The 56,934-nt window shown below is 39.7% G+C and overlaps 2 protein-coding genes and 1 pseudogene across 2 annotated transcripts; 2 read left to right on the top strand and 1 right to left on the bottom strand.

Annotated features, from left to right (window-relative positions):
• Positions 1 to 6,929: 6,929 nt before the first annotated feature.
• LOC121527650 lies at positions 6,930 to 34,766 on the top strand (annotated as a pseudogene).
• A 3,752-nt stretch (positions 34,767 to 38,518) lies between these two features.
• On the top strand, positions 38,519 to 48,177 carry terf1 (telomeric repeat binding factor (NIMA-interacting) 1). The gene is made up of 10 exons (XM_041813793.1): positions 38,519 to 38,723; positions 41,632 to 41,727; positions 42,046 to 42,173; positions 42,363 to 42,449; positions 42,553 to 42,702; positions 45,657 to 45,766; positions 45,846 to 45,872; positions 46,010 to 46,107; positions 47,726 to 47,796; positions 47,944 to 48,177. Exons 1-10 carry the CDS (start codon positions 38,540 to 38,542, stop codon positions 48,103 to 48,105), a joined length of 1,113 nt encoding a protein of 370 aa, XP_041669727.1. The 5' UTR covers positions 38,519 to 38,539; the 3' UTR covers positions 48,106 to 48,177.
• A 730-nt stretch (positions 48,178 to 48,907) lies between these two features.
• Positions 48,908 to 55,992, bottom strand: LOC121527095 (somatomedin-B and thrombospondin type-1 domain-containing protein). The gene is made up of 5 exons (XM_041813794.1): positions 55,359 to 55,992; positions 54,289 to 54,483; positions 49,921 to 49,999; positions 49,310 to 49,486; positions 48,908 to 49,045 (listed from the first exon to the last, which is right to left on the bottom strand). The coding sequence occupies exons 1-5, from the start codon at positions 55,585 to 55,587 to the stop codon at positions 48,928 to 48,930; spliced, it is 798 nt and encodes a 265-aa protein (XP_041669728.1). The 5' UTR covers positions 55,588 to 55,992; the 3' UTR covers positions 48,908 to 48,927.
• Between the last annotated feature and the right edge of the window lie 942 nt (positions 55,993 to 56,934).

The following is a 56,934-nucleotide window of genomic DNA, read 5'->3' as shown; positions in this document are numbered from 1 at the left end:
AGGACTTAATGAAATCATTTTTTCATGTTTGCATTTGTGCAAAATTATGCATTCTGTGAGTTGAGATCATCAAAAGGGTTCCTCAAAAAAGTTGCAAAACTATTTTTGATAAGCAATGTTTCATAGACTATAAACTATGTCTTGCTTAGTTTTTATCTGGATATTGCTCAAGCAAGGTTGTACTGTTGCCCAAGTTCGGTTTACATAGTACATAATTTATGATGTCTTTTCTTGTCCTTTATGTTAAATTTGATGAAAACTGAGTCAAATTAAACATTTGACAAGATGAATGGTGTCTTATTTGTATGGCTAAGGTTTTTGGTTAAAAATTACCTTGATGGAAGAAATAAGCTATTTAATTTTGGTTAGTAATTGTTAAACAATCCCCTATAATCTATACACTAAAATAGAGTTAATTGTACTCATTTTTAGTAAGTAATTAATTGTGAAATCTATGTAGAATTTTTAAGTACATTCTACCCAATTTTTTCCAGTATAATGCAATTAGTTTAATTAGGTAATCCTTACTCAAAATACAGGGGTATGATGTACACAATTTTATTGAGTGCAAATTGTTACCTCAATTAAATTGAGTAGATTCTATAGGTTTCTTTTTATAGTGCTCTAAGGGCGTTAAGCAGCACACAGTGCTCTTAGCAGAGAGGACGTGACGGGTTTTGTAGTCCTGCCCTTACCCCGGAAAATTTGAGTCAGTACGCTCAAAGACACAAGTCGAGCAAGAGCTCAGAGGCTAACTTAGAGCCACTCTTGTGACACACACAGCAGCACACAGGCCTCAGACACAAACACAGCGATTTGTGAATCACATGTGCATCAACAAATGTCACCTTGAAGAGACATATTTACATCAGGTGGTAGAATCCTTATTTAAACTAGAAAACTCGTAGTTCAATGTTTAAGGTATTCTAAAAGGCTTGGATATTAAGCTGGAATGTCGTAGACCTTAATTAGCCTTGTAAGGGATTCAGTGCAGTTAGATCAGAAGCTATTTGAGACTGACGCTCTGCGCCATCATCAAATAATCACAGAGATTATTTTTAATCAAATCAGGTCATATGCTCACACAAACCTAAGTCACTAGAATATCATTCTATGAGACAAGATCTTGCATGCTTTATCGATCAGATACGCACACATGTGTCCGCAGCAGGCAGATTTAAACACAGTTTAAGCAAATTACAGCACATCAAACAGCAGAGTAAAAAGCACGCAGAATTTCAGCAAACATATGTGTGATTGTGGAAGTGTGGACAATATTAAGCTTTGAGAAATATTTGAAATGCCTCACACGGGGCACCAAAAATAATATGTAGTGTAAATTTGTTGATAATAGATTAATATTATCAAGTAAACCTCGTAAAGAATAGGGCACCACTGCTTACGCGGATTGGTTATTGAATAACCAATAAAATATTGTAATTATTAATTAATCAAAACTTTTAATTAATTAACAAGAACATTAACTGTAAATCAATCTCATTTCTAAAGCAATGAATTCTCATAACATTGACTCTATTCCTCTAGCTTAATACATGAATTCCCGAACTACGACTGTATTTTGAATATTTATTTTAAAATCACAAAATAACAGACATAAATCACAGGTTATACGAATAGATAATATAAATGACTAAACAGAACATGACTAAATATGGTAAAGAGAAAGGATGCTAACTTAGTTGGTGAGGGTGGATTATTTTATTAATCCTAACGGAAAAATTTAACCGACAGTGTAGAATTTGGAGTGTGAATTTGGAAGAAAAATAGATCTGAACTAATTTATTGGAACTTTTGGAGACATCAGCACCAGAGAGATGAATTGGATCATACCAGCCGTTCGATGAAGGCAAGGAGGAGAGGACCCGTCTGGAGGGGCCCGGAGGAAGGCGCCTGGCAAGTTCTGAACGCCCAAAGCTACCTCGTGCCAATTCTGGTCCGACCCAGATGAGTTCAAGCTGGGCCGCTGCGGCACCGATGGGTCGCTCAGACTGTAGGGATGGCTGTACAGACTCTTGCCCACAGACTCTGGGAAGGATTGTCTCTCGTTCAAAAAAACAGCTCTTGATCATCCAATTAAAAAATCAGATAAACTCAAACGCACCAACACCACATGACTGCTGGCTCACAGTGAAGTTGATTGTGTGATAAAAACGAAAAACAAAAACTCTGTGTTACAAAATCTAGCACGAAGCTATAAACAGGTTAAGAATATTCTTGTACTGGATAAGAAAAATTCTAAGTCTGATTGTTTATCAGACTTGGCACAATGCTTGGATCAAGAATGGGCCTAGGAGGCCCAAGGAGACTCAACAGAGTTCTCCTCAGTGAGCATCTTCTTGGACTGTCCAGACCTGACCGCTTTCTGTTCTGAACCCAACTCACTCTGAACTCTTGTGAGTTCTGAAGTTACTTCATGCAAGAGGGAGGGGTTTCGATTTTGAAGTCCTCCCGGTGTTTGATTAAATCCACTCCACCAGATCATCAAGTTAATCGGATAATTTAGAGATAACATAAGATGGTTATAGAAACTCTAGAACACTATCAATAAACTATCACACAAACATTAAAAACACAGTTAATTGTTTATACGCACAATTATACATTAGAAAATGTTTCTGCATTTGGGTGTGATGGAACTTAATCACACGGTGGCAGTGTTGATCCATGGATGATTTTCAGTCTCTGTTCGTCAACTTGGAGAAATACAACTAAATTAGATCATAAAATCATAATTCAGTAAGGGAAGATGTCAGAGATTAATATGACACGTCATTCTGTTCCTTGTAAACAGATTCAACCAAATATGAACATGTCCTGTTGGAAACATAATGATCACAGTTTTTTGATACTTCCAATCTTTTAAGCTTCATGTGGTCGAGATAACACAAGGAAATTACGACTTGCGCCTGCTCTGTGCCACAGCTCTGTAGGAAGACGGAGTCCTTAGATTTATGAGGCGTGGTGCAGAGTTTCTTACAGCTTTCAGGAAGACAGGATTTAGTCTAAGGAGGTCCACCATTTGGTTGACCAATTGAAAGATTCAGATTTTAAAGTGTTTATCTCCATTGGGAGCTGTCTTTCATCAAAGTTTAAGAGTCCTACTGCCTGAGAAACTCTTGTTTTTCGAACGTGGTTCCTTGATAAGTTGTCAGCCATGGGGGAAAGAGAATCCCCCCCTTTCAGTGACATTCCTGAAGGATCTCTGAAGGGGTAGGTTTAGGAAGGAGAAAGGATCTCTCCCCCTTGTATCATTATCTTTCCTCCTTAGAGGGTGTGATATCAAAAGCCTTAGATTGTGATTTCATCTTTAGTTGTTCTAGATAGATTCTTACTACAGTAGGGAGACACTAATTCATTTATAAGAAATGGCCGATTGCGGTGCAGCAGGTCATCAAACCTGTGGGAAGATACAAGAAAGTATCGGAAATGTTCTTCCTCATCTATCTCACGCATTGGCCGTGCAAGAATATTGTACTCCCCCTCGTCCTTCCTCTCTTGATTGAATGACTGTATGGACCACCTCCTCACTCTTTATGCTGTAACAAAAACAATAAACAGCAGCTCCTCTTCGTAGTTTTCCATGATGTAAACAACAAATCATCCTCTATGACTTGCATTAAACACGCTACAGACGAGATTCTTGAAGACACTGCACCCTAGCTTTTGAGAGAATATCAGTTTGCGACGAAGAAGCCGGCACTAGGTATAATGCACCAGACGTTTCCATAACATGATTTCACATCAGTTTTTGTCCTTGCGGCCATACACGTGGAAAGCATAATTGAGCACTGACAATGGCTGTGTCCGAAACCACACACTCATTCCCTGCTCCCTATCCACTATACAGGTACATCTCCAAAAATTAGAATATCATGAAAAAGTTCAGTATTTTTTTCACTCATTTCAGAAAGTGAAACCCATATATTATATAGACCCATTACATGTAGAGTGAAGTATTTCAAGCCTTTATTTCTTGGAATGTTGATGATTATGGCTTACAGAAATGAAAACCCAAAATTCAGTGTCTCAGAAAATTAGAATATTGTGAAAAAGTTCAATATTGGAAAGTCATGGTGTCACACCTTAATCAGCTAATGAACTCCAAACACCTGCAAAGGTTTCCTGAGCCTTTAAATGGTCTCTCAGTCTGGGTCAGTAGGCTACTCAATCATGGGGAAGACTGCAGACTTGACAGATGTCCAGAAGACAGTCATTGACACCCTCCACTAGGAGGGTAAGCCACTTTTTCACTTTATCACTTTTTTGCATTAAGAGGATGGTCTCAGGTCTTGTAATCCTTACAGGGGGGAAAGTTACTCTTTTTTGGATCCTTAACTTTTCTCACTGATTAAATAGTTTGGTTAAAACCAACAAACGAAAAAAGAGAGAGTATCTCTGTAAAACACTCACAGAGATGAAGCCAGCTGATTTCCTGTGAATGGAGGAGGGAGGGGCAACGCTGAACCATGTCATGTCATAAAAACAGGTAGAGGCGTTCAGTCTCCATTTTGGCCGACAGAACGGAGCAGGAAACTGATGGCTGATGTAGGTGAGTGCTTTTGTAGTTATACTTGTGATTAAAATAAAAAGAATACATTTATCCCTGAGCAGCTATTTAACACAGCTGACATAGAGCTTTCCATAGAACAAATGAAGAGTAACACCAGGACATGTGACTGATGAAGAGGAGGAAGCTGATGTGATTTAGACACACAGGTAGCAGCTGATCAACAGAAGTGATCTGATAAATGTCTGTTTTCTACCTATTAAATAGGCATTCACTTTTGACTGTACAGGCGTAGGTTGACCAGCAGTGATATTCACCTCGGGGTGTCGCTAAGAACACACACAGGATTCCTGGATGCGGTTGACTTTGCTTTTACTGAATTATCCACACAGAAAAAACAGCACAGTAATGTACCAATAAATCCCACAGGTGCTGAGTCCTCTAATATGTGGTCTAAGCAAGAAACACAAATGAGGCAACATAAATTAAGCTATCAAGTAACTAGGTAACTTAGTTCTACTATACAACTGATTATCTGTACACTCACTATAAATAAACCATGTGCATATGCAAGAATTCAAACTAAACCACTAAAAATAATATGGACTAATGCATCACACAATCCAAACTACACAACTAGCAGAATACAATGGCTAAACCAGCATTAAAAGGCAATGTGGTCATTAGCTTGGTAAAACATACTTAAAAGAGCATAGAATGGCATCGAATGTGAACAGTAAGTCTAAACATATCAAAATACTCACAGTTTGCTCATATAACGCACAAAACTCACACCGTGTGGCTTCAGTCAGTCCTCTCTGCCCTTTGCTCTGTTGATACACATCTTGGCTGGGCTAGGCTCCATCAGCCTCTTGAGCGCAGTTATATACAAAGCCATCAAAGGGCACTGCCTCTACAACTGACAGCCTTTCCAACACTACCAGTGGGCTGTACAGAGAGAGTTAAACTCAGCGGTTGAATTAGTAAAAAGACACAAGAGTTGTGATGGCTTTAACTGTACGGCTTACTGTGAGTGTGGACTTTGAACACGCAGTCTTGGCTGTGACTTTAGATCAAACCGGTTTAACTTGATTCTTGTGTTCTGTGTTCACAGTCAGTGTTTCTGATTTAATCTCTCTTGAGCGTTTGCTCAGAGCAGTGATTCTCATCCTCTGGTTCTGACCCCTGTGGAGGGTCACAGAATTCAACCCTAATTCCAGAAAAGTTGGAGCGCTAACTGAAAATAAGTTCAATGCTTGTCAGATCTCATAAACCCATGTTTTATTAAGTAGAAGATAATCAACATATCAGACCTTTAAACTCAGACATTTTAACTTTTCATGAAAAATATTAGGTAATTTTGAATTTGATGACAGCAACATATCTCAAAAAAGTAGGGATGGGGCATCAGAAACCTGGAAAAGTAAGTGGTAGTGATGAAAAACAGCTGAGGAGCATTTTGTACTAATGGGGTTAATTGCCAACAGATTAGTAACATGACTGGGTATTAAAGGAGCATTTTAGAGAGGCAGAGTCTCTCATCAGTAAAGATGAGTAGAGACTGAAAATCCCACCATCTACAGGACAATCAGAGAAATCTCTGTGAGCAAGGGACATGGCAGAAGGGGCCCTCAGGGGCCAACGCATTGGAAGCAGGATCATGCTGGATCACGGAGAGAAGAAACCAACAGGATCCAGAAACACCGCCACTAGTCTAGAACAAACCTTTAAATTTAAGATGCATTGAGCCAAACTGGAAAGCTGTTCTGTGGTCATCTGAATTAAAATGGAAATTCTTTTGGATCCATGTGCAGCAAACATAAGCCAGACGTTGAAATCTTTAACCAATGGGGCATCCCTATTCATTTGTGATTGGGTTAGGTTTAGGGATAGTTAAAAGTATCAGCAGCAACCTGTTGTAGTTAGAGGTCGATCTTGGACCCTTCCACGCCAGAATCTTGTCAGGTTAGGGGATCTGTGATCCTTACAATTCTCACACTACAGTTTATGTACCTCAGAATGAAAGCTCAGGCTCAGGCTTGTCTGGCTTTGTCCCTCATCTGTTCTGCTGCATAGTTTGCAGCTGTCGGCCCTGCTTACAGACACTAAAGGAGCTCAGGCATCAAGAAGAAGAGGATCATAACCTAAACTTAACCCCACCCTGGTGGATGACAGGAGTACAGTCCTAGACTACAGATGGATGGACAGCAAAATGTAGTCCTCACTGTTTGGAGATAACTTGATCTGTTTAATTAGAAAAAAAAATGTAGATGAAAACTGTGTCCACCTGCTCCCCATGATCATCTGTCTGCACTGTTTTTCAAAATCTCTAGATTCTCAACATCAGTAAACGATCAGTTCAGTCATTAAAATATGTCTTTACAGAGGGAGGAAGAGTCACATGATGGAGGGCCAGCTGTCCTGCTGTGCTGCGTGTCAGGACATCTTGAAGGATCCAGTCTCTACCAGCTGTGGACACTGGCTCTGCAGAGAGTGTATCACCTCATACTGGGACCAGTCTGGTTCACCAGGAGACTCCTCCTGTCCCCAGTGTGGAGAAAGATCCAGGAGAGGACATGGACTGGAGACGGCCGATCAGACCAGCTCTGAACAAAGTAAGACTGAACACCTGCCACTGTTGTGTCATAAAACAAATACTATTACATTCAAGATCCAAAGACATTTAACTCCATGTTTGATTTGATTTTCCTCAGTAGATTGTCTGCTGTGGATCATTCCAGTCCTGTTAACTGTCCTGTTCTAATCTCTGAGAAAGTGAAATGATGTGATTTATGCTGGATGGTTTTGTTTATATGAAATCGTCATTTATCTTTTTATGACTTAGTCAGAATTACTCCTGTCCTTCTTAGCAAAAACCCTCTGAGACAGACATCTTACCCAATAAGAGGAGACACAGGCTACAGAAAGTTAAATAACTTTTGAAACATAAATCATAGCCACTTACTTTTTTACCCCCATAATCCATCTGTTTTGATGTTGTAATAATGCTATCCATGCCTTCATAGATCTTACTGAAACTTTTCTAGCAAGCCTGGAACTTGGGGGACTTTCTTGTGTCTTTGAAGATTAAATCCACTCCAGTAACTCCAATACTGAGAGTGTCAGGTTTCAGGCAGGCAAAATCCAAAAACAAAAGGCGAAGGACCCAAAATGAATGACATTGAAAAAAAAAAACACATTCCATCTAAACATGGAATAACTAAACAAGAAGCACAGGGAATAAACTACACATGAAACACACAGAGTTAAACTAAACATGAAGCACAGTGAATAACCAAAATATAGAACAAGGAATTAACTAGACATGAAACACAAGGAGTAAAACTAAATATGAAGCACAGGGAGTAACTAAACATGAAACAAGGAGTTAACTAGACATGAAACACAAGGGATCATACCTAAACACTCACAGAATCAAGAACTAAACACTAAAACAAACTGAACTACACCGAAAAAACAGGAAAACACTAGAGAATCTCAAAAACATGACAAATCAGAACCTGGATCATGACAGAAAGTCTTTTTAGCCGTTTTTTTATTTTTATCATTTCTGCTGCCAGCAGCTAATGCTGTCCATCATATTGTCTGTTTGTATCCCACAATGCATTGTGACTGGGCCATGACAACCAATAGCAGGCTGTTCTGTCATACTTTGTGAAACTGCACGTTATTAAAGTGGAGACAGCCTGAATAGCTCATAATGGAGACAAAGTGAGACAGAGGCTGTGATGTGTGGCTCTCTGCGTCTCTGCGGACAGGAACTGCTTTGAGGAATGGCACAAATAAAGCTAACACTAAGAAGCACAAGAATTTTTTGTAGATAACAATAAAAAACATCAAATATTAAATAATTCACTAATGACATCTCAGAACATCCTGGCCTACAGTTAGCCAAATTTTTTGGTTATTTTAGTTGGTCTGTTGGCTAGTTTGTGTGTTGGTGTGATTGACAAAAAAAACTTTAAAGCAGTTCTAACTGGTTCTTATTATTACTACATTATAAAAGTTGACTTGCAGACCGTCCCTTTTCTTGAATAAAAAATCCTTAATGGAACTATGTCCTGCTGTAGACAATGTTAATAAATGTTATCTTGGAAAGATGACTCAGGTTAGTTGTTTTCTCCATCGCTGTATAGATTTATTTATTTATTTTCATTTTTTGGGAAAAAAACTGATAACCACCAGTGCTACAGCCTAGCACACACCGGCAGCCACATGTCAACAGTCAGACTCTCCACCACCGACTGCTGGCCAGCTCTTTTGTCTGATACCAGAATCGAGAGCCTGCTTAGGGCTCACCCCCCCCCACCACCACACAGGGTAAATGAATAAAAATGACAAGAGTCTTGGTGAATCACAGACAGCTGAGGCCTCTCAATTATTCTACATCTCAAACAGGAGATGACTAACCTGACACGCCAGATGGATTTGTTTCACACATCCATCTGGGAAAGCTTCAATAGGAAACGTTTGAGAAAAGGCAGAGGCTTGAAAAAAACCTGGAGTGTGATTGGATGAAAGTTCTGTCTGTCACATCTTTACGGGCCAATCAGAGCAACAAAACGTGACATAGCATGCACAGCTACCGAGGAATAACGCGAAACATGGCAACTATAGACATGTAAGTACTTGACTTTTTGTTTTTGAAAAGAAAACAACTCACTACAGTTCTTTGTTCTTCTTTTAACGAAGCAATGTCATCAAGTTCTGATAAAACTGGCACTCTAGCAGCATACATGCTAAGCTCTTCTGCCATAATTGCACAGGCCTCTTGTTGCTGCTCGTTTACATCACGACTGTGCCATGTCCGAAAGTACTGCCCCTCTTTGCTGATTAGTCCTGTCGCTTTCTAACTGGGCCCAAACAGTTCAGATGGGAGCTTTGCAAGATGGATTAGCCAGTGAGAAACAAGGAAACAGGTGTATCCATCTGCTTTGCAAGGTTAGGAGTTGACATGAAATTTATTTTTCTGTGCTCTCAAAAAGAGTTGTAACTTGGCAGCCAAGACGTACAAGGAAGCAGTTCTATCAGGTAAACACTCCTCCTGCTACGACCGAGTTTGCTGGGATTAGAGCAGCTGGGTGAAGGGCCATGAGCCACCGTGTGCTTCTGGTTATGCCAGTGTGGGTTTATTTATAGAGAATATTTGGGGTCTGCATTCATGTTGGAAGTCACCAGTGTGTTTTTGGGCGTTGGATGACTATGAGGGTAACAACAAAAATGGCTGATATTTGTCATTTATACTCTGAAGATAATCTTGTTAAACTTTTGTTCTTTTGATCTTGTCATTGACCAGAACAGCCAGATAATGTTTCTTTGTTTTGGTCAACATTTCTTTCTCTTTTCAGTGAGAGGTGGTCTTCAGGAGGTTTTAGATGAACACAAGATCAGTCTGAGGAGGAGATGTGAACGTGTGACCGAAGGAACTGATGAAGCAGGAAGTAGAACTCTCCTCAACAGGATCTACACTGAGCTCTACATCACAGAGGGACAGAGTGAAGAGGTCAACAGCCAACATGAGGTCAGACAGCTTGAGACAGCTTCCAAGAAGATCATCCATAAAACACCAATCAAGTACTATGAGATCTTTAAAGCCCTCCCTGACCAACAGAAACCCATCAGAGTGGTTCTGACTAACGGTGTCGCTGGTGTTGGGAAAACCTTCACAGTGCAGAAGTTCACTCTGGACTGGGCAGAGGGCTTGGAAAACCAGGACATCAGTCTGCTGGTTCTGCTTTCATTCAGAGAGCTGAACTTGATCAGAGATGAGCGCTACAGTCTTCTGGAGCTGCTCCATGTTTTCCATCCAACATTACAGAAGGTCAGAGCAGAGACGCTGGCTGTCTGTAAACCTTTGTTCATCTTTGACGGCCTGGATGAAAGCAGACTGTTGTTGGATTTCAGCATCAGTGAGGTTGTTTCTGATGTCACACAGAAGTCATCAGTTAATGTGCTGTTAATAAACCTCATCAAGGGGAATCTGCTTCCCTCAGCTCTCATCTGGATAACGTCTCGACCTGCAGCAGCCAATCAGATCCCTCCTTCATGTGTGGACAGGCTGACAGAAGTCCGAGGCTTCACTGACCCCCAGAAGGAGGAGTACTTTAGGAGGAAGTTCAGTGATGAAGATCTGTCCAGCACAATCATCTCCCACATCAAGACATCCAGGAGCCTCCACATCATGTGTCTGATCCCAGTCTTCTGCTGGATCACTGCTACAGTTCTGGAGAACATGATGAGCACAGAGCAGAGAGGAGAGCTGCCCAAGACCCTGACTGACATGTACTCACACTTCCTGTTGGTTCAGACAAAGAGGAAGAGGCAGAAGTATGATGGGGGACATGAGACCAGTCCACAGGAGCTGATGGAGGCTGAAAGAGAAGTTCTTCTGAAGCTGGGGAGGCTGGCGTTTGAACATCTGGAGGACGGAAACATCATGTTCTATGAAGAAGACCTGGAGTGCTGTGGTCTGGGTGTCACAGAGGCCTCAGTGTTCTCAGGGGTTTGCACAGAGAGCTTCAAAAGTGAGAGTGTGATCTTCCAGAAAACAGTTTACTGCTTTGTTCATCTGAGTGTTCAGGAGTTTCTGGCTGCAGTCTACATGCTCCACTGTTTCACCAACAGGAACACAACAGTACTGCAGGATTTCCTGAATACAGGAAAAAGTGAACATTATGATGACTGGAGCTCTGATGATGAAACAGATGACAATCATATCTACAGGACTTCTACTGAAAGTGATGACACTGACTCTCGTTTGGTAGATTTCCTGCGTAGAGCCATGAAAAAATCTCTTCAAAGTAAAAATGGCCACCTGGACCTGTTTGTTCGTTTCCTTCATGGACTGTGTCTGGAGTCAAACCAGAGACTGTTAGGAGGTCTGCTGGGTCAGATAGACAACAGTTCAGCAACAATCCAACAAGTCATCAGCAACCTGAAGAAGATGAACAGTTTTTATAACTCTCCTGACAGAAGTATCAACATCTTCCACTGTCTGATGGAGATGAATGATCTCTCAGTATATCAGGAGATCCAAGAGTTCCTGAAGTCAGAGAACAGACCAGAGCAGAGACTCTCTGAGATCCAGTGCTCTGCTCTGGCCTACATGCTGCAGATGTCAGAGGAAGTTCTGGATGAGTTGGACCTGGGGAAGTACAACACAACAGAGGAGGGAAAACAGAGACTGATTCCAGCTGTGAGGAACTGCAGGAAGGCTAGGTAAGTGTAGATGTGATATAAATCAGTTATGAATACTAAACATGTCTTGTACTGACATGGTGATACAGTTGTTAATTTTCTCAAAATTCTGTCTGTTTCACATCATATAGCCGTGTGCCCTGAATACAAGCCAGTATTTTGATTTGTATAGTTGTCCAGTTACAGAATTAGCTGAATATTTATAACACTGACAGGGGTAGGTGATTGCTTCGTGCCCTGAGAGGGGAGGTTTCAGTAGAAATGATCAGACAGAAGTCCCCTCCCCCACCCCCATCACCTTTATTAACACTGAGGCATCATATCTGAGGTCTCCCCCTTTTAACACCAGACAGAAGTTCCCACATGACTCGACCAGTACATCTAGATTAAATGTTGAGATTATTTTGTTATTCACTTGCAGCAATTGCTTTCTTGTGAACGGCAGCCTGACAGCAGTGACTTTTTGAGATGGTTCTCCAATCCAGAGACAGACATCTAAATAGAGGGGAATGGAAATTTTATCAAACAAACACAGTCTTGCAGATTTGCAGCTGTTATAAAAAGTGATGAGAGCAAAAAGTTTTGTCTTAAACAATTACACAAATTCCATTAAAGTGTAATTCAAATGTAACCCAGCAAGTCACAGCAGTTAATTGTCAAATAATCCTCATTAATATCATGTGTCCTTTTTTATGACTGTTTTTGCCATTGATGTCATTGCAGATTTTCTGTCATCAGTCCCTCAGAGGTTGACTGTGAAATCATAGCCTCAGCTCTGAAGGTCAACCCCTCACATCTGAGAGAGCTGGAGCTGAAGAACATCAGCACTGACTCAGGGATGAAGCTCCTGTGTTCTGGCCTGGAGAGTCCAAACTGTCGACTGGAGATTCTGAGGTCAGATTACTCACTGTAGCTTTTGAACCTGGACATGAAATATTTACACTTTCACATTCATTTACATTTATTCTGTCATGTTCATCCACATCCTTCAAATGATGCATGTTGATTAATATTTTCAGCATGGCATTAAAACTTAAAAAATAATAATGATTTAGCTCAGGACATATCAGTCCTTGCAAATATTTTAATAGTTTGCTAACTGACTAGCAGGACTAAACTGTAATAACTGAAGGCCCCTGATTTTGCACTAATCATGGTGGTGGATCTGTCAGTAGAGTGGGAGTCTGTACTGATATGAATGGTACAGAGTGTTATTATCATCATCATTATTGTTACAAGTACTATCATTATCTCAATTTTCAAAGTGAATTTAATCAAAGCTAAAACTGCATTTCTATTATCACCTTTGGTTTAAGCACAGGTAAGGGCTACCTGCAGAGTGATTCCGCCTGACGCATCTCCAACGGTGCCATTTGGGTAGCTGCAGGGTCATCAGCCGGGAGCCACCGTTCATTGATGTTTCGCTCCATTATTCCTGGAACATCTCGCAGTGGTGGAGCCAACGGTAGGGATGTCTCCCTACCGCCCTCTGCAGCTACCTCTAGGACCCTTGCTTTCCCCACGCCCTACCCTTCCTTCTCAGCCAAAGCCAGAGGCTCGCTCTTTCCATCTCCTCTGCCAAATCCTTGGATGCCTTTTTCAGCTTTGGCTCAGTCACTCCCAGGTTCCTTTAGGAGGCGCTGGATGGAAGCTCCAATAATCCCTCTGCAGCCACCCTCCACAGGACAGATGCTGGTTGACCATCCCGCCTCTCGGCACTCAGCTGCCAGCTGGTTGTATTTGTCCTTCTTCCTTTCGTTAGCTGTCTCCATTCCTCCCTCCCAAGGGATGGTGAGCTCTGCCATGATGACTGATCGGGCTGAGGGGGACCACAGTATGAGAGAAGTTGTAATTATCTCTGGCAGGAACTTGAGCTGCCGATCAAGGTCCACTCTTAGATTCCAGACACATCCAGGTGTTAGCAGTGATCTTCTCTCCCTCTGGGCAATGTTCTGAGCCCCTGCTCCTTGTCCAACAAGGATCAGCTTCTGTGATGTTGAAGGATGGTCTTTGGCCGCTTCCAGCCTGCGTACCTCGAGGACTTCTGCCAGCTTCCGCAGGACATGGTCATGACGCCACCTGTACCAACCCTGAGCCAGAGCTGTTTTGCAGCTGGACAGGATGTGCTGCAGGCTTGGGTTTGGGGCATCGCAGAGCTGGCAGTTTTCTTCTGAGGCGTACCACCGATTCAGGTTGCTGGGACTGGGGAGAGTGTCGTAGGTGGCCTGAATGAGGAAGCTTAACCTTGCTTGAGGCATCTTCCACATGTCAGGCCACTTGATGGTCCTGTCGACTGCTCCTTCCCAGGTTGTCCAACTTCCTTGCTGCTGCTGGCTGAGGGCTCTGATGTTATATTGCTCCACCTCCACCCTGGCCACCTCTGCAACCACCAGGTCTTTCCTCTCCTTTTGTGTGGCTTTCGACCAAAACTTGGGAACTGTGAACCCACCCGAGGCCAGTTCTCCCTGCCCGTGTTCTGCCCACAATCTCATTGTGCATCAGCCTTCCACTTGCGTCCTGGTCGCACTGGGACCTGAGTTTCCATTAGCCAGCAATTGCCAGTCATTGGCCGGTAAGAAGGGCGGAAGTCCAGCAGATAAAAATATAACCAGTCAAAATGTCCGGCAGAAAACATGCAAATGTCCAGGTAAGTAAATACTGAATACTTGCATATTATTTTTTGTGTAACCTAGAAGACATGTTGCGAGAATGCTTTAATATACACTAAAAGTTGCCTAATCTTACTACATCTGCTGTCCTGCGGTGCTGGGGTTGTTTATCTCCACAGACAGCTAGCACATGGCTAATTTTGTATGCACGATGACGTCAAAGCAAATCTATGTCTCTGCTGAGCATGCTCAGTACTGTTGGAGACTGCAGGGAAAGTTTGACCAGAGCTTTCTCTAAAGCAGAATTTTAATCAAAGTGAGGTTTTCCTGGTTAACCAAAGGCTTAATATCATCAGCGGTATGGAGGGATTTTGAGTTAGTCATTGCTGCGAGTAATGAAGAGGCTGAAACAAAGGAAATGTAAAGTTGAGCGTCGTAAACACCAGTGCAGCAGCAGAGAGACGCCTACGCCGGCTACTTAGCAGAAGTAGTCTTGGATAAGCCGTTAATGAGAGCAGGACTGGACCTGCTGTGGAGCTTTTGTCAATTTGGGACTAGTCCAGATAAACCGGGATGGTTGGATTTCCAGCTTTAGCAAAGGTTACAGTGATATCGTCATGAGGACTGATAATAGCAACTTGGTAAGACCCTTTTTTCATTTGAAATGTAGAGTTCTAATGCAGTGTCCAGTTAACAGAGCACTGGGGAGGGATGTTTGGATGCTGGTGGAGGATGGTATTTGGCTGTTGTAAGCTGCAAAGTTATAGTTATGTGCAAACAGGCTAACGGTGCTAATGTGAAGCTAATCTTTGTTGTTTATGAGTTTAAAATGGGTGTTTTTTGTGTAACTGACCGCGCAACCTTTATTTTGAAACTTCAAACCACTTACACAAAGACAAATAAGAGAAAGTCTTTGTGCAGTCGATCTAGGGTCTAATCATGTGTCTGTAATAACAGGGTAGTAATTACTCAGGTTTACTGTCGGCTTGGTTTCTACTGTCTCAGTTTTGGATCAGGTCTGGAAATAAAAATGTGTCCTCAGTCCCGTTTAGCGCAGACTTGTATGTATCAATGTAGAATATCAGATGTATGCGTTTTGCTGCTGTTAATGCAGCAAAACAATGTTAAAGCAAATGTCTGATAGTTGTTCTAAATGGCCGTAATTCTTGAGGACTGCCGGTCATTTTGACCGGAGACAAAAAAGTCTAGCGGAAACGCTGACTGGGACCTTGGTGTTTTTTTACAAATGGATCAGTTGAGTCTCTCAGATCTACACGAGCCTCGCCTTCTCCTGTCTTTAACCCAGGTTGATTGACTTCAGTGGCAGCTGGAGTGTGTTTTTTCAAAAAGGCCTGTGGTGGAAAGGCTCTGCGGTAGGCCCAGCCACTTTCGGATGAAGTTGTTTGCCTTGACATCCATCTTCAATACTGTGGATATTGTAATCTCACACAGTTTCAGGGGCCTCATCAGGCACTGGTAGAGGGTGAATTGGTAGCACCAGACCTTGAGCTTCCCTGGAAGATGGCTTTTGTCAATCCTCTCCAGACCTTCAGAGAGCTGTTTCATGACAGTGGCAGGCATGTGGTTTATATATGTTATTCATCTTTCTCTTCACCGCCATTATTGTTGCTAATGCTAGCATTACAGTGATCATTCTTTCATCATTTAACATCATACTTACATCTATATTTATTACTAAAACAGTTTTATTTAATCTAAGAGCAATACTATATTCATACAGGATTCAAGCTCTACTTGATCTGCCTTATCAGTTACAACTTAACAAAAAGATGGAACGGGAATAGAGTGCTGGTTAAATGTTGCTGTGTAAAAATGACAGAGTGAAATGAAAAAGTGAACTCTGTTTTACTATCCATCTTGTCTGTTTTGGTATCCATCCACAGATCAGAGCCTTGCCTCATCTTGGTGGCCTTTTAGTAATCTGGACATGTGTTGTGTTCCAGTGTTGTGGTTCAGTTGACCATTGTCTAGAAATGTTTGGACACCAAATAATAATATGAATAAGCATTAAGAGATAAGAACATTTCAAAACAGGTGTCTTAATCCACAAATGCATTTAATTAACACAATGCAGCCGACAAAACACGCTATTTTGATGTCTTCATAATAAACAATCTTCCGGTTGTTATGGTTGAGGGCGAAGGCATCAATGATTTCTGCTTGGTCCAGGGCTCAGGTTCTGTCTGAGTTTTGAGCCAGCAGTACCAGGGTGCTGGTCTGAGAGTCTCCGCTGCTGTTCCTCAACTAATTCTTTTAAACGACGCAGACATCACAGATCGCTGATGTGACAGGAACGGTCAGGGATATGGATAGGAGTTTAAATAAGTCTATAAAGGAATCCAGATGTTTTTGCCTTGTAAAACCAAACTTCTCCTGAGTGGGATTAGAACAGCTGTGCTCAGGATGACAAATGTTTTCCCTGCGTAATTGTGGCGCAGACATCGTATCTCTCTTTGGTGAGTGACTCAGTTCAATCTCTTGTCTGATTTAATCCCTGATTATTACAATCTACGTATAATGCCAAAGTAATATCAAGTCATTTTATTTACATATGTTTTAATTTTATGTCAACAAGAAGTGAAATTATGGTCTTGATCACTCAAGTTTAAACGGGACATGGTTTATAAATCCTGTGGCGTATTTAACTCCAGGTCTCATCAAACAGTAAAAATTCCTCTCATAACGATAAAAACAAAACTTTATAACTGAACATTTAATCCTAATCTGGACACAGGCTTGAGAGGTCGGCATGTTTGATCTTGGCGCAGCACTAAATTACGCATGGAGATACTCCAGTTCATGAGGCGTGCAGGGACGTCAGGGGGATTCAGATAAAGTGAACATGCAGAAGAAGGACTGTAGGGCTCATACATGTGTTTAAAGTCAAGTTTTTACTCAGCAAGTGAGGGTTTGCAGCTTTATAAACAGTAACAGGGCAGCAGTGTGCAAAACTCTGCAAGAAAGAGCTAAAGTCTCTCTCTCTCTCTCTCTCTCTCTCTCTCTCTCTCTCTGTGGCTCTCTCTCTCTCCCTCCCTCTCTTCTCTCTCTCTTTCTCCTCTCTGGACTCTGTGTAGTCAGGCCCAGACCAGGTTAAATAGGGCTCAGATCAGGTTTTGTGAATAGGTTGCTGTTTTAAAGCCATAAACAGTCATGTTGAATGATATTCCAGTCTTGTAAATTCATCATCAGTGGATTCTAAAAACTTTAAAATCTGTAAAACTTTGTCATATGTTACAAGGACAGCATATTTTTGCCTGACCTGTTTAGATTAATTGCAAATAAATTCTCCTTCTAAGGTAGCTAATTAACCATTTAGTGTGCAAACATGCAGCACTCATTAAATGGTACCTACATCTAATATTGGATCATTTCTCTTCATAAACATTATAGCAGCCTATATATCAGTTGTTTGTCATACTGATATTGCTAAAAAAAGTTGTGCGGCCCACAGGATGTCTCACTGGAGCAAATTTGGCCCTTACCCTAAATGAATTTGAGACCCCTGTGCTACAGCCTCCTCCTTCACTGCTGGAGTCAGAGCCCCAGACCCTGTAGCTCATTCAGAAAGACCCCAGAAACGGGTGTCACTTGAGGCATTTGGTTTCACTGCCAAAAAGCAGAAGAAATTAATAGCAGGATAACCATTTACACAACTGCACTTAATTGTTCTTAATTGTTGGTGCTGCTGTGAGTTTTGTTTTTCTGTAAAGTTTTATGGCTGTTCAAAGTAAAATAAATAACTTGCACTGAAAAGTTATGGAGATGGTTGAATATTTGTATGACTACATTATATCTCAGTTAAGCCTTGCAAAAAGTGTTTTATTGAATAGATTAAAAACATTGAAATGATATAAAAGCAAACTAACAGAAAAGTTGTTCAAAATCACCCTCTTCCTTTAAAATGCTATTGGTTGTGAGAATCTTAATAGTGTAGGTGAAAGTCATTTTACAACTCAAATGCTTTGTTAGAGAACAGTATACTGTGTACATGCCCTTGGGCTAAGGGCATGTACACAGTATACTCCTTTTTACATGAAAACCTTTGGGAAGTGACTGATAGGCAGAAAAAAAGGCTCTTACACGTGTGGCATGGTTAGTTGGTGGTTGGGTAATATGATTTAGTGTCGAAAGAAAATTTCAGTCAAAAGATTTTTTTTGCTTTAATCCCTGTAGTTATTAATCTACTTCTTACTTTAGGTAACCTGAGAAAACATCACTCTGTGGTTGTTGGACATGTTTGTAAAACTTCGGGCTGTAGCCTATTTTAAAATGAGATCAGCGCACCCAGGATTTCTGACTTAATATAGTTTGATTTTAACACCAGCTGAACTTTTACCTTACTTTTAATGTGGCGAACTCTCACAGTACAGCTCTAAACTTTTATATTTTGTCGTATAAACTGTTATAGAATAGATATATTCACTTATTAACGTACTGTTATGACTGAAACCGTCTCTGTACACATATCCCATCAGCTGAGGATCTTTACTGGCAGCAGTTAATATCATCAAAATTTAGTTGTTTTTTTAAAAAGCACTTTCAGCTGAAATAAAGCTGCTTAATCGTTATTCCCTACTGATTTCTGTCACTCATCCTTCTGATAACTCTGCAGCTGGACCAGCAGACTCAAGCTGACTGTGACTTCACATAGCCCGCCCACCAAGTGAGGGCACAAGTGTCCATGGAAACACAAACTATTTTGGGTTTAGTGTACCAAACATGGCTAAAGATAGCAAATAGTTGTTCGAGCTGGGAACCAGGAAGATTCACCTGGCTCTCACTGTCTTCTTCTGGACATTGGCCCTGCCTCCTCTGAATGGTGGTCCTGACCAAACAGTCTGAATCAGGTACCCCATCAGTCATTTCCATTCACAGCTGCTCTCCTCTTATGATCTGGACTCTTGGAGAGAAAAGATTTAGTAGCTTGGATTTAAGGACCTGTCTCTGTTTGAGGACAAAGCAACTAATAGGAACCTCTGAAAAAATGTCAGTGCACTTTAAGACCACAATGTCTTCAAAAGATAAAGGTGAAAATTCAGAAACTGTTCTTTAAAAAGGGTTTAAAGTTTAATGAATATTTAGCAAGGACAAAGCAATAGAAGGAAATGAATCAAAAACACAATCCAAAGGATTTCAGCAAAACCTGATCAAAATGGAACGTCCAAATTTACTTCTTAATTTGGAAGAGAGGAGAGGAGAGGAAAAATCCTGTCGACAAAAACACTTCTCCTGATGCTGGAGGGAAAAGGTTCTTAGTTGAATCACAGTCATTTTAAGATGATCATGTCCTCTGTATGCTATCATATCACTGCCTTCAACACCCCATAACCTTCTGAGAAAAAATGTCCTGAAAGATATCTCAACTCGTTTTGACAACTTTTTAGTGGTAGAAATATAATAAACCAAACCAATGGGAGTGTAATTATTTTCCACATCACTTTCGATATTTAGAATGACCTGCAGGATGACAGAGACCAGCTTTTCTTCCCTGGCCTCAGCTCTGGAGTCCACTGTACAGGTCAATCTCCACAAATTAGAATATTATCAAAAAGTTGATTTATTTCAGTAAATCCATTCTTAAAGGTAAACTCACTTATTATATAGATACATTACACACACACTGATACATTTCAAGTGTTTATTTTTTATTTTTTTGATTTTGATGATTATGGCTTACAGCTACTGAAAACCCAAAATTCTCTATCTCAGATAATCAGAACATTAATAAAAACAATGTGTAGTTTTTTTAACACAGAAATGTTGGACTACTGAAAAGTATGAACATGTTCAGCATTCAATACTTGGTCTGGGCTCTTTTTGCATGAATTTTTACAGCACTGCAGCATGGCATGGAGGCAATCAGTATGTGGCACTGCTGAGGTGTTATGAAGCCCAGGTTGCTATGATGCTGGCCTTCAGCTCTTCTGTGATGTTGGATCTGGTGTGTCTCATCTTCCTCTCCTCAATGTTTTCAAATTAACTTAATAAAAATGGACATTTTTCAAATGTAGATTTTTGTTAGGGCTGCACGGCAGCAAAGGGGTTAGCACTGTTGCTTCAAAGCAAGAAGGTTCCTGGTTTGCTTCCTGGTCAGGACTCTGTGCATGTTCTCCGTGGGCATATGTGGGTTCGTTGCAGGTAGGCTTCCTCCTGCTGCCAAAGACATGCTCACTAGGTTAATTGGTGACTCTAAATTGGCCATAGGTGTGAGTGTGAGCGTGCCTGGTTGTCTGTCTCAAAATGTCAGCCATGCATTTGACCAGTCCAGGATGCCCAATGAAAGCTGGGCTCCAGCCATCCCACAACCCTTAACGGGATGAGTGGTGTAAAAAATGGATGGCTGGATATTTTTATTAGACAGATTAGCCTCATTAAGATCAGAAGTCTTCTTAAGGGTGAATCATCCAAGGAGAATAAAAAACTATTTCAAAATAAAACAAACACTAACTCTGCAGAACAAAATTCAATGATCAGGAAAAATCTGTATTTGCAATTATGATTAAAATAAATACAGTGAAGGAGGATTTTAAAGATTATAATCAGACTGCAAATTGTTCCAAGAAATAGGAAGCAACAGTTCAGCAAAAAGCTTCTTTTGTCAACTCAGTAGTTGAGTGGATAATGTTTGTGGAAGGCTTACTGTATGGTGACTAACATAGACTAAAGAACATAGACACTTGGTCAATGAACAGCATTCTATCCTTAAATGTTGGCATTCATTATAGCATTCGTTGGCATTTATTATTTCATCAATGTGCATTTACTGACATCAAACAGTCAACTATATGACTCAGCCCCTTCTTCATTGATGTGATATTTTTCAGATTGAGTGGATGCATAATGTCAGAGATCAGCTGTTCTTCTCTGGCCTCAGCTCTGAAGACTGACCCCTCACATTTGAGAGAGCTGGACCTGAGCTCCAACCAGCTCCAGGATTCAGGAGTGAAGTTTCTGTGTGATTACCTGCAGGGTCCAAACTGCAAACTGGAGAGTCTGAGGTCAGAAATTCTTGACGCCGAAATGTGTCATCCCTTCTTTCTTTTGTTGCAATTGTCAGTGTGTGTTGATACGAGTATCAGTTTGTTTGTTTGTTTTTTATTTAATTCTGCAGTACGCCTATATTTGGTGCTGAAGGTGATTTCATGAAAATATGTTTTTTCTGAATACATTTTTAGACAGATTAGCCTTATTGAGATAGGAGGTCTATTTTCCAAGGGGGATCCATCCAAATTAGAGTAAAATACCTTTTTTAACAACTAAACAATCTCAAACAGTGAAGGAATGAAAATTAATGATCTTAAATGTTGGCTTCACAGTTTATTATTTCATCAATGTGCATTTACTGACATCAGTCAACTATATGACTCAGTCCCATCTTCATTGATGTAATTTCTTTCAGATTGAGGTGGTGCAGTTTGTCAGAGATCAGCTGTTCTTCTCTGGCCTCAGCTCTGAAGACTGACCCCTCACATTTGAGAGAGCTGGACCTGAGCGAAAACTATGGGCTCCAGGATTCAGGAGTGAAGTTTCTGTGTGATTACCTGCAGAGTCCAAACAGCAAACTGGAGACTCTGAGGTCAGAAATTCTTGACGCTGAAATCTCAGTTTTTTTTGTTTTTGTTTTTTTTAATTTAGCGGTACGCTTCTATTTGGTGCTAAAGGTGATTTCATAAAAATATAGATTTTCTGAATACATTATTGGACAGAGTAGCCTCATTGAGATAAGAGGTCTATTTTCCAAAGGGGGTCTATCCAATTAGAGTGAAATACCTTTTTTAACAACTAAACAATCTCAAATAGTGGAGGAATGAAAATTAAAGATCTTCTAAAAAATCTGTATATCTGAGTAGAGTTTCAATAAATTCAGGGTGAGTGATTTTTTTTTTTTTCTTTTTTCAAAACAAGACTGAAGTACAGAAGAGGATTAGGGCACCTGAAGAAAAAAAATTGAGACTGAAATTTCTTCTACTTGTGAATTAAAAATCAGAATTCAGAGATTAAAGTCAGAGTTCTGAGATTAAAGTCAGAATTCTGACTTTTTGCTGGTCAGAAAAAAAAATTGCGTCTCAAAAAACTTGATTTTCAATGGCCCTAATGCTCTTCTGTAGTGAAGTGTCCCAATAAAAGGGAATAAATGTTTTAAAGATTCTTACGTCAACTCAGTTGGATCTCAGTTCAGTGGATAATGTGTGTGGAAGGTTTACTGTATAGTGACTAACAGAGACTGAAGAACATAGACACTTGGTCAATGAATAGTATTCCATCCGTAAAGGTGTAACCCGTGGAATTAGATTGCCACACAGGACACAATAACTACGGGGTTCTTGTAGTGAGGATTTCATTTTTGACAACTCAAAGTCAGTCTTTTGGGGATATCCCCATTTCCTTTTTACGTTTTCTTTTAACCTTTTCCTTCCTTTTTTTTTTTTTTCTTTTTCCTCTCTTTCTCTTTTTGTATGCGTGTGAGTCTGTATGGTTTGTTAATTCTTTACTTTAATTAATTGATGAATTTGTTTAAAAATGTAGTGTAATCTCAATGACAGCTGTCTGCTACAGTGATTTCATTTAACCATTGCAATAAATTATTAAAAAAAAAAAAGTCGCCTTTGCAGAGTGCATAACAATGTGAATTCTTTTAATTCACCCCTTAAAGTGCTTTATAGTGTCAGTAAGCCTGGGTTTAGCTTTACTCACACTAGCTTCTATTTTCTTGAGAAATGAAATAAAATGAAATAAAATAAAAATAAACCCAAGAAAATACAGCAGTGGGCTCAGGCTATCAATACAAACAGAGAATAAAATCTGTTAACTACAGATTCAACAATGAATCACTCACAAAATGTTTGAAAATGTGCACTAAACATGTACAAAGTACACTTAGATTTCAACACAGTTCATAAAGCTTAGTATGAGACTCCCTGGAGATTACAGCCTTTTATTCAGTCTTTACCTTTGAAATAAAATAAAATAATTGTAACACATGTACTCCTTTACACGTTTACAAAGCCACATGCTGTTTAACTTGTTAGCTAACATTACCTCAGAAATGCAAACACAGTACTTGCGGATGGCGCAGACAATCCAAAAACATTAACTGCAGTCGAGCCTAAAACACACCATCTCATTACAATATTGACAGAAAACGTTTTGTTACAGTGATATGTAACAAGATGTCTATGTTTACACACTGTTATTAATTTCTTTTAAGCACAGAAAACAGCACAGCCATTGCAGTAAAACTCTAAGTTGTCGGGTGTGGTGTAAACATGAAGAGAAAGGACCATGATGCACTTGGCGGAGTAACCTTTTTGCGACTCAATGCTGCCAACTAGTGATCACAATCAGTAACTACATGTGGATTTCCACTTACAATCTAATTCTCCATTCAGTGACAAAACGATGTCAGAAACATAAGAAAACAACATATAACATGTACATTTGAGTTCACCAAAACAGTAGAACTATGAAATATCACTATATCATTTTACCACCCGGTTACAAATGTTGGCATTCACAGTTTATTATTTCATCAATGTGCTTTGACTGACATCAAACAGTCAACTGACTCAGTCCCATCTTCATTGATGTTTTGTTTTTTTTTGTCAGACTGAGTAAATGCAGTTTGTCAGAGATCAGCTGTTCTTCTCTGGCCTCAGCTCTGAAGGCTGACCCCTCACATTTGAGAGAGCTGGACCTGAGCTTCAACGAGCTCCAGGATTCAGGAGTGAAGTTTCTGTGTGATTACCTGCAGAGTCCAAACTGCAAACTGGAGTCTCTGAGGTCAGAAATTATTGTCCCTTTATTGTTTAATTCCTTTTTTTCTTTTGTTAAAAGTGTTACTGTGCGTTCAGACCAAACGCGAAAAAAATATTTGCCTCGCCTGATTGTGCGACCTGCAGCAGGAATTGTTCTGTGTCCTCAAATTAAGTGGGGCGAATTTTCGGTCCCGCACCTGGAAGCAACAGAGGAGGGTGATTGACTTGTCTCCTAGATGCCTGCAGCGTTTGTTTCTCCCATTCATGCTGTGATCAAACATGATGGAAATCGGCACTGTATCTCCGTCTTTTAACTATATATATGTGAAGTATTCCCGTCATGTGTGCCTTCACAACTCATTTTAACATTTGGATCAGAGCCAGGATTTCTCTAACGGACACAAACCATCCAGGAACCAGGCTCCTGAGTAAAAGCTTGTCTTCTGAGGAGGTTGGAGTGAACAGGTACAGCTGATGGGCAAGACTGAAGCTTGTAGATGTATCATCTGTCTTTGGCTCTCCCCTGGTTGTTTTCTTTGTTTCCCTTTGCCCTGTATGAAAAACATCATAGCTGTGTGAAACTACATTATGTTAACAGTAAAGTTGTGACTACAAAGTTACTGTTCTTTACCAGGTTTGTATGTAAATGATTGCTCTAACATCAGAGTAAAGTGGTACATATACTATAGTGAACATGTAGGCTCTCATTCAGTGGCACAATTATAAGCAGAATGCAATGACTTGGAGATTTATAATTAACATAAATGTTTATTAGTGATCAATATTGATTACAAAATACTGAACATAATACAAGTTCTTATTGATGAATCACAGTCCTTACCCTGATTACACCCTGATTTTTCCTTCCTCTTTAAATATCATACCCTCACTTTAATCATAGATTGTTATTTAATAGTCATCTATGTTTTCATAGAGCATAGTTTTATTCATAACAGACCTGTGTGATAGTCTGCAGGTATTTAAGCAGCAGAGAGGGGTTAGTGTTTACATCCATTCCTAGTTGTACTAATAACGGGTTTGGATATGTTTCGGTACAAACAAGTAGAACGATCTGTAAAACTACTATTTACCACACGCTTTGGGGTGCTTCCTCTCTTGTTTACCCACCTGTGACAGCCTGTGATGGGGCTTGATCTGCATCTCTCCCCTTGTCTTTCTCCCGGTGCAGCCACACACTCCCCCTCCCTTTCTCCCTCTCATATGTGTTCCAGAGCCTCTCCAGTAAACTTGAGCATATTTCCCCTGGTAAAACCACATTGAAACACCATTATTAAACCAGGAAAAGGACAGCGCGGTGCAGCTGTGGTGAAGCTGTAGCAGCTAATGTTGTTCACAGACCTACAGTATTAAATCAAGTGTCAAACATGTAGTTTATGCACTTGCCGGCAAAAGGCAAAATTCACTTTTGGTCTGAACGCACCTTTAGTGTGTTTCAATCAAAGAATCAGACAGTTGTTGGGGGTTGAGATCAGAGGTCTTATTTCTAAGGATGAACCATCAGAGAAAAGCAAAATGCTTTTTCAACAAAACACACTAAAACACTATGCTACAAATGAAATTCAGTGTTTACTTTAAAAAACAAATCTGTATTTCTATGATTAAAAAACTACAGTAAGGGTGGAATTTAAAGTTCATCACCAGATTTTAGATTGTTACAAGAAAAAGGAAAGTAAAAGTTTTAAAGCTTCTTTTGTCAACAGTTAACGATATGACTCAGTCTCATCTTCATTGGTGTGATTTTTTTCAGATTGAGATTATGCATATTTTCAGAGATCAGCTGTTCTTCTCTGGCCTCAGCTCTGAAGACTCACCCTTCATATCTGAGAGAGCTGGACCTGAGCTACAACGATCTCCAGGATTCAGGAGTGAAGTTTCTGTGTGATTACCTGCAGAGTCTAAACTGCAAACTGGAGACTCTGAGGTCAGAAATTGTCATCACTTTATGTGTCATGCTTTTTTTCTTTTGGTTCCAAGTGTCAGCGTTTATCAAAGGGTCAGATCATTTGTTAATCCTGCATTTTGCTTTTATGATCTGCTAAATTGAATTTACCTAACATGGGTAGTTTTCAAATGAAGTTTTCAGTCCAACAGATTCGCTGAAATTGAGATCAGAGGTCAGAGGAGCCAAAAACAGTTTCAACAACAAAACAAACGCATCCAGAACCTAAACCCTGTCTCCACATAAGTTTAACAAAAATTCAGGTAAAAGTAGAAGTTTCTGTTGATAATTGTTCTAACAAAAAGGAAGCAAACGTTTTTTTCATCAGCTCTGTTGATGAGTGGCCAGGCTTTAAGTGGACAAATTTTAGTGCCGGTACTCTTCTTAATCACCTGTTGTCGGAGTGTCACACAATCTCAGAACTAATTTGGGCGATATGTAACAAAAATCATATTTTAGCAGTAAATTAGCTGAATTACAATACATGGTTTATATTTGGATGTATTTAACCTACAAATAAATGATTTAAACAATCACCTGTAAGTCAAATCCACATGGATCAAATGTCCCACTGTCAGTTTTATTAACACCAAGCTAATCATTGTCACCATGGACATGGAAAATTACATAAAATAAACTGTGTTTGTGGGGAAGAGACACTATGTAACAATAAAGCCCTTATGTAAAATAAGCAAAATAAAATCCTATTTCCCCATTAGACTCAGTATTTGAAATAGATTATTTTGTGGTCAGTAAGCCTATTACTGTCAGTGATTCATAGTCCCAGTATTCCTGACTATCTCTTCATGGTTCCCTACACCATCCACAGTCCTGTCCTCTCCAGATAAAAGCAACAAGCCCTAAAAACAATCTTTAAAAAAAATAATAACATGAAATAACATTGGAAAACAAAATGTATACATAAAAGTAAAAAGGCTCTTAAATGAAATAGAAATATCTAATACAGTGAACTTAATAGTTTTCCCTCGTCAGCACCAAATGTAGAGATGAATCAGCCCCTCCCCTCACTGACACCATAAGTCTCTGCTCCGTCTGTGAGCTGACTTTGTCTCCGTATATCCAGGCTTTTTGTCTTTTCGAGAGAGTCAACTGTTCTCTGAGCAAAACTACAGCCCTTGATCCTTTGACCAGCAGTCTGGTTGTTCATTTTGGATACCATTATTGAATATTGTTAGTGTTGATGCCTCCTTCAGCGGCAGTATGATCAGGTGTCAGTGGAGCATCAAGCTCATGGTGGAGGAGGTGTTGCACTTGTGCTCTCGTGCTCCATTACTGTCCAGGAAAGATGAACAATTGAAACACTGGTTTCCCTCCAACAGTGGCAGGTGAGTTTACCTGATTCATGTGCCACAGGATGCATCTATTTAGATACTGTCATGAATCAACCATTAAAGAACCTGTGAAGTGAAAATAGATCTGTATTTAAGTTTGTTGTATGACAGGTCACTGTGCTATGAACCCCCAAGTCAAATTTCAGCCAACTAAAACATTTCTAAGTTTACTAAATCAAGCTTCAAAATCATGAAAAATGAGGCAGTAAAATCTGCTCCAGGATGGTGTGGGTGTGTCTGTTGCATGAGCATAAGCCACGACCACTCAGGAGATATCTGATCCTCTCAAATAAAAAAAAAATACTACAATCTGAATTAAGGAAAGCACTCACGTCGCCTGTCTGTTTTTGACCTCAGAAGAAGAGACAAAGTCTTTTTTTCTGTCTCAAATCTCTGTAATGATTCTTTAAATGATCCATTGACCACTGTGGCTGATAGATTAGGTAAATTTACCTCACAATGAACAAAAAACAGCATTTAACTGACTGTTAACTTTCAATAAAGGCAGTGACATCAGCTAACAATAGACTGGACTGGGATGAACTGCTCTGTGATTTTATATAGTAATGTTAGAGGGGTGGGGTCATTCCTCACTGTGGGCTCATGATGTCATGAGTCCACATATTGGCCCTGCCCACATTAAACCAAGCCATGAAAGAGGTGAAAAACTTTCTAAAGGGCTCAATCCAAAAGTCACATGTAGATCTCAGTTTTCACATGTTTACAGCAAACATAATCCAACATACACTATATTGCCAAAAGTATTCACTCACCCATCCAAATAATTGAAATCAGGTGTTCCAACCACTTCCATGGCCACAGGTGTATAAAATCAAGCACCTAGGCATGTAGACTGTTTCTTCAAACATTTGTGAAAGAATGGGTTGCCCTCAGGAGCTCAGTGAATTCCAGCATGGTACTGTGTTAGGATGCCACCTGTGCAACAAGTCCAGTGGTGAAATTTTGCTCCTAAATATTCCACAGTCAACTGTCAGTGGTGTTATAACAAAGTGGAAGTGATTTGGAGCCACTCAGCCACCAAGTGGTAGGCCACGTAAAATGACAGAGCGGGTTCAGCGGATGCTAAGGCGCATAGTACGCAGAGGTCACCAACTTTCTGCAGAGTCAATGGCTACAGACCTCCAAACTTCAAGTGACCTTCAGATTAGCTCAAGAACAGTGCATAGAGATCTTCATGGAATGGGTTTCCATGGCCGAGCAGCTGCATCCAAGCCATACATCACCAAGTGCGATGCAACGCCTTGGGTGCAGTGGTGTAAAGCACACTGCCACTGGACTCTATAGCAGTGGAGACGCATTCTCTGGAGTGACGAATCGTGCTTCTCTATCTGGCAATCTGATGGACGAGTCTGGGTTTGGCGGTTGCCAGGAGAACGGTACTTGTCTGACTGTATTGTGCCAAGTGTAAAGTTTGGTGGAGGGGGATTATGGTGTGAGGTTGTTTTTCAGGAGCTGGGCTTGGCCCCTTAGTTTCAGTCAAAGGAACTCTGAATGCTTCAGCATACCAAGAGACTTTGGACAATTCCATGCTCCCAACTTTGTGGGAACAGTTTGGGGATGGCCCCTTCCTGTTCCAACATGACTGTGCACCAGTGCACAAAGCAAGTTCCATAAAGACATGGAGGAGAGAGTTTGGTGTGGATGAACTTGACTGGCCTGCACAGAGTCCTGACCTCAACCCAATAGAGCACCTTTGGGATGAATTAGAGCGGAGACTGAGAGCCAGGCCTTCTTGTCCAATATCTGTGTTACCTCACAAATGCGCTTCCGGAAGAATGGTGAAACATTCCCATAAACACACTCCTAAATCTTGTGGAAAGCCTTCCCAGAAGAGTTGAAGCTGTTATAGCTGCAGAGGGTGGACCAACGCGATATTAAACCCTATGTATTAAGAATGGGATGTCACTTAAGTTCATGTACAAGTCAAGGCAGGTGAGCGAATACTTTTGGCAACATAGTGTATCTAGTGTGTTAAGACAGAAATAATGGATTTCACTTTACAGGGTCTTTAAAGCTGTAGGCTATGGAAAGGACAGGAGAGCATACCGGCAACTGATGAGAAGTGCTGGTACGCTGGATAATAAATTCTGTGCTGAATTTAATTTAACTAAAATGGATGTTTTACCTTTAAATTATCGGGCGGATTAGCCTCACGGAGAGCAGAGGTCCTTTTTGTAAGGGTTTCCCATCAACGAGGTGTAAAGCTCTGTTTCAACAACAAAACAAACTCAAGCAGTACAAAGTAAAATTTAATGATCAGTTAAAAAAAATCTGTGTTTGTAATTATGATTAAAATGAATACATTGAGGGTGGAATTTACAGTTCATAATCAGACTGTAAATTGTTCAAAGAAAATTGAAGCAAATGTTTTAAGGCTTCTTTTGTCAACTCAGTTGATGAGTGGATAATGTGTGTGGAAGGCTTACTGTATGGTGACTAACAGAGACTAAAGAACATAGACACTTGGTCAATAAATAGTATTCTATCCTTAAATGTTGGCATTCACAGTTTATTATTTCACCAATGTGCATTTACTGACATCAAACAGTCAACTAGTATGTGACTCAGTCCCATCTTCACTGATGTGATTTTTTTCAGATTGAGTAAATGCAGATTGTCAGAGATCAGCTGTTCTTCTTTGGCCTCAACTCTGAATAATAACCCCTCACATCTAAGAAAGCTGGACCTGAGCGACAACCAGCTCCAGGATTCAGGAGTGAAGCTGCTGAATGATCTTGTAGAGAGTCTATACTACAGACTTGAGTCTCTGAGGTCAGTGAAACATTTATGTCAGCTCATGTTGTTTGAGAAGTGTTTAACAGGAGGAGTACATTTTTGTTTATATGGAGTATCCCAGCTTTTCTAATTCTACTACATGAGCTCCTAAATCCACCAGTAGGAGTAATGAGTTAGGAACTAAGAATGAGGAGCACTGGTACAGAGGCACTTGTAGGAGAGATCAAATGAACACCACTGTGATTTAAGCCTCAGGATTCTGCAGTGATAGCACGACTCAGAGGAAGGCTCAGTGATAAACAAACAAATCAGTCATGAACTCATCTTCTCTATCATTGATCTGATTTGATTTAGCGTCATTTTTGATTTACAACATTGAATTCAAGCTGCCTTTGGGAAAAAATGGAAAGTTACAGTGATTTATATTTTTATCCATTTTTGCAACAGTTTTAAAAACCTATTTGGTTTGATTGGTTATTCTCTTTAGTGCAGGCACAGACTGTGAGATTCAACAGATGGTTGTAGTCTTTACAGTGGAGATATATCTGTTGTAAGGCATTTGATAATATGATGTGCAAAAGACTTTGAAGTTGGCTAACTTAGAGAACTGTTTTTTTCTCCCAAATGGATCAATAGCTTTGGGGAGGGTTACCCCAAGAAGTGGATCACAGCTGATGATGAGAAAAAATGTGAGTTTTGAAATGATGTATCCTTCCCCTAAGAGCTTTATATCAACATCTGATTTGATAATCAGCTGTTGTTTCTTCTTAAACTTTGTTCTTACCTTTTTTAAACAGCTCTGAAGGCCCAACACTTCTCACTATCAGGAGACTTCAAAAAGGTTGAGAAGGAAAACCTTCATCTGCTTGATGATAAAACGGTGAGGAAAAAAAAAACATCTGCAGTGTGATCCATTAGCCACAAACTACTAGAACTGAAAATGACTGAGATTTCACCACTAATATATAATATATTTGTTTGAAATTTCAAACAGAAAATCAACTCTTAGTTTTATACAAAAGAATTCTTAATGGACATTCCTGGATGATATAAAGAGACTGAATGACTCAAGAACCAACAGAAGTGTCACAGTGTGACAGTCTAATATTCTAGGAAAGTTTTTAGGCTGATTCTCATTTTGGAAGGGAGAATTTCCATCCATGGTTTCAGTCCTGATGTGATCATTAAACAGTAAAAAAGCATCCTAACAGGAAGTAGAAAAATGCCTTCATCAGAAATGTACTGCTAGGTCTACAGTGTTACAGTTTGAGTTTAGTATTCTAGCACTCATAAATAAATCAATCAGATCAACTCTACTCAAACAAACAAGAAGTGAGCCTTTTGTCTAACTAAATAACATTCTTCTTCTCTTATTTCCAGGCTCCAGTATCCTTCTCACCTGAAAAGACTGACTCTACATACAGGTAATCTTATAAAAGGCTTTTCCAGCTTCATTGATGGTTCATTAATTTCAGAACCCACTGCTCATCATCTGATAATAATATGACCAACCAGCAGGTGGTTACATATAGGTTAAGAACTTGTATATTTGAAGAATTCAGAAGTTCCTCCGTCTGATGTGTCTGTGTGAAAGGGTTGCATAAATTCAGACTGTTGCTGTTACAGGTTCAGGTGTCCTGGTCAGGGTGTGTTCCAGTGTGCTTCCACTGGGCTGGTGTTTGCTATGGCAAAGGAGGCGGAGCTTCAGTACAAAACTGCCAGATGGGATGAGGCTCTCCTCCAATCAGCTGGCAAAGTGGCCGCCGGGCCACTGTTTGACATCCAGTCTCCTGAAGAAGCTGTGTGTCAGCTCCACCTCCCACACTGTGAATCAAAGGAAGGTAGAGTAAAGGCTGTCTTTAATGATACATCACTGAAAATGTTCAATGAACATGTTTGAATTATCCTGCAGTGATCTGTCTCAGAGTCTCTCTGCTGTCAAAGCCCTCTCATTCTTCATTTTAAGTCAGTAAACCTCCCTACGAGTGAGTTGATTCAGTGTATAGTGGAACCGTGCCGGGAGCTTTTCAAAATAAAAGCATTCTGTACAAATGAAGAGAATTTCTCCAAAGAAATGCTAAACCAGACTATTACCTCTAAAATCAGGTACCCTGTTTATCATTCATGTGACATGTTGTTAACCTGCAGACAAACTAAAAGTAAAGCCATGTCACGGCCAAGACGTGTATCTCACATGTCTAGTCTGAGATGGTCTTAAGAATGCCCCCCCCCCCCCCCAGCAGTCTCAGCATAAAGCAGCACAACCATGGTCTGGTCCAAGTCTGAGCCAGACCCAACTCTACATTTTAACATTGAGGAAAGTTTTAAACCTACTCTTAAAGGTAGAGAGGGTTTCTGCCTCCTAGATGTTCAAGGGTAGATGAATTCAAAAGAGAGGGTCCTGATAACTGAAGACCCTACCTCCCATACTACTTAGAGACTGAACTGACCACGATAAGGCCATCATACTGGGAGCATAATGTTTGAGAGGGGTAATATGTGGCTTTATGAGCTCTATGGGGACATTTACATCATTGAGATTCATTCATTTGATTGTTTGTATCCACATGAGTCACTACTGAAATAGGAACTACTCTCTCTGGGTTCCACTCAGACAAACAATAAAAATCCACATGGACAATATTTAAAAAGTCCAAATAGAAACTATACAAAAAGTAACAGTACTAATTAAATAATAGTTAAATACCAGGACAGTAACATTTACAACTGACACTATTACAACCAAGATCAATCCTCCGGCTTTCAGACAGGTAATCTGTCATGCTCTCAACTCAAAATTCAGTTTGAATAAAAACCCTCTTGAATTGTATGTTTCCTTATAAAACAGTGAGTACAGTAGCTACACAGTGACACAGCACTGCAAACAAAGATAACCAGGAGATTCTACAGTGATGATCATGTAGATTCTCCAGAGCTGACATCAGGAGATAAATTCTGACTCTCAGTGGTAACATGCTCTAATCAAACCACTCTGTTCTGTCCCAGGACTGCTTGTTGATGGAGGCTTGTCTGTTGTCCACATCACTGATGATGGGATGAGCTTCTTGGAGCCGTTGGAGATCACAGACACTCATGTGGTTGTGAACGTCCCTCACCTATCCCTCTTTGGCCTGGTCTGGGATTTTTTTTAAAAGGTTTCTGGGAAATTCCCAGCCAATCAACGGCCTAGTCCTGCTGTTCCTCCGACCTCCCAACATCAGGAATCAAGTGCTTGATGTGTTTCTGGTGCCAAAAAACGTCGATATAGACGAGGTAAACCTAAAAATCATACCTGCTGTTATGATGAATGTCTCCGAATCAGATTATAACCTTTGTATAACTGGCATTGGGCCAAAACCTCGTATCTCCACAATCACCATTTTTTAGGGAATTAAAAAAAACAAATACTGTCTTTGTCAGTGTAACACTGAAGGGTCATAGTCATCATCTTTTTGACACTTTCATTCTTTAAAATTGGTTAAAACCCACTGACAGATGTAAAGAGTGACCAATAGCTCTGATTATGAAAAAGACATTAAAATCATGAAAAATCAAGTAAAGAGGTTTTGGTCTAATGCCAGCATTTTGTAGCTTTGTGAGAAACTCACATTCATTAAAACTCTTTCTCTGGCATCTTTTCTGAAAAGGCATCATCTTCAGTTCTTATGCTGATGAAACTTTATCTATGACTTTATTCATCTATTATTTTGTTGTTATTGTTGTGTTTGTTTATTGTTTTTCTGTTGTTTACCCCTTTGCTATTTTCTAGAGAGCACTGTGCTCCTCAATTAGGATTCTGAATTTGCTCTACCAATCAAATGTAGATAAATGAATCATGGACAGTTTTATTTTTGTTCTCTGAAGCTTGAAAAGCAGGAAGAAGCAACCAGAATCAGGATCTCTTCTAAATGTCTTCTCAGCTCTGGTCAGAATTACAGCGTCCACTGTGAACCTGAGGTCTTAGAAGTACAGCCACAGGTGGGATAATCTCATTCACTTCTAATGGTTACAAACAGATTTACCATGAATATAATTTGGGCTCATGTTGTTAACAAACTCATTAATAGTCAGGCTTAAAGATTACTTTAAGGAGCTGGAAAATAACAATTTGCTTTCATATTTCCAGCATGAACAATTCAGCATAGACTGTGGACCAATTTATGTCCCAACATTTGAAGTTTTCCTCACAAGAAACCAGGAGAAAGTGACTCTGACAATCCAGGACCAAGACGGGGGAGAAGCCTGGAGACGTAATGTGTTTCTTACAGGTAACGTGGCTTCATCCATCTCTCTTTGGGCCCTATAGTACACCCTGTACAAAGAGTGTTGGCCTGCAGCACGGATAGGCATGACTCAATAAGACATGTCTCTAGTGAGAATCCCAGAGACTTGAAAGAGAGGATTATTGTGTTACAGAAAAGGTGTAATCTGATTTATTTAGAGATAAAATTGTGTAATTTTGAAGAAATCAGGTACTAAACAAAGGCCTTTTTTGTGGTTATTTTCCAGGTTCAAGAAGTGACCCAGCAGAGGACAGGGTCTCTGCAGAGGAGAGGCTACGTTTAGCTAGGACAGAGTTAGTAGCTAAATTGTCTGATACTGTTTTAAACCAGATTATTGATAGACTACTGACGCATGAAGTTCTAAATGGAGAAGACAAAGAGAGGTTGGACTCCAAACACAGAGCAGATAAAGCACGGGATGTGATTGATGCAGCCCGTAGACAAGGAACTGAAGCCAGCATAAGGTTCATTGACGCTCTTTATGAGGTGAATCGAAAGCTTTGCACAGACCTGAAGTTAAGATGAAAACAAAGACAGAACTGTGGGATAAGCTTAAGTAAATGGCTGGTTGTTTTATACATAACCCTTCATTTGTTGGAACCTTGAAATGAGAGGTTTTGTGAGTCACTGTAAGAGTGGACATATGAAATATGAAATACTCCTCCATAGGCCGCTGAAACATTGTGCTGCATCTTTTGCCAACTGTTTGTGCTTCTTCATTCTTAGTTTTTCAGTACCAAATATTTCTTTTCTTTTACCGTTTTTATAAGTTTAGGTTTCACAGTGTTGGACACCTGAAGACACTTTCACTTCCTGTCACAATGAACCCAATCTGAGTTCAACAAAAATGAGGGGCAGTCTAAATTTGGAGGAGGGTTTGCTCATATCCTACTTAAATATTGAAAGTATCTGGCCCAGTCTCACAAGCAGCATTCCACTCTGTGCTGATCCAGACCGGCTCAGATGACGGCTGCTTCAGGACCATTCATCTACAGACAACAGGAATGGAAACAACTATGACCCATGCAGGAATGGGTCGACTATTCAGGAGTGCTCCCAAACCTCCTAAACACCACCCTGCTCCTGGCTGCGTAGGTAGGGGACCAGGTAACACTGTGGCCATGGAATAAACCTTCAAGTATAAACATTATTAATGTAAAATGTTATAAAATGTGTGTTTTTGATGGCTTCTTTTTGCCTCTAAGGATATCATTGAATTCATATTTTAAAATGATTTGAACTCATTTTTCTGCTGTTCTCTAGTGATCAACCATAACAGATTCTTTTTTGTATCAATAAAGTGTTCATGATACTGAATCCTTTTTTTTCCAACTTTAAAAACATCAAAGACAACATGAGGACAGTGATGGGGGCTACTGATATCTAAAATCTCTTGTACCCTTCCTGCCCTTACCTTCTATCATAACTAAGGCTGCAAGCCACACTGAATATGCCCAGGTATGCATGGGTGCAAAGTATACAGTCAATTTTAAAATACAACCCAGTGCTCTGACTGCTGACTGTAAATCATCACTACATCAACATAGGGTCTCATCCGGTGGAACAAGCAACAGGTCATTTGGAGGTCAGAGGGTCACAGAGTTACTACGCTGCTGTTGACGAAGAAAAGTTAACTTTTGCAGAATTTTGGAATATTGTAAGTGCCAACACAAAGCAAATATGCTTTTCTTCTGCCTGAAAAGTTTCATTGCTCTCCATGCATTGTAAGCACATGAACATTTTTCTCCTGTTTCATGGCAGTCAAAAGTTGCCATGGCCACACCTTTTGATCTGTAGACCCCTGGCCATTAAATATGAGTAGGGTCAACATTTTGGTAAGTGTCTGGACAAACTTCAACATGATTTGGCCAAACATGTTGGAATCAAAATATGAAGTTCAGGAGAAGTTACTTCCTGTTGCCAGAGGGTGGCACAGTGCAATTTATAAAAACGTTCAAATATGAATACATTCTGAGTGGGACTGTTATCAATTATGTGACATTTGTTTAAGATACAATGATGTATACCAGAGTTATAACTGTTAAAAAATGTATGACATTACAAAATGCTGGCTTTTAACTCTGTCCCTCCATCGAGCACACACCCTCTGACAAAATGTCCCAGATTGTTGCACAGATGAAGTGAAAATACATACACAGAACAGCAACAAAAACACAACAAACATACACACACAAGAAAAACAAACAAATTCAATTGATTAAGAAATTTTTTAAAAACAGACATTATGGCTTTAGTGTTGGATAATCCATGGTGCTGTTAGGTGTCCTGGCTATTACATATATGTTATTCCAGTCTTGTAAGTTAAGGGGAAAAAGATATAGCGATAAAGAAAGTATAGTATCCTAAAAATAAAATAAAATAATAAAAAAATGAGGGGGGTGGACTAATTAGACTGACAAATCAGAAATTGAAATGATAATATGAATAATAATAATAATAGTTCCAATACAAGTAATTATTGTTGTAATATAACAACAACAATGATGGTAGACATAAAACAATAACAGATTAAAGAAAAAAATATTCATAAGTTGAATTATAATTATGTGTATGCATGCACCTGTATACACATGTAAAAACGTACATGTATACAAACATATACATACTGACGTACACACTCACACACTGCCATACACATGTATCAATTGCATTTATTTTTTCTTTCTTTAATCAAGATTTTGTATGTAATTTTGAGGGTTGAGAAATTTTTCCAAAAAAAAAAAATAAACTTAGTGTTACCAAACATTGTAAATAAAATATATGTGTGATTGTACATTTATTACTGAGTGTGATGTTATTTTGTCAGTTTTATAATTGTATTAGGGACCTCTCTGGGCCCCTGTCAATCATGGATCAGTGGGTCAATCCTTCTGCTTATTCTCCCATTTTAGAAGCCCCTGCATGGGGGCAACTTGATTTAACGTTTAGACAAAAAGGACGAACACAGCCCAGAATAATAATAATAGAATAGAAACTGTCAGTAATGTGATATTTTTACAAGCTCATCAGATTACTAATATATTCATTATACCTATATATCTTCCTAAAACCCTGCGTGCACACATGTGGGCATTAAATTCTGGCTTTCCCACAAAAAACCACAGTCATTCTTTCTACTATAAGAATTTTTGGCAAAATTGTCTGGACTGTCCGTTATAGTATTAATAATTCACTTGAAATACTTAATTCTAATGAAAATTTAAGGAATTTCAAAAAATAATTTTGGGATTATTTCTTGGAAATTTACATGGATTTTTTATATACTATTTTGTATATTTTTAACAATTTCAATGTAAATTTTGCATGAAATTTTCTGAGCATTTGCATGAAATTTTTGGATATTTTTTTATGTTGCAGAAAGTTGGGAATTTTATTTTTTAATTTTGGGAATTTGACTTGGAATTGGGGGGCAGGGTATCCTTTGATATTGCTAGAATGTTATAGAATTTACAGAAGAATATGTTGGCATATTTGGGGGAATTTTCCATTGTTTTTCATGGAACCTTGGGAATTTATTTGTTCTGGGGAACTTCAGTATTTTTTGGAAGATTTTCAGGAAATTAAATGGTATTTTTAATTAAAATTTAGGCTTTATGATAAAGTTTAGTTGAAACATTTGAGGAATACTTGAAAAAATTGGGGTACTTTTTATGGGAAATTTTGAAAATATTATTTAGAATTTTGCACAGAAATTTTGGTAGTTTCTTTGGAATTTCAGGAAATTTGAGTTAATATTAGACATCAATTTTTGTCAATATTAATTCCTGTTAAAATATAAGACTGAGCTTTTCAAACTTGTCGGGTTCTAATTATCCCAAGTTAATGGGAGAAACTAAAACTGAATTCCAAACAAAAGCTCGGGAGGATATTACTAATCTAGGTGCATGCTGTTACTCCTCCGAAACGCCAGAGGGCGCGCTACAGTCATCGATGAGATTCTAAACTTAGCGCTTAACACTAAAGGGCGCGGAAATCAAACATCCTCTGAAGAAGTTTCCTGTTTCCTGTTGGAGAAACAAAACAAAAAACAACAACATGGAGCTAGAAATTAGCAGTAAAACCGCATTAGATGCAAACAAAAAGGACGTAAATGTAAATTTTCCGCAAGTTGCCGCCGTTGCTACAAGTTGGACGTTGGACTTTATGTTTGTGAGTCTGTGCCGGTACTTTAAAGAGGATAAACTGGAGGAGTTTAATGAAACGCTCTCAGGTTTCGAGGGTAAGTTACTCTGTTTGGCGTTAATAAGTTTGTTTTATTTGTTTTTCTCACTTTAATGTGTTGTTCCTATTTCTGAGATATTATAATCCCGTTAAAATGTAAAGTTAAGCGAGGATTGAAAGATTTACATGCAACCTTAATTTTTTTCTGTCATTAATTGTATAGCTTTGGCGATGAAACCAGACGATTTCCACGCCAGTAATTTTCTGAGTTGAAAACTTTGAGTTACATAACAAATGTTTTTATTATTTTGAAAAAAAAAAACACTAGTACTTTTCACTTTCATTTTAAAACGACACATATTTTAAGACTCGACCCCTCTTCGACTTCTGTTGTAACCACGGCAACCACAAACGCATTCAGCTGAAGTCACCATTTAACACGGTCACTCTTCTAACCGTAACACCCGGGTATCAAGTTCAGAAATGCCTCCTTGGCACTAATAGTAAAGACTGCTGAGTCCATATCAAAATTATAAATAACAATAATAATAATCAGCAAAGACTCATTCACACAATATTTGTCAATTATGCTGCAGATCACAGTTGTCAAACTCAAGGCCCGGGGGCCAAATCCGGCCCGTGGAACAGTTAAATCCGGCCCGCAAGATGGTCTGATATTTCTGTTCTAACTGTCCCATCAGTCTGAGGTCTGCAGATTTCTTCAAGTATAAAAATGTAAACTTATCCTTGAAGATTTAAGGTATCGTTGTTAAGTCACAAAATCTGAAAAAGTGAGGAGTAAAAATATTTAGATAAGAAGTCAGGAATGTGGGAAAATAAATTAATTTGTGTTTTAATTTCACATTTTCAATTTAGCATCTCACAATTAGGACTTAAACTTAGGATTTTGACTTATAATTTCATACTTTAGGCATTTAAACTCAGAATTTTGACTTCTCATATAAAATTTTAGCTTAAAGATTCATAATTCTAACTTTTAAGTGATATTTTGGCCTTTTTAACTAATTATTTTGTATTTTACCTCATATTTTCAACTCCAGACTTTAACTTCATAATCCCATAGTTTGAACTTTAAGACTTACAATTTAAAATTTGAACCATATTTTGACTTTTAATGTCATGATTACAAAATTTAGGCTATATCATATTTTGATCTTTTAAACTCATGATTTTGACTTTTTTCTAATATATTTGTCATTATAAAACATTATTTTTTTAATGGAATGGCCTTTATTGTCATTATACAGAATGTACAACGAGATTGGAGAATTTTTTCTATTTCAATTTCATGCCTTGACCTTAATGAATTTACTTTTCTCAGATTGTGAGCCTTCAAATTTATCTTTTTAACTTTTTACATGTCAAAATCATTTATCATCAGTGCTAAGTTTTTTTCATATTTTATTTCTGGTGAAATGAGGTTGACTGTTTATGGTTTAAAAGGTGACCCTGATAGGCCCCCAGGTCCTGGATCCAGAATTGGGCCCCTGCTGTGATTGAGTTTGACACCCCTGCTGTAGATTGATACATAGAACCATACACAGGTGCATCCAAAAAAATATTTGAATATCTTTTTTTTTTTTTTTTTATCATTTTTTCCAGTGATTTGATTCAAGAAGTGAAACTCCCATTATTCTAGATCAACCTCATAATAAGTGAAATATTTTAGGACTTTTTTGATTAAATGTTGATGATTTTACCTCACAAAAATTCACTATCACAAAATATTAGAATATCACAAAACATGAGTCCAAAAAAGGAATTATAATACCGAATATTTACCTTCTTAAAATGATGTTCATTTATGTACTCAGGAATTGGTTTAGAGCTCCTAGTACACAAAATATCGCATCAGTGCAACGTGGCATGAAGCCAGTCAGTCTGTGGCACTGCTGGGGTGTTGTGAGGCCCAGGTCGCACTGATAGCAGCCTTCAGCTCTTTGGACTGTTTAGTCTGGTGTCCCTCTTGACAAAACCAGAGATTCTCTCCTCTGGACAATAGTCAGGTCAGCAGTCTTCACCATGTTTGCTGTTGTAAGTACTGAACTGGAGTAAGAGTCATTTTTGTCATTTTTACTTTGTATGAAATAGGGCTGGGCAATTAATCGCAAATTAGATTAAATCGCAATATGGCCTGCTGCAATTTTCAAATCCCAGAAGGTGCAATGGCCTATTTCTTTAACCTGAAATTTGTGGAAAAAATACCAGTTTAAACATTTTTGTTTGTTTGTTTGTTTGTTTTTTCTGCAGCGGAGACATTATACATTACATATTATGCAGTCATTTTCGTGGTATATTTTTAGAATAGTATACAGAAAAAAATCTACTTTTCTTCATTTTTGTATGTTTTTTGTGAAATATGAGAATCAGCTTAAAATTATCGTTACTTTTAATTCAACAGTTCATATCCAATTTGCAAAATGAGTCAGAAACATCACAATTTTTTTTTAATTTCCCAGCCCTAGTCTAAACTTATATTGTGTTGGTTATAGCTTAAAATGAATTATTGCTTGTTTTTGTTGGAAAACACATGAGATGAGGAACTTGAGAAATAATCACATATTAACATATTAAAGTAAAAGGGCACCAAAACTGTTGCTAAACACAAGCTGGAAAGAAAGAACGTTCCAATTTGAAAGCCTTGATATCAACATTAAACCCAGTATTCATAGCAGAACTCTTGAAAGACGGCAGCTACTGTAACCTTTATGCTGTGGTTTAAACAGAACATATTCAGAGCTCATACTGACTAAAATACCTCTGTTAACTATTAAAATACATTCTAAATAATAACAATCGATAATTTTAACTCCTGATGCCTACATTAAAAGTTTTTACTTTTTTATGTGTCAGGGATTTTTTTTTCTTTTTTTTTTTTTTTTTTGCATGAATGAAATATCCTATCTGTTCAGTTTCCAAGTAACCAGTGTGATGTCTTTCTTTAGCTGTTTCTCAGAGTACTTTTCTGAAGGAGGCCATTGTTGATGAGAAAAGAATGATTTGTGCTCTCCTCGCCAGAGTCATGCATGGAAAGCAATTGGGTAAGTCATGCCATAACAGGGCTCTCTTTTGTACATTTCTCTGCTTCTATCAAAGTTTGATTTATAAAGCATTCATTTGGAGAGGGATGATGAGAGTTTATGCCTGAGGATGTTTATAGTGAAATGATCCCAGCTGAGATTAAAGCTGGTGTAAAAAAAAAAGATAGATATTGGAGACATTAAATCAATGTTGTGAAGACCCAGAAACATGGAGCAGTAACTTGAAGCTAAAATGTATGGTTTAAAGTGTACCTTGTGCTGCCTTGCTTTTCACATCCATAATGAAACATTAAAGCATTTGTAATGGTTTTTCTCCAGATGTCCTGTATGAGGAGGACAACCAAGTGATGCCTCTGATGTCTGCTGCCAAAGTCTGGTCAAACCTTGAGGACAGTGTGGCAGACAAGAGCTTGTTCCAGAATATTTCAGTCCTTTTGCTTGTGCAGGTAATCCTACACCACACAGAAAAGCCTTTAAATCTGGTCTAATAGGGGTATGTCTTCAGTGTAATACAGGAGAACCCTGCTATCTGCTGCTTTGATATCACCTGTTAAAAGAACAACATCCTGATGCCATACAGGCATACTTGACTCCTCTGGAGTGTTTATTGTCTTCTGTATTTTCTCTCTCCCTAGTCTATTGCTGTGTGCTTGGAGAAGGGCCAAAGATCCTCTGCCTCCTCTGCCCTCAAGTGGTTTGAGGAAAACCATGACATCCCACAGGTCTGCCTTTTGTCTCTTTCTTTCACAGCACAGGGTCAATGTTGGAGAGACTTATGGTCTAGAATGTTTTTGTAAATCTCATCCAAAAAACATTTTTCAACAGAGCCTGAGACTTAAACTGACAACAATAGTGACTGAGAGGGAAACTTACCACCCATTCCTCATGAGCCTCAGCTTCAGCCGCCTGCGGGAGACCATCCATTCCTACGTGGATGAATACCTAAAGAAGAATCCATCTGACTATCTCCTACAGGTAATTAACCTCCCCGGGATTTTGTAAAGCTACCATAATTAGCCTGTGAATCAAACAGTAAACATGTATTTTTTTTTTTTATGGATCAATAGGTCAAAACTTGATTGTCATTATACTGATTATCAACACAAAAATACATAAAATTACAAAAGCTTTTCTTTAGTTAAACTTTAAATGTTAGTAATCTAAGGTTTAAAACACTAAATCAATTTAACCGTAACAACGATGATTATTGAGAAAGCTGCAAAATGCAATGGATGTGCAAGTGCATTGGTTTAGATATATCTGGCACAAATGACAAATATTAGTTGATTCCACCGTTTCTCATGTAAATAAATGCTGGTGTTGGGGATGAAATGGTTACCGGTTTAATAATAACCACGTTGAAAATTTCCCCACAGTTAGTTGTGTTGTTCAAATGTTATTCATGAACCCAGTGGTTCCCAAACTTTTTCTATCAGGCCCCCTTTGGTAGATGAAAATATTTTCAGGCTCCCCTACCCCTCATCAATGTGGACTCGGACTCAGCTTTAACTACAACAGGACTCAAGGAGGACTCAAACCTTTTTTTCTTAATACTGTTTTATTCTGTAATATTTGTTGTTTTTATTTGAGAAAACTCCTCACAACTGATCAGTGTTCATGCAGCGCCCAGCACGCACGTTCACCTGCGTGTGCATTCACGTGATTCTAAGCTGCTGTCTGTGAAAACAACAGAGGAGAGAGAGAGGAGGAACGAGGGAGCCTGGGTGACAGAGAGAGGAGCTGATAGGTTGATAAGTAGTTTAAACCTGTGGCTCTTCTCTGTATTCCTGCAGTAATCTTTACAAGAAATAAAACTAAAATTCTGCCAGCCTACCTTTGAATGGCTGAAAATCTCCATCAGCTGCTCAGACTGGTTATATTTGCTGCTGCTGTACAGTTATCCTCCTCAGTCTTAGACAGAGTGATTAAAAACTCTTAAACCGTGTAGTGAGTCCTGTTAGTTAAAAATAACAATCCAACGTTGAAATCTGTGTTAACATCGTCAAGATGACACTGATTAGTGAGCTAAACGAGGAGGCATACTGTAAAATTATGATGTGTTTACAGACAGCTCAGACTTTAGAGTATCGAAGGGGGGGCGAAGATAAGACCTTGATGTGTTCAAATGTCCCACAGAGAAAATTGGAATTTTAGTTTGTAGTGAGAAATCTGAATAAATCCAGTCATTTAAATGAAAAATATTTAGTATAAGATAGATGTAAAGCATGAGTGAAGTTAAAAACATGTTGTCTTTTTTTTCCACCCTAAATACGCAAATAATCCTGTTCAAATAACTAACATTATCCATGAAGAATGTGATCATTAAGGAGTATTAATAAGAGTACCAATATCAATAAAAATCCATGACCTTCATCCTGGACTGGAATGTTTTTGAGTTTCCATCCACTAAAACTAGACTCAATCTATGAAGCTTGATCAGGACTAAAATGTGACTAAAACTAAAAACGGCTGCCAAAATCAACATGGTCTCTAAGTCTACTCAACCACAGTGTCTTAGATGGGGGTTTTTTTACGTGCACAACTGCTGTAAGAGCTCCTTTTGTCCTTTAGAATATAAAGTTGAATTATTTCATACATTTAGTAAACACGTCAGTGTAACCCACCTGGAAATGCTTAAAAATGATTAGTTGTTTCATTTACCTTGGCTTCAGGTTTAAGGTACTGGGAACTTGACTCGGACTCAACTAAAAACTTAATGAACATCTTTAAGATTTATATACCTACTTAAATAAAAAAATCATTTAGAAACTGCCTTTTGTATTTACGTGGGTTGTCTTTGTGAGATATTAAAATTGGTTTGATGATCCTAAACACTTTAGTGCGATAAATATGCAATAATATCGATATCAGAAAGGGGGTAAATACTTCTTCATGGCAGCTGTGATGATTTTGGTGACTTTAAGTGTGATAAACATTTTTGGGCTCAAGGTAATTGCGATGAGTATTTTAACCACTTTCTGGCAATTAATGACTAGTCTTTATTTTTGTATTGTAAAAATAGTTTTCTTGTTAATAAAAAAAAGAGTTATGGATGTAAAATGTCTGGATTAATTTGACAGCTCTCCGTACTCATAGGAATGCTGTAACCTGGTTAAGCAGAAAGGCTTATCTCACACCTCAATTTGGACACAGTGTAGCATTTTTTAGTTTATTTCTGAATAGAATAAAAATGTACAGCTTTATAAAATGCATATCTGGCCCTGCAGGTGTAAATGTACAGAAAATCAATGTTGTATTTCTAAGAGATAACAAACAAGAACAGGATTATAAGAAGATATTCAGTTCCTTTGTAAGATATCAGCTGAGAGGACTCGTCCCCTCCTTGCTTGCTGACAAAAAGCATCTTATGAATGCAGCTGTGTTTGATACTTAAAACCCCATTATGTCTTTAAGGTAGAAGTAAATTTTCAGGTTTCTGCTCAGTTTCTTCCACCTGACTGAGTCTCCAAATAAAGAGTCGTGCAGAGGTTCACTCCAGCTGAAGTGAGGTGTAGCAAACACATTTTGCCTCTAGATAAATGCTCTGGATTGTATGTTCTGACCTGCTCGACTGTGCCCTCGTCCTTCTGACTAATGTTGTTAGCCCTACTGAAGGTGCTGATATGACATCATCAGTCACACTTAAGCGACGATTTGTCATCAAAATTAGTTGGAAGGGTGAACCGCTCCATTCAGCAGAGCCTCCTCGGGGTCTAACAGAGTCGCTTATTCATGGAAGTTTCAAGAATGATTTACATACTGTAGAGGCTGCAGACCAAGGTTACACTTTAAAGGGTACTGCAATGACAGGCCTCATTAGTTTCATTTTTACATTATAGAAATCATTTAGCCTGATTCTCTTGGGAGAGTATTGCAGGGTAATGTTATGAAAAATAGTCCATGTTATTGCTTGTTTCTCTATTGATCAGGCAGCTACAAAGGCGCTCCTGTCACAAAAGAAAACTGAAGATTTGGAGGATGAGGGGATAGAGGAAACGTCCCTGACACAAACAGCCGATAATTCAACGGACAAATCAAAGTAAGAAATGAATATAACAAACCCTCTAAGAGCGATCTGTTTCTTTTTAGCAATATTCTGATCATTTATGTCCTTACAGGGAAGAGAAGAAAGCTGCGCCATTAAAGTAAGAAGAAATTCATGTTTGAATGTGTATTGTTTTGATATATTTTTTACTTTTGTTCCCTGTCACGAGTAAAAGAAGTTTAGATGACAAGCCATGCAAAGAATAACAAGTACTGTTTTACGTTCACACTCCTACAGAACAAAAAGGAAACTCTTGTCGACCAAAATGACTGATGTTTGGAAACCAGATACATGCAAAAAGGCCGTAGTCTCTCTTAGAAGACTCTCTTATCATGGTATGTCTTTTTCTTTGTTTTTGGTGTTGATGGATACAGAAGTAACATTAGCATTGCTACTAAACAAAGGAGATCTCCTTGGAGCTCAACATTTCAAAAATCAGAGGCTGTTCTGTGGAGGAGGATAAAATCGAATGCCCCAAACCCCTCTTTGAATCCCTGACATCTGAATGAATGACATTTTTCCATCACACAGCTCCGTTTACAGAAAGACAACAATGGCTCTACCTGCTGAGGAAAGGGGGTTCAGTGTTAGGAGGGGCATGTTAACAGCTGTTTACAAATCACTCATTGAGTCAGTACTCACCTTCAATATCACTTCCTGGTTTATTTTTATTTCAGTTAAAAAACAAATCAAAGCTTTCCCAGATCTTTAACCAAGCAAGGAAAGGCGGTCTTGCACTTTTCTTGATTTCAGAGCCGCAGACAAAATTCCAAAGTCGGAGTAGAATCATGGGAGTCTTGCTAAGGTCGCAGCTCGCTCCTGTTGTCTCAGTCGTTAGGTGTAAGGTGGTCGTAAGACTCTATTTTAGCAGTTTTAAGTTGGTTTTTCTTCGGACTTGGTGTCACGATAATATCCAACATGTTGTACGTCTCCCAACCGATGGGAGCCGGTGTTTGCCTGTGTGTTTGTGTGAATGTCTGTCAATTCATTCCAGGCTAACATGACAGGAATGGTAAACTGCCACTGGGATTTTCAAAGTAAAAGCCTGATCAGTTTGTTTCCATGGTGAGACAACTCGTTCTCATACGGTACTTTTATTCTGAAGTGTTTCCGGGATAACTCCGTGGTTTTCGCAGCAACATTGCTTCGGTGTTTAACTTTCCTTTCATTTCTACTCGATGTAAATGATTTAAAAACATCGGGTTATTAGATATATGACCTCAAATGCGTTCTCTGTTTCCTTCTAGATCTTGTTCTCTGCTCAAAAATTGTTGTGAATTTCCACCAAATGCATGATGGGAAATAATCTCAAAAGGAACCGTATTCTAGTCTTGCAGTTAGTGACTACCAGTCTTTGCAAAATCTCAGTCTGAGACTAAAAATTCAACGGCTTACCGAAAATTGTCTTTAGATGTGAGAGGCTCTCAGAGTCTTTTAAGAGTTTTTGCAAAGTCTTCTGGTGTAAGGCCACAAAAATAACTGGAGAAAATCAAACTCAGTTGTCAGAGCAGCTAGAAGGAAAGCCAACCACATCACACCAGATCCCACACACCCTCTACATGAATCCTTTCAGCTTTTACCATCAGGTCCTCACCATCCTGTCCCCCTATCCAAGAAAAACAGTTACTGAAATGTCTTTATTCCTAATGCCGAAAACATCTTGAATAAACAATAAATATTCCCCCTTCAACTCCTGATATCACTGCTACCACAAAGTATTTTAAATATATCTTTAAAGCCTGTGTAACTTATTGTATTTTTCGATGTTACACTGGTTTTAGGAATGTATTGTCTTTGGGGGTTTTTTATGTTTTTATTCTTTGGCCAGTATGTTGTGCTGTATGTTGAGTTGAGCCATGCCTAAGGCAATTTTCTGTCATAACAGACAAAGTTTTCGGAATCTGAAAAATACTGCACAAAACCTAACCAAAACTTCCCATGTCAACCCATCAGAACTTTCACAGAGAACATCCAAGAGTCCAGCCAACACTTCAAAGATCCAGAAAACAAGGAAACCCCCTCGGGTATGTCGAATCACACATCAAATTTACTCTCATTTTCACCTATTAATTCTAAAACAAAGTGAGGCTTCTCAAATCAAACCATAGGAAGTGTCACTGAAGTTTGTTTTTATCCCTAAAATTGTTGTTTCTTGTCTATCCTTCGCCTAGAAATGGACCAAGCAGCTTGACAAATGCCTCAGGGATGGGGTTAAACATCACGGCGTGGGGAAGTGGGCTCGCATATTACTTGATTATGACTTTGAGGGACGCACGGGCACAATGCTAAAGGACCGCTGGAGAGTTTTGATTAGGACACATAACACCTTCTGAAGGACAGGAGGTGCTTCTCTAACATCTGCTACGTAGCTAGTAGCTTTTAATAAAAACATTGATAAAGTTGGACCAGGGATTTAACCCTTTCTAGTCTCATTGCTTGAGATGTGCTGTTGTTCTGTTTGCACCACAAAAATGGGCCACTAGAGGGAACTCAACACAGAACAATGCTTAGAGCTGAGTGCTTTCCTTTCAATACACCAAAATCAGATTTGTTGCCCCCAACTGGCATAGCATGTCTGTTTCATTTTAAATAAAATCAGGGATGTTTAGCTCTAATTTTCAGCAATTCATAGCCCCAGTTGAAGCTGATTAAGCTTTTGCTTTGTGTTGTACTTTGCAAATCTGTTTGTACCAGGAAATGTCCATCAAAAACACCACCAGGGGGCACTCAATATGAGTTCATTAACAGGGCAGTTTGTGTTTTTTATTTTGTACATTTCTTGATACCAACATTGCAGCTCTAATGTAAAAATATTTAATTCAGTTATATAAGAAAATAGCAGATTTGTTTGTTGCTTGTGTCAGTAAGAATATGCTATCAAATTCTGTTGGAGTTATAGACAAAGCTGAAATTCTGTTATATTTTTTTCACACTGCTGTCTGGTTATAAAGAACAGTAGTAGTGTGCATGTGATGCCATTGTGATTGTATATAAATGTATAGTATGTTTCTTTAATAAACACAGTTACATTGTACCAACCATATGGCTTATGTTTCTTTTAGCATTGGTTTAGAAACCTGATCTGAATTCAGAGTTTCTGCCCCACTGATTAGTCAGTACTTTGGACATCAGTGAAGTGTGCTGTGATGCTTGGATCAGATGAAGACGAAGCTGTGCTGTGGTGGACAGTTGCACTGCCGGGTCTTCTGGATCTTTTTCCACGTCCCGCTACACTGCTGGTTCCCCACGGCCTGCCAGTGGAGTACGGCATCTCTGCAACACAAAGTCAGAACCTTATGTATTTACATTTCATGGTGACAGATGTACTGCAAAGGGCACATTATTTTAACTGTTAATGGTGATGGGAAAGGAGCCTGTTCTTCTCAGAAAAGTTCTCCATAACCTGGTTCATAAGTTAGTTAAGGCTGTTTTTGCTGTTCTAAAAAAATCTGGAAATTATTGAGCAGCAAATTTTTTTTTTTTCAGGCATGCAACCTGAAACAGCATTACAGAGAAGACACACATTGTGGCTCATACTTGTCTGATTCCTGACCGTCTCCTTGGCAGCTGCCACTATTGTTTCGCATGGCAGGAGGCTCACATACCACACACACTTTAAAGCCCTCGGTTATGTAGCGCATCCAGTGTGTGTGAGGCCGGTTCTGTACCGTACAGTGGGGTGTCCGAGACTCCAGGGTGAATTCAACACAAAACCTGAAGGGAGAAGGAGCAGGATTAGAAATCACATCTCATTTAGCAGCTCAGTGTAATTTATACAGTTTTACAGCATAGGAGCCAGTGGATACATGGTAAGGAGCTCACAATAACTCACCCACTGTCATTGAAACCCTTTGTGAGAGTGCTTTTATGTACAATCCTTGATATTTAATATCAAAGGGTTGTGGGCAATCTCATAGCACTGCTATATTTAATGGCCTGTAGACAGACGTCCAGGTGAGCAAACACATACTGCTAGTTCATGCAGATGGAGAAAACACTGGGCTGTTATCTCCTTTTCAAAGTGGTTGGGGTTACACAGCATAATGCTAAAATAAAGTTAACCCCTCACAGTGTTTGTGAACTTTTCAACTTTGAAGATACCAGTGGCTGGGGGCAGATTCAGAACACCAAAGAAGACAGAAACATACCCAGGGTTGAGGAGGTTTCCATAGTGGTCGTGTTTGGGCCTTCCTTTGCCAAATTCCATACTGGTGATGAATGCAGGACCTGAGAAGAGAAACCAGATCAGTGTTCTTAAATTTAATAAAGCTGTACAAACATAAACAGAGTTTACCAAGAAAAAAAGAACAGATGTGTAGACACTGTTATCTATTCCACTGAGATCCTGATACCAAGTCTTGCATATTAATCAATTTCAAGTACATCTTATAGACAGTGTATTAATATGAACAACACTACCGTCTTGGCCATTGTACGGAAGTGAAGCCAAATAACCCCCTGCAGCAGGTGCTGATGTACTGCAAGAAATGTTGAGCCAAGATGTGCACAGAAGGAGTCTGGCTGGTGGAACAGTGGAATTGACACCACACTCCTGCTGAATCCCTGTGCGATTTTCATCCAATTCAGCCATGAATTTCAAGGCACTCAACTCACCTCGAATTTGGACCGACTTTCAGTCAGATGGGGCATCGTTTGTCGTGCTTTGTACAGGGGAAACGACGGCCGACCACAGCTACGACCCAACGGGTCGAAAGGATTTCTGACATGTTTGATATTTTGGTCGAACAACTTCAGACACGTTCACAGTCAGAGCAGAAACGCAAGCAAGATAAACAACTTTTTTTTCCCTTTGTAAACTGTCAGTGTCCTAAATTACCATGACAACAGCTGGAATGACTCTCTGATGCCCCCACAGCCATGCTAAGATAAAGGAAATAAACGAGCAGGAAATATTCCTACCTGTGGTCCTGCAGCTGACACGGATGGTGATGCTGTTTGTATGTGGGATAGAGAGAAAGCCAGAAAGAGAGGATATGACTGGAAACACTTCACCCTCAGTGTGTGAGACTTTTTAAAAAGAAAACAGGATTTCTGTCACAGTCCGCCCCAACTGCATTCATACAGTGTGGGCACTCAGGTCAGGCAAGATCATCAGACAGTGTAGGGTGAGCACATAAATCATACACAATGGTCATGCGTGGTAAGCAATTCAGACTGACAGTATGAGTTGACATTCTGCCACAACAGCCGTAGGGTCGGCTTGAAATCACGCAGAGTAAATAAAGCTACACTCAGGCAACAGTTAAAAGGGTTTGTGACTCATATCTGATTGTCTTTTGACTGTAAATTGCACAAGTCACACTGGATCTGATATTTTCATGTCAGATTCAGACCTCTTTATATGTGCTACTAAATCAGATATTTATCAGATCTTATGGACTTCGACTGCAGTCTGAACGGCCAAATTGCATGCAACTCTGTTATTCTGGAGCTACATACATCACAGCTCTACACAAGGGGGCAACATAATCGGTGGGGGCGGTAGTCTCATGCTCAATGTAAATCATGGAAGGGATAATGAGGTTTTAGACCTTATAAGTATTTGGGGTATCAATTTTATACAAGGAAAACTTGATGGGTCATATTCATTCCCAACTTGTTTCTAAAAGAAATGGCCAGAGAGAGATGTGGCTGTAGAGCCAAAAGAAAATAAAAAGGCTTAAGGCTAAGTTTGAAGAGGCTAAAGACCCCAACAAACAGCAGTCATGGTCAGTTCAGTTTAGCTGTTGAGGACAGTAACCTGTTTACTCAGCAGTGAACAGCTAGACAAAAAAATCTGACCTGGGGCCTGCAGAGTGAACGTAGCCTAACTTGACATGCCAGACTGTTTCACACAGCCATTTCATGGGATTTATTTCACATCCATCTGATGTATGAGAAGGACAATAACAGTGATTGTAATGTCACATTCATTAAGGCCCAATCTGTGAGGTTTCTCACTCTTACTGCTCACAGAGGAAGGTGAGGAATCAACTCAGTGCAGAGTCAGGTGTGTGTGGCTGATTGGCCTTGATTAGGACCAGGTGTAGGAAGCTTACTTGTACTCTTCAGCTCCTGTGCTCTGTGCTGACTCATTATCTTACCATTAGAGGTAGTGAGGGCATCTCTCTCTGCATCTTCTCATTGTTTCCATGAATGTTAGTAAACCAAAGCACTTCTTGAGACTTCTTGTGTTTCCCCCGATCCAAATATTTAAAGATGATGCTGGATTTCCTTGTCCAGTCTTTTAGTTTTCTCATAATTCCAGTCTGGTGGCATTTGTGCATTTATTTCCCAAAGAGTGTTTTTCAGACTCCCCAAGAATTTTAGTTTCTCATCAGCTGCTAGGCAGCCATGGCATTGTTCCTTATTTTTATTTAGTGTTATTTGAGATATTAAACAGGAGTTTTTGGTTTGGGATTCTCCCATTTTGTTTTAATTTGTTCCCTTCGTCCAATAATTGATCGCGATTAGTGGTTATCCCTTTGGGGTAACTTAAAGAAGCCTAGGTCTGCAATTGTGTCCCTCCTTGCCCTTCCCTGACACAATCAGAAGCCCCTTTTCGACTGAGCTGGTGCTAGTGCTAGTTCTAGGCTAGTGCCTGGGTTAGCACTGGTTCTTTTGTGTTTCCACCAACAAAGCACTGGCTTTAGGTTCTAAAAAACTGCATGTTTAGCAAGCACCAACTCTTTGCTGTGCAAGAGCGAAGCACCAACTACGTCAGGGGGGTGGGGGGCGGGGTGGAAAACAGCCATTTTTAAAGCTGCCGAGCGAGTCGTCTGTTATTTTGTTTGAGTTTCTCTTTCGTTGCTATTCCCTGTGACAACGACAAAGACGGATAGCCTGTAGCAGTTAGGTTTTTTGGCTCTGGGTCTTTATGCAGGCTTGCAAAGCCAGGATCATCATTGCATGCATACGATGAACTCCTCCATTTTTGCTTTGTTGGGCTTCTGTATGGCGAGCGTTCAGTGACATACTGACGTTTTATGGCGACGCAATGACGTGGTTCCAACTTGGCTCCTTTCCCATGGAAAACCAAACCAGTTCTTACGAAGAACATGATTAGAACCAAGTAAGCACTAGAGCTAGCACCAAACAAGCACCTGGTTCTTTTGATGGAATCAGGGTAAGAGTGACACAACAAATGAGCGGGTAGGCGTGCACCTCTCTGGAGAGTAAACTATTGCCAGCTCAGTAGGCAGCTGTTATCCTTGATTACTCTCAGTGGAGCCAGTTGGTGAATCAAATATTTGCCTGAACAGATCGGGAAAAGAACAAGATTTTTTTTTTTCACCATGATAAGCTTTCAGTAAGCTTCTTTGCTCTCCTATTGATTAAGAAATGCTGATACTCTGACTACGAACAAACATTTCAGCTTAAAGCTTCTCAAGATTGACATTAATGAAACTTAATTTTTAGTAGTCATAAGGTTTTCCCACACTTGCCCTTCTTTATTCTCCTAACTCAGTTCAGAACAGTGTAAGGAGCGTGTGCTCTTTTTCAATCAGTTAAACAACTGAAATACAACTACCCCGAAAAATAAACACTCTGGTTTAGTAATTAGTATTGCAGCAGAATCCAGGTTTGGTAGAAATTTACTTGGCTTGTGTTTTACTTAAAAGGTGTCAGCCATGTCCCATCTGTTAACATGGAGAGGGCATGATCCATGCTTCAGCCAGTCAGCAGGGGGAGCTCCAAGTATTTGAGCTTCACTCCCAAGCAGCTGCTGATGCGTCCATCTTAATATACAATCTTGATTAAAAAACAAAACAAAAAAAAAGTTACTTATCACTGCATCAGGTAATCGCATTGACAAGGAAAGTCCTGGATACCCCGTGTTGCATATTAAGAGGTTTCAGAGGCTTACAGTCTAGAATCAAATCAAAGCACAAACCTACAGATACAGACTAGACCAGGGCTACTCAGTTACAAATTCAACTGGGCCAAATTTTAAAATCAAGAAATGTAGCTGGGCCAGACATGTTTGTGCTCAGTAAGCAGCTGGTAATGTCACATTTTGAACCAGTACAGATCAATTTGATGTACAATATGCACTTTTTATTCATAGTTGCCCTTTTAAATTAGGCAACATGACAAAAGCACATAAAAAAGTGCATAAAAGCACAACAACAGAGCTGTATTTATGTTTTATTTCACTTAAATGAAAATAAAATAATTAGAATGAAAAAATAAACTGAAATTCTGTAAATAATCATTTTGGTCACATCTTACCCAGGCGTATCTTAAAGTGCATGAAAAGTAAATCTGCAGTTGAAAAGGACGTGTTTTGTACTCTGTATCTTCTGGCTACCTCTGTCAGCCAGGAAGTGTTGCATTCACAGTCAGAAATACTGTGGGAATTTATGAAAACTTGTGAAACAAGTTGCCCTCTGCATCTCTGGCATGACCTCAGGCTGGGCCACTTGGGGGGTGGTTCTGGGCTGCATGTGGCCCCCGGGCCGCCAATTAAATAGGCCTGGACTAGACTGCTAAATAACGCACATGTATTTATTTACCTGTGTGGAGTCCACAGGCTCTACCCTGGTGGTCTCTGTACTCCCTGCAGCCGCTGCGTTCCTCGAGGCTGGGACAGGGCTCTCCACTGTTACCCGGTTGCCGCTCCACGTGGCGGACACGGACCCTCACTGAGGGTTTGCAGGGCCTGGCACAGCCGCTCCAGAAGCTCCAGTCGCTCACTGCGCAGTCCTGAGCTGGAGAGAAAAAGTTATTACAGGATATCCTCTGTTGTCGCAAAACAATCAAAGCATAGTGAAACTGAAGAGACAGTGGAACAAACACCAACTCTGTTTCTGCGCTGTTACAGCCCTGGCTGATTACAATTTTCCTTTGAGACACTATAATGAAGCTAAATATCCGGGAAATAACTTCAGCTCAATGGAGCATTGATTGTGGCTTGTAGAATTAGTGTTTCTTGCTCGACTACATGTACTCAGAGCATGCCAAGTGAGCAGCGTTCAATCACCAAGTCCTGTGATTTCTGCTCTCAGTTCCTTCTCTGCTCGATGATCACGCTTTGATGTATTAAGCATGCAGATTTGGTGTCTATCGGCCTATCACACGTATTAGGTATGCTTGGCTTAGTTGACTGGAACTGTAATTGCTGCAAGTGATTGACAGAATCACATTCTTCAAATATTTGTACTAATTCCATTATGCGGGCCAGACCGCAGAAATGAGGCTATAGATGCAGAGCTGCAGAGGTTTTTGGTGCAGCTGTTACTTCTTTTTGGTGATGACAAATGTGTTATGGGTGCAAAGTATGACACAAGAACCAGGTGTTAGGGTGTGACAGGACTTGTACATGAATGTGCGCCAACTATTTCACATGCTTATGCTGAATTTAGAGCATATCCACCTTTATCTGTAACAACAAGGTGCTGAAAATAGTTTCCCTTCTCGAACCATCTTTACCTTCTGTCCTATGCACACATTCTGAAGATAATCAGGTTATCTGGTGTCACAGCTTATCTCCCCCCGGTATCATACAGTAAAGGTGTGTGCTCCAAAAACAAACAGCACCGCCCGTGTGATTCATTCAAAGCGACCCCTTCCATTCATCCCTCACCTGGGCACTCTGTGAAGTAGTCAAAGCAGCAGTCCTTGGTCCTGACGCAGCCCTCGTCACAGTAGCATGTCCCATACACCCGATCCATCCTCCAGTCAGTGGTCGAACAGCTCAAGTCTCTGCCTCTGCAGCATTTACCTGAACAACCTCCTGACACCATGAAGATATTCTTCCCCAGAGCAGAAACCAGCAGCAGCAAACAGGATAACTCCACAGAGGGTCCCATCATGAGGGGATCGGGTTGGAAGTTAACACCAGCCTTCAGTTGCTTCCAAGGGTTCTCTTTTTTGTTGTCTTCACTCCCTGTACGGTGCTACTCCATCGTAATCATGACCAAAAGAAGAGGTTGGAATATCAGCCCAACCCTGCCACAGGAGCCCTTGTGACCTGGAATTCCAGTGTCCGTGTCCTGTATCCAGCCCCTCAGTTTCCCTCCAGAAAACAAGACCTGCAGAGCAACCTACAGTGCAAAATCCCCCATTCCAGCTCAGCTCAGACTCCCATGCATCTCATGTTGTGTCTGTCCTTCGGAGCTGCTGGCTGTCTCTCTCCCCTGCTCCCAGCTGAGCACCTCCCTTCAGCCGCCAACACAAGGGAGGAGGCAGTGAGGGCAAGGGAGGGCCGAGCTGGTGGGTTTAGGGTGTGTTTTGCCTCAGTTTCTGTCCGTCTTCTTTCTCTCCCCTGTTCTCACCTGCCTTTTTGTTATTGACTGCTTTCCTTCTTACCCTCTCCCTGCAGGATTACTTGGATCCTGATGCCAGTCTTGCCCAGCCTCTGCCACCCAAGACCTGGGGCCAGAAAGAAAGGGAGGAATGTGAGCAGCTGGCAGGTGTCCAGACAATTGTGCCAGGGGGCCCGCTGGGCCACCCTTTGGTTCTCACCTCTTTATCTTTCTCAATGCTTTGCTGTTGCTATTGTTGCTCTAATCTATCAGGAGTCCCAACACTTCAAACAAGCTCTTCCTGTTATTCCTCAAACCTTTAGTTAATCTGGTTTCCTGATATTAGATCATTGCATTTATGGAAGTAGGTGTAGTGTCTTTCCTGTAACAAGTAAGCTAAGACAGAGAAAACAATTCAACTTCTAACTGGCTTACATTTAAAGGTTTTTCCTACTTTAAAACAAGTTGAAACTGCTTTATAATACCATCAAAATTTCAAAAAATGTTCCAACAAGAGTTGGACGCATATTCTGGACAAATATATTAAAAGGGACATATTATGCAAAAATCCTTCTTTCACGCTTTTTTAACAAAATATGTATCCCTGGCCTGTCCACAATCCCCCCTAAGAATCAGAAGTCCCCCCTTTCTCCACCTTTCAGAAAATGTGTGCTGAAACAAGCCGTTTACAGATTTTCCCCTCATGATGTCATGTGAGTTAGCCCCGCCCCCAGTTAAAGTTGGCCCACCCCGCTTGGAAGAAAGTTCCGTCCTCCTCTCCTGATCCTCCTCTCGGCTGGCAGCTGAAAGGAGGATCAAGAGGGACCCAACTGCAGTCAAGATGGCCGACATGGGCGTCACTATACATCCAATCCATGCCGGAAGTCCCAAGTGGAAGTTTCTTCTTCGTGTTGG

This window comes from Cheilinus undulatus, linkage group 19, assembly GCF_018320785.1.
Source record: "Cheilinus undulatus linkage group 19, ASM1832078v1, whole genome shotgun sequence".
In the NCBI taxonomy this organism is placed as follows: Eukaryota; Metazoa; Chordata; class Actinopteri; order Labriformes; family Labridae; genus Cheilinus; species Cheilinus undulatus.
This window is presented reverse-complemented; position numbering and strand designations above follow the sequence as displayed.

What these genes read in the sequence shown, in the direction of transcription:
- LOC121527095 (XM_041813794.1), bottom strand. Translation starts at nt 55,587, where the DNA reads ATGATGGGACCCTCTGTGGAGTTATCCTGTTTGCTGCTGCTGGTTTCT. An exon ending in GGAAACCTCCTCAACCCTGG is followed by an intron (nt 49,487 to 49,920) that starts GTATGTTTCTGT and finishes TTCTCCCTTCAG; the next exon opens with GTTTTGTGTTGAATTCACCC. An exon ending in GACGGTCAGGAATCAGACAA is followed by an intron (nt 49,046 to 49,309) that starts GTATGAGCCACA and finishes TTTGTGTTGCAG; the next exon opens with AGATGCCGTACTCCACTGGC.
- terf1 (XM_041813793.1), top strand. Translation starts at nt 38,540, where the DNA reads ATGGAGCTAGAAATTAGCAGTAAAACCGCATTAGATGCAAACAAAAAG. An exon ending in CATGCATGGAAAGCAATTGG is followed by an intron (nt 41,728 to 42,045) that starts GTAAGTCATGCC and finishes GTTTTTCTCCAG; the next exon opens with ATGTCCTGTATGAGGAGGAC. An exon ending in AAGAAAGCTGCGCCATTAAA is followed by an intron (nt 45,873 to 46,009) that starts GTAAGAAGAAAT and finishes ACACTCCTACAG; the next exon opens with AACAAAAAGGAAACTCTTGT.